Raw genomic sequence first — 72,089 nt, forward strand, 5'->3', positions numbered from 1 at the left:
GTTTTTCAAGGAATTCTTATTATTCTTCTTCTTTTTATTTGTTATTATTCTTTTCCGCAAACAATCACATTTTTGAGACACTAAACGTGAACGAAAACTCACCAAACTTTACACACACGTCAGGCCTGGCGAAAAATTTGATATTTTAAAGTCGCCATAGGTGATAACAGAAAAATGGCTCCATAGCGCCACCTACATAGGTTAAACAGATCCCTGGCCCGCTACGATTGTCCGACGGCTATGAAAATTGTGTGGCACCTGTAGCACATCCAGATGAACAAAAACCTCTTTGATGTGTGTACCCTAAAATAGACAGGAAGTGAGATATGAGTATTTAAATGTCCAATTTTGGCCAATTTTTGCACATTTACAGGGGTCATACTTTTGCCTGCTTCTCCTACACGGTTAATCCAATTGACTTCAAACTTGGGATGTACCATCTCAAGACCTGGGACAACACCATGGTACAAAATCTAAAGTTTTCGACATACTATATGACGGCGGTGGGGCATCAAATTTAGAGTTTCAAAACTCTTACTAAACGTAGTATTGCCGGTTGTATGTTTAACCTAGAGCTACGAAAATTGGTACACATATGTAACAGACTATGACCTACAAAAAAGTCTGTTGGTGCCATATGCTAAACCCAACAGGAAGTCCGCCAGAGGCGGGGCATCAAATTTTGAGTTTCAAAATTCTTACTTAATGAAGCATTCCCGGCTGTACGTTTCACCTAGAGTTACCAAAATTTAAAGACATATGTAACAGCCCTCAAGGTACAAAAAACTCTTTTTGAACCATATGCTAAACCTAACAGAAAGTCCACCATTTTGATTTACTTTGGAACGTGTTCCCATTTTTTTGGCCATTTCATAGGGGTCCTATTTTAACGAACTCCTCTTACAGAGTTTATCCGATCATCTTCAAACTTGGTGTGATTCATCTTAAGATGTTGAAGATGAAAAGTTATTGAAAGCTTTTTATTTCGCTGCACGCTGTTGTCGTGGCATGCACTTGTTTGCAAAGGCAAAAAATTCTTCTTAATGAAGAATTCTCAGTTGTACGAAGCAGCTAGAGCTACGAAAATTTGTAGACATATGTAACAGCCCACGATGTACAAAAAAGTCTCTTGCTGCTTTGTGCTAAACCCAACAGGAAGTCCCGCAAGGGCCGGGCATCACTTTTTGAGCTAAAAAACTCCTCTTTAACGAAGCATTCCCGGTTGTACCTTTCACCTAGCGCTATGATAATTTGGAGGCATACATAAGAGCCCACGATGTACAAAAAAGTCTTTTAGAACCATATGCTAAGCCAAACAGGAAGTCCGGCATTTTGATTTACTTTGCTATTTGTAGCCATTTTTTGGGGGCTTTTTATGGGCCTCATATTTTCTACAAAACTTATCAGATTGTCTTCATTCTTTGGCATGTTTCATCTGAAGTATTGCCGGTTATACGTTTAATCTAGAGCTACGAAAATTGGTACACATATGTAACAGACTATGATCTACAAAAAAGCCTGTTGGTGCCATATGCTAAACCTAACAGGAAGTCCGCCAGAGGCAGGGCATCAAATTTTGCATTTCAAAATTTTTACTTAATGAAGCATTTCCGGCTGTACGTTTCACCTAGAGTGACCAAAATTTGAAGACATATGTAACAGCCCTCGAGGTACAAAAAACTCTTTTTGAACCATATGCTAAACCTAACAGGAAGTCTGCCATTTTGATTTACTTTGGAACATGTTGCCATTTTTTTGGCCATTTCATAGGGGTCTTATTTTAACGAACTCCTCCTACAGAGTTTATCCGATCATCTTCAAACTTGGTGTGATTCATCTTAAGATGTTGACGATGAAAAGTTATTGAAAGCTTTTTATTTCGTCGCACGCTGTTGTCGTGGCATGCACTGTTGGCAAAGGAAAAAAAAATCCTTCTTAATGCAGCGTTCCCAGTTGGACGAAGCAGCTCGAGCTACAAAAATTTGTAGACATATGTACACATTTGTCCACATATATATATTTACATATGCATGTAAAAAAATTATGTCAGGCTAAACTAAATGGTTGATTTGGCCCCACACATTTTCACCTTACCATACCCGGCCCTCTTTGCAAAAGGTTTGAACACTCCTGGCCTAAACCTAGGTGTATACTCAAACTATGCACGCACATAAAGCCTGGAACAAAATGTGTAATTTAGAGGGTTCTTGTTTTGTTTTTTGTATTCCTTATATTTCATGTCATTATACTTGACACACTATTTTTACTACTCACTGAATCAATTATAAGAACATTTAATTGATACAATCCAATCACATCCTAGAGAATTGAAAACACATTCAATCATGAGGTTGTTAAGACACATTTACTTCTGTAGCACTTAACCACAAACAAGTTGCGACATCCCCTGATCTAACCCTCCAACCGGGCAAGGAAAAACTTTCAGGGGTCATATTTTAACGAACCCCTCCTACAAAATTTATCCGACTGTCTTCAAACTTGGTGTGTTTCATCTTAAGATGTTTAAGATGCTAAGTAATCGAAAGTTTTTTATTTTGTAACACGCTGTTGCCATAGCAATGCATTGTTTGTCAAGTGCTGCTTTTTTTTTTTTATACACATGAAAACTCATGGAACTTTGCAAACACATCAGACTTGTCATGAACATGAATTTTCAGAGATTTATTGTGCAATTTGCAATAAATAGCGCCCTCTAGACCTTTTTATGAAGCATTTCCGATTGTATGATTATGCTAGACCTACAAAAAAGTATTATGTAGCCATTTGCCAAACCAAAGAGGAAGTCCGCTATTTTGATTTTATTTTGGGAATTATACATAATTTTTGGCCTTCTTCATTAAACTTTGCACAGACAAGGCATGGAAAAAACTAACATTTTAAATGGTCCTTGTTCCATGTAACAGTACCCCAACGTGCCAGTACCCTTTAACGGATCCCTGTCCCGCTACGATTGTCCTATGGCTACGAAAATTGTGTGGCACCTGTAGCACATCCAGATGAACAAAAACCTCTTTGATATGTGTACCCTAAAATAGACAGGAAGTGAGGTATGAGTATTTGAATGTCCAATTTTGGCCCATTTTTGCACATTTACAGGGGTCATACTTTTGCCCGCTTCTCCTACACGGTTAACCCGATTGACTTCAAACTTGGGCTGTACCATCTCAACACCTGGGACAACATCATGGTAAAAAATCTAAAGTTTTTGACATACTATATGACGGTGGCGGGGCATCAAATTTACAGTTTCAAAATTCTTACTTAACGAAGCATTGCCGGTGGTACGTTTAATCTAGGGCTACGAAAATTGGTACACATATGTAACAGACTATGATCTACAAAAAAGCCTGTTGGTGCCATATGCTAAACCTAACAGGAAGTCCGCCAGAGGCGAGGCATCAAATTTTGTGTTTCAAAATTCTAACTTAATGAAGCATTCCCGGCTGTACATTTCACCTAGAGTTACCAATATTTGAAGACATATGTAACAGCCCTCAAGGTACAAAAAACTCTTTTTGAACCATATGCTAAACCGAACAGGAAGTCCGCCATTTTGATTTACTTTGGAACGTGTTGCCATTTTTTGGGCCATTTCATAGGGGTCTTATTTTAACGAACTCCTCCTACAGAGTTTATCCGATCATCTCCAAACTTGGTGTGATTCATCTTAAGATGTTGAAGATGAAAAGTTATTGAAAGCTTTTTATTTTGTCGCACGCTGTTGCCGTGGCATGCACAGTTTGCAAAGGAAAAAATTACTTCTTAATGAAGCATTCCCAGTTGTACGAAGCAGCTAGAGCTACGAAAATTTGGAGACAAATGTAACAGCCCACGATGTACAAAAAAGTCTCTTGGTGCCATGTGCTAAACCCAACAGGAAGTCCCGTAGGGGCCGGGCATCACATTTTGAGCTAAAAAACTCCTCTTTAACGAAGCATTCCCGGTTGTACGTTTCACCTAGCGCTATGATAATTTAGAGGCATACATAAGAGCCCACGATGTACAAAAAAGTCTCTTGGAACCATGTGCTAAACCAAACAGGAAGTCCGCCATTTTGATTTATGATGGGATTTGTAGACTTTTTTTGTGGCCTTTTTTAGGGGTCATATTTTAACTCCTCCTACAAAATTCATCCGACCGTGTTCAAACTTGGTGTGTTTCATCTTAAGATGTTTAAGATGCAAATTTATCGAAAGTTTTTTATTTTGTCGCACGCTGCTGCTATAGCGATGCATTGGTTGCCAAGTAAAGTGCTGCTTTGTTTTTTTTTATCTATACATGTGTGAAAACTCGTGAAACTTTGCACACACATCAGACTTGTCATTAACATGAATTTTTAGAGATTTCTTGTGCAATTTGCAATAAATCGCACCCTCTATACATTTTTTATGGAGCATTTCCGATTGGATGATTCAAGCGCAAAATAACTAAAGATGACTTGACTTGACCTAGATTTGTGAAAACTCAGAGGCATACCTATTATATTATTATTATTTTTTGTACCTTACAAGATTATCTCTTGTGCCACATTAAACCCCTTTGCAGGCCTGAGCCAAACCACGGTCCATACATTTGATACCACTGCTTTATTTCAATGGTCAAGTACTTCATAACCACACCTACTTATGCTTGTCCTTGCATATATAGTAGACAACAAAGAGCTCTTTCAACAAAAGACATTTCCATCTACAAAGTCATACAAGGTAAGCACTCTATAAATTCTGCAATCACTACACTTCTATTCCTAAATTATCACTTCAAATACCAACAATGGTTAATACAGCTACAAATTTCTTGTATGTTTATGAAGTATGATACTGTATTTATTTCTACTCCTTTGCTTTTCTACAGAACATGAACAAATCAACAAGCAAATTCTCTTTTGATAAAGACCCTCTAATCATCTCCATACGCAAAGATTGCCAACTTTTTTCCGTAAGTATACAATACATAAATTAAACAGGACAACTTTCTCAATCATATACAGTATGCCATACATATATGTATTAAGTTCTCATTTATTAACAGGTTTGTTAAAGGCACCTTTAGTGTGTTTTTCTGTTTGTAATGTTTCTCCACGAGCACGTCTAGCCATTGATATCATGTAGAACACATATGCTAACCTTTTAGAGACAATTGAAGCTTACTTGCACAGTAGCCACTATCTTAACCACTTAATTCACATGTCTACTTGACAACTTATTACATGTAGTGAAATGGTACTTTGTGCGTCTTATGCTTTTTTCTGAACACTGCTTTTCAACTCTTTCCTTAAAACCAATACATGCGGCACTGTTATACTGTATAAATATATATGTCCGTGTGTATATATAACCATTTATGTACCTGTCGTATCCTTACTTTTATTCATCATTTCATCACACAATCCTAAAACATTGCTTTTTGACCCAGAGGATTCAACTATACCATTTTTGCGTGTCTTATTACTTACTAGCTATATTATTTATTAACGGGCAAAAACTATGAATATAAGATCACCGTCAAATATTACGTCTGTAATATCCATATACAGTGCATTACATAATATGCATTTGTATTAAGACACTACCATGCTAAAAATATGCACACGACTGTTCTGTAAACTACACCTAAGACAACCAAACTTCACAGATCTAACATGATTCTTCATTCTTTTTTGTTCTACAGATGTATCAAATGCTGCCACACAGACAGAAGAAGCCACTGAGGACATGCACGAAGACGATGATCACAATATAACAGGACAGGTTAACCCCCCTGAAGTTTTAGCCCGCAGGTCAAAGCGTCCTAGGACTAATTCATCCATGGAGGTTACATTATCCTAAGACAGACTATGTGCTAACCCAAACTCTTTGACCCCAAGGGATTCATCTGTCCCAGAAAACTTTTACACTAAAGAGTTTATCTGTCCTAGGGCGCTGTTAACCCCAGGTTAAAGTGTTATTTAATCTGTCCTGTTACAACAGCTATACATAAACAGCTGCATTCCTCTCCTGTTCCATCTCTCGCACTTCTTTCATCTCTTTTTCTCCTCTACTTATACCTATGCTTGCTCATGTGCTTTTTTCCCCTTTAGATGATGTCATTGGTTAGCCTGCTTCAAAGCTACATTTTTTCTTGAATAACTGTCACACATTTACTGTTTGCTGGACCCTACAAAACTGTCACAATACTTCACTATGTCATGAATACATATGTGTTGCACAGCGACACCACATTAAGAGTCATCAAAAAGCTTTTTATTTGATCACACACCATCTCTGTGCCATGCAATGTTTTCAAATAAACAGATGCTGGTTTTGAATATCAAACGAGCGACTTTTCATGAAACTTTGCACACACATCAGAAAGTCCACACTTTTGAATTTATTTTGGGAATTGTGCATCATTTTTGGCCTTTTACTGCACCTTTTTACACACAAGGCACGGCAAATGCATTTCTATTTTCCATGGTCCTTGTCTATTTAACAGTACCCCAACGTGCAAGTCCCCCGACTTGCATATACCCCAACGTGGCCCGGGTTGCGAGGGCCCTTTATAGCTGCTCGCAGCTCTAGTTATTATTATTCTTCTTCTTCTTTATTCTCCGCAAACGATCGCGATTTTGGGTACCTAAACATTCACGAAAACTCACCGAACTTTGCAGACTCCTCAGGCCCGGCGAAAAATTTGATATTATTAAGTCGTCATAACAATGCGACTCGATAGCGCCCCCTAGCGTAGAAAAATAAAAACCAAGCCCGGCACGTTTGAGCTAGAGCAACAAAAATTGGCAGGCACGTGTAGCACCCCGAGACGCACAAAAAAGTCTATTGGGACCATGTAGCTAAAATGTACAGGAAGTGAGCTATGAATTTTTTTATGTCCAATTTTGGCCTATTTTGGCACATTCACTGTGGTCATGCTTTTTCCCCCTTTGCAAACATTTTTCATCCAATTGACTTCAAACTTGGCATTTATCATCTCAAGACCTGAGAGAACAACTGGGCAAAATATCTTGCTTTTTTGAAATACTATATGACGGGGGCGGGGCATCAAATATTGCCTTTAAAATTTCATTTGTCCAGAAAGAGCAAATGCTTAATAACTCCCATGTTCAAGCTCCAAAAAATCTCAAACTTCTCAGGCAATGTAATAGTCACGGCCTGAAAACATCTATATGATAAAATTCAGTTATACATATAGCGCCACCTAGTGGTAACAATAAATGTCATACTTTACGTTTTTAGCTACTGTGCTGAGCTCGTTGAAGGGATCCATTTGAAAATTGGTCAGAAAAGCCTTAAGATGTTGATCATGCCCCACACCGAATATTGTAACTTTTCGCCAAAGGGCGTGGCCGCTACGGTGACGCAAAGTCTGAAGATCTTTCGTGAAAATAAAAGCTGCATTAACTTGACCGAGATGATCCTATCTTCTCAAAATTTCACACATTTGATGAGAGTCCAGCCCTAAAGACATCTACTGACTTATATTTCATCTAACTGATAGCGCCACCTAGTGGCAATTTTTTTTCTTACGAATTTTCTTCTACGTTTTTCTCCAAACACGTTAACTGGACCTACCTCATATTTGCTCAGATGAGGGTTTCGGCCTTCATGATGTCACAACACGAAGTTTGTGAGTTTTCGCGAATTGCTGTGGGTGTGGCTAAGCGCTGTTCGCCAAGAAAACAACGCCAGTTTTGAGGGTCTAAACATGCACAGAAACTCCTGAAACTTGGCACACACATCTGGCCTGGTAAAATGAGCAATATTTTATTGTTGATTGTGCTATTTTTACAAAAATGACTCAATAGCGCCCCCTCGAAATTTTTAACGAAGCAGCCCCGGTTGTACGTTTAAGCAAGAACGACGAATATTTTTAGGTGTATGAGGGAGCCCAAGACCTACAAAAAAGTCTCTCGGACCCTTATGCTAAAATGAACAGGAAATGAGCTACGAATTTTTGAATGTCCCATTTTTGACAATTTTTGCACATTCACAGGGGGCAGACTTTTGCCCACTTCTCCTACACGTTTCATCTGACTGAGTTAAGACTTGACCTGGACCATGTCAAGACCTGAGCCAACGACAGGGGGAAAAATCTTGACCTTTCGAAATACTATATGATGAAGGCGGGGCATCAAAATTTGTGTTTCGCAATGAAAAAGGATATGCTTGATAACTCCCCGGTACATGCTCCAAAAAATCCCAAACTTGACATGTATGTTTATCGTCAAGGCCTGAAGTTATCTCTATGACAACATTCAGTTATATATGCAGCGCCACCTAGCCCTTGAGGCATGGAAAAAAAAATACCCCACATACGGTATTTTGTACAAAAAATGTACACTCATTCTAAGTGTGATAACGAAGTCATTTATGAATATTCTTTTAGTTTCCACCACTCAAAATGTTCACTGGCATCAGACTTATCCAAACATATATATATTTTTATTTATTTTTGATAGCCTCTATGGACATTAAAAGCAATATCGTGAATGAAGGATATGCTTAATAACTCCACGGTACATGCTCCAAAAAAAATCCCACACTTGACATGTATGCTTATAATCAAGGCCTGAAGGTATCTCTATGACAACATTCAGTTATAAATACAGCGCCACCTAGCCGTTGAGGCTTATATAAAAAAATTTAAAAAATACCCCACATACGGTATTTTGTACAAAAAATGTACACTCATTCTAAGTGTGATAACTAAGTCATTTATGAATATTCTTTTAGTTTCCACCACTCAAATTGTTCACTGGCTTCACACGATCCAAACGTATGTACGTTTCCATTTTGTTTTATTCATTTTTGATTGCCCCTTTGGACAATAAAAGTAAACATTGTGCAATGAGTACAACGAGCGATGATGTGTATATACACTTTTACAAAAAAATACCAATCAGGGCAACTCATTGCCTAAAAATAAATAAGAACGCTGATTTTTGCAGGTCTTAACAATCACCAAAATCCGTTGAGCTTGACAGACACTGGCAAAAAAAATATTCTACATGTAAACGTTTATTATGCCATTTTCAAAGAAATTTTGCTTCCAATATGCCAGTACCCCAACGTGCCAGTACCCCAACGTGCAAGTACCCCAACGTGCAAGGACCCCAACGTGGCCCGGGCTGCGAGGGCCCTTTATAGCTGCTCGCAGCTCTAGTTATTATTATTATTCTTATTCTTTATTCTCCGCAAACGATCGCGATTTTGGGTACCTAAACATTCACGAAAACTCACCGAACTTTGCACACTCCTCAGGCCCGGCGAAAAATTTGATATTATTAAGTCGTCATAACAATGCGACTCGATAGCGCCCCCTAGCGTAGAAAAATAAAAACCAAGCCCGGCATGTTTGAGCTAGAGCAACAAAAATTGGCAGGCACGTGTAGCACCCCGAGACGCACAAAAAAGTCTATTTGGACCATGTAGCTAAAATGTACAGGAAGTGAGCTATGAATTTTTTAATGTCCAATTTTGGCCTATTTTGGCACATTCACTGTGGTCATGCTTTTTCCCCCTTTGCAAACATTTTTCATCCAATTGACTTCAAACTTGGCATTTATCATCTCAAGACCTGAGAGAACAACTGGGCAAAACATCTTGCCTTTTTGAAATACTATATGACGGGGGCGGGGCATCAAATATTGCCTTTAAAATTTCATTTGTCCAGAAAGAGCAAATGCTTAATAACTCCCATGTTCAAGCTCCAAAAAATCTCAAACTTCTCAGGCAACGTAATAGTCACGGCCTGAAAACATCTATATGATAAAATTCAGTTATACATATAGCGCCACCTAGTGGTTACAATAAATGTCATACTTTACGTTTTTAGCTACTGTGCTGAGCTTGTTGAAGGGATCCATTTGAAAATTGGTCAGAAAAGCCTTAAGATGTTGATCATGCCCCACACCGAATATTGTAACTTTTCGCCAAAGGGCGTGGCCGCTACGGTGACGCAAAGTCTGAAGATTTTTCGTGAAAATAAAAGCTGCATTTACTTGACCGAGATGATCCTATCTTCTCAAAATTTCACACATTTGATGAGAGTCCAGCCCTAAAGACATCTACTGACTTATATTTCATCTAACTGATAGCGCCACCTAGTGGCAATTTTTTTTCTTACGAATTTTCTTCTACGTTTTTCTCCAAACACATTAACTGGACCTACCTCATATTTGCTCAGATGAGGGTTTCGGCCTTCATGATGTCACAACACGAAGTTTGTGAGTTTTCGCGAATTGCTGTGGGTGTGGCTAAGCGCTGTTCGCCAAGAAAACAACGCCAGTTTTGAGGGTCTAAACATGCACAGAAACTCATGAAACTTAGCACACACATCTGGCCTGGTAAAATGAGCAATATTTTATTGTTGATTGTGCTATTTTTACAAAAATGACTCAATAGCGCCCCCGAGAGTTTTTTAACGAAGCAGCCCCGGTTGTACGTTTAAGCAAGAACGACGAATATTTTTAGGTGTATGAGGGAGCCCAAGACCTACAAAAAAGTCTCTTGGACCCATATGCTAAAATGAACAGGAAGTTAGCTACGAATTTTTGAATGTCCCATTTTTGACTATTTTTGCACATTCACAGGGGGCAGACTTTTGCCCACTTCTCCTACACGTTTCATCTGACTGAGTTAAGACTTGACCTGGACCATGTCAAGACCTGAGCCATCGACAGGGGGAAAAATCTTGACCTTTCGAAATACTATATGATGAAGGCGGGGCATCAAAATTTGTGTTTCGCACTGAAAAAGGATATGCTTAATAACTCCCCGGTACATGCTCCAAAAAATCCCAAACTTGACATGTATGTTTATCGTCAAGGCCTGAAGCTATCTCTATGACAACATTCAGTTATATATGCAGCGCCACCTAGCCCTTGAGGCATAAAAAAAAAATACCCCACATACGGTATTTTGTACAAAAAATGTAAACTCATTCTAAGTGTGATAACTAAGTCATTTATGAATATTCTTTTAGTTTCCACCACTCAAAATGTTCACTGGCATCAGACTTATCCAAACATATATATATTTTTATTTATTTTTGATAGCCTCTGTGGACATTAAAAGCAATATCGTGAATGAAGGATATGCTTAATAACTCCACGGTACATGCTCCAAAAAAAATCCCACACTTGACATGTATGCTTATAATCAAGGCCTGAAGGTATCTCGATGACAACATTCAGTTATAAATACAGCGCCACCTAGCCCTTGAGGCTTTTATAAAAAAAAAAAAACCCACATACGGTATTTTGTACAAAAAATGTAAACTCATTCTAAGTGTGATGACTAAGTCATTTATGAATATTCTTTTAGTTTCCACCACTCAAATTGTTCACTGGCTTCACACCGATCCAAACGTATGTACGTTTCCATTTTGTTTTATTCATTTTTGATTGCCCCTTTGGACAATAAAAGTAACATTGTGCAATGAGTACAACGAGCGATGATGTATATATACACTTTTACAAAAAATACCAATCAGGGCAACTCATTGCCTAAAAATAAAAAAGGACGCAGATTTTTGCAGGTTTTAACAATCCCCAAAACCCGTTGAGCTTGATACACACTGGCAAAAAAACTATTCTACATGTAAACGTTTATTATGCCATTTTCAAAGAAATTTTGCTTCCAATATGCCAGTACCCCAACGTGCCAGTACCCTAACGTGCAAGTACCCCAACGTGCAAGGACTCCAACGTGGCCCGGGCTGCGAGGGCCCTTTATAGCTGCTCGCAGCTCTAGTTATTAGGGCCCGAGCAGCGACCGCTGCGAGGTCCCTATTGTTTTTCGTTCGAATTATTATTAGGGCCCGAGCAGCGACCGCTGCGAGGTCCCTATTGTTCCTGAAGGAATTCTTATTAGGGCCCGAGCAGCGACCGCTGCGAGGTCCCTATTGTTTTTCAAGGAATTCTTATTATTCTTCTTCTTTTTATTTGTTATTATTCTTTTCCGCAAACAATCACATTTTTGAGACACTAAACGTGAACGAAAACTCACCAAACTTTACACACACGTCAGGCCTGGCGAAAAATTTGATATTTTAAAGTCGCCATAGGTGATAACAGAAAAATGGCTCCATAGCGCCACCTACATAGGTTAAACAGATCCCTGGCCCGCTACGATTGTCCGACGGCTATGAAAATTGTGTGGCACCTGTAGCACATCCAGATGAACAAAAACCTCTTTGATGTGTGTACCCTAAAATAGACAGGAAGTGAGATATGAGTATTTAAATGGCCAATTTTGGCCAATTTTTGCACATTTACAGGGGTCATACTTTTGCCTGCTTCTCCTACACGGGTAATCCAATTGACTTCAAACTTGGGATGTACCATCTCAAGACCTGGGACAACACCATGGTAAAAAATCTAAAGTTTTCGACATACTATATGACGGCGGTGGGGCATCAAATTTAGAGTTTCAAAACTCTTACTAAACGTAGTATTGCCGGTTGTATGTTTAACCTAGAGCTACGAAAATTGGTACACATATGTAACAGACTATGACCTACAAAAAAGTCTGTTGGTGCCATATGCTAAACCCAACAGGAAGTCCGCCAGAGGCGGGGCATCAAATTTTGAGTTTCAAAATTCTTACTTAATGAAGCATTCCCGGCTGTACGTTTCACCTAGAGTTACCAAAATTTAAAGACATATGTAACAGCCCTCAAGGTACAAAAAACTCTTTTTGAACCATATGCTAAACCTAACAGAAAGTCCACCATTTTGATTTACTTTGGAACGTGTTCCCATTTTTTTGGCCATTTCATAGGGGTCCTATTTTAACGAACTCCTCTTACAGAGTTTATCCGATCATCTTCAAACTTGGTGTGATTCATCTTAAGATGTTGAAGATGAAAAGTTATTGAAAGCTTTTTATTTCGCTGCACGCTGTTGTCGTGGCATGCACTTGTTTGCAAAGGAAAAAAATTCTTCTTAATGAAGAATTCTCAGTTGTACGAAGCAGCTAGAGCTACGAAAATTTGGAGACATATGTAACAGCCCACGATGTACAAAAAAGTCTCTTGCTGCTTTGTGCTAAACCCAACAGGAAGTCCCGCAAGGGCCGGGCATCACTTTTTGAGCTAAAAAACTCCTCTTTAACGAAGCATTCCCGGTTGTACCTTTCACCTAGCGCAATGATAATTTGGAGGCATACATAAGAGCCCACGATGTACAAAAAAGTCTTTTAGAACAATATGCTAAGCCAAACAGGAAGACCGGCATTTTGATTTACTTTGCTATTTGTAGCCATTTTTTGGGGGCCTTTTATAGGCCTCATATTTTCTACAAAACTTATCAGATTGTCTTCATTCTTTGGCATGTTTCATCTGAAGTATTGCCGGTTATACGTTTAATCTAGAGCTACGAAAATTGGTACACATATGTAACAGACTATGATCTACAAAAAAGCCTGTTGGTGCCATATGCTAAACCTAACAGGAAGTCCGCCAGAGGCAGGGCATCAAATTTTGCATTTCAAAATTTTTACTTAATGAAGCATTTCCGGCTGTACGTTTCACCTAGAGTGACCAAAATTTGAAGACATATGTAAGAGCCCTCGAGGTACAAAAAACTCTTTTTGAACCATATGCTAAACCTAACAGGAAGTCTGCCATTTTGATTTACTTTGGAACATGTTGCCATTTTTTTGGCCATTTCATAGGGGTCTTATTTTAACGAACTCCTCCTACAGAGTTTATCCGATCATCTTCAAACTTGGTGTGATTCATCTTAAGATGTTGACGATGAAAAGTTATTGAAAGCTTTTTATTTCGTCGCACGCTGTTGTCGTGGCATGCACTGTTGGCAAAGGGAAAAAAAATCCTTCTTAATGCAGCGTTCCCAGTTGGACGAAGCAGCTCGAGCTACAAAAATTTGTAGACATATGTACACATTTGTCCACATATATATATTTACATATGCATGTAAAAAAATTATGTCAGGCTAAACTAAATGGTTGATTAGGCCCCACACATTTTCACCTTACCATACCCGGCCCTCTTTGCAAAAGGTTTGAACACTCCTGGCCTAAACCTAGGTGTATACTCAAACTATGCACGCACATAAAGCCTGGAACAAAATGTGTAATTTAGAGGGTTCTTGTTTTGTTTTTTGTATTCCTTATATTTCATGTCATTATACTTGACACACTATTTTTACTACTCACTGAATCAGTTATAAGAACATTTAATTGATACAATCCAATCACATCCTAGAGAATTGAAAACACATTCAATCATGAGGTTGTTAAGACACATTTACTTCTGTAGCACTAAACCACAAACAAGTTGCGACATCCCCTGATCTAACCCTCCAACCGGGCAAGGAAAAACTTTCAGGGGTCATATTTTAACGAACCCCTCCTACAAAATTTATCCGACTGTCTTCAAACTTGGTGTGTTTCATCTTAAGATGTTTAAGATGCAAAGTAATCGAAAGTTTTTTATTTTGTAACACGCTGTTGCCATAGCAATACATTGTTTGTCAAGTGCTGCTTTTTTTTTTATACACATGAAAACTCATGGAACTTTGCAAACACATCAGACTTGTCATGAACATGAATTTTCAGAGATTTATTGTGCAATTTGCAATAAATAGCGCCCTCTAGACCTTTTTATGAAGCATTTCCGATTGTATGATTATGCTAGACCTACAAAAAAGTATTATGTAGCCATTTGCCAAACCAAAGAGGAAGTCCGCTATTTTGATTTTATTTTGGGAATTATACATCATTTTTGGCCTTTTTCATTCAACTTTGCACAGACAAGGCATGGAAAAAACTAACATTTTAAATGGTCCTTGTTCCATGTAACAGTTGTCAAGTGCTGCTTTTTTTTTTTTTTATACACATGAAAACTCATGAAACTTTGCAAACACATCAGACTTGTCATGAACATGAATTCTGAGAGATTTATTGTGCAATTTGCAATAAATAGCGCCCTCTAGACATTTTTATGAAGCATTTCCGATTGTATGATTATGCTAGACCTACAAAAAAGTATTATGTAGCCATTTGCCAAACCAAAGAGGAAGTCCGCTATTTTGATTTTATTTTGGAAATTATACATAATTTTTGGCCTTCTTCATTAAACTTTGCACAGACAAGGCATGGAAAAAACTAACATTTTAAATGGTCCTTGTTCCATGTAACAGTACCCCAACGTGCCAGTACCCTGACGTGCAAGTAACCCAACGTTGTGCTCAATAGCGCCCTCTATGCATTTTTATGGAGCATTTCCAATTGTATGATTCAAGCGATACACAACTAAAGATGACTTGACCTAGATTTGTGAAAACTGGGAGGCATACCTATTAGCTTAAGACCTACAAAAAGTATTCTGTAGCCGTATGCTAAACCTAAAAGGAAGTCCGCCATTTTGAATTTATTTTGGGAATTGCGCACCATATTTTGCGTTTTGATTAAACTTTGCACACACAAGGCTTGTCAAAAACATTTTAGATGGTCCTTGTCCTATTTGACAGTACCCCAACGTGCCAGTACCCCGACGTGCAAGTACCCCAACGTGGCACGCCTTTGCTGTAGCGATGCATTGTTTGCAAAGATTTTTTTTTTTTATATGATTCAGCTAGATGTGTGAATATTGGGAGGCATACCTATCAGCCGAATACCTCGACAAAGCATTCCATAGCAATGTGAACAAACACAAAAAGCATGGCAAAACATTTACAATTTAGACGGTTTCTTATGAAACAGTACTAGAGGTGTGCAAAATTTCCGATTCTTAGATTATTCACGATTCGGCCGTGGAACAATCGAGAACGATTCACAAAAGTCCAAATTCCGATTATATAAATATGCCAAGGGAACCGAAACTAAAAGTGGACCGGAGCGGAAAGTACGCGGAACTGAAACGCAGTAGCGCGCGCGGTCTTCGGGACGCTTAATGGGACGGACCGAGAGTACACATCCACAACTCACGCCTCGACATTCAAAACAACAACAAGCATGACTGAGCTGACCAACCCACCTCTTCGTCAGATCAGACCTGCTCCGAAAAGGCAAACAACTTCAGGCGGAAGTATCAGCTAGCTGGCTGCAGTGCGTCGGTTAGCGTTCTACAGGGCGCCGCACAGTGATACGAACGAACGAACAGAAAAGTAGTGGCTGGCGGTAATGGCGTCTGACTTTATTCAGAAAAGAGTATTGTGGTGGAAATGTATCACGCTTTTGAAAACAAATAGTTTTTAGAAGAAAAAGGCTTTATTTCCGAGACCCCAGCCAGCTTGCTGGACTATTTTCCTCTCGTCCAACGTCGAACATGAACGCGTGTCACCGAACGCTGTCAGAAAGAAGTCAGTGCTGATCGCACACACGGGAGGTGAGGATCAAATTGAGATTCATGTTAAAAAAGCCGAACGATCCCTTTAATGTTTACACGTTCATGTTTACACAAGTTAAAAAGCAGAAAAGCACTCGAGGTTTTTTTTTTTGTACCTCTGAGAAACTTTAATGCTTACATGTTCATCTTTACACAACTTAAAAAGCAGGAAAGCACTTTTTTTTTTTTAGGCATTTGTATTGAAGTAGTAGTTCACATTGTCTTTCATTTATATCTCAGTGCACTTTTGAGTGGATAAAAATAATATATTTTTGCTCAATGCTATGTTTTATTCTGTTGAAGACTGAATATACTTAAAAGCTGTTGTTACAGAATGAGGACTTGAGTATTTTATTTACTGTTTTGAACTGTTAACTTGATACTGAAATAGTAGTTTATTTAGGCCTGAGAGGACTTTTGTACTATTTTTGTAACTAATGTACGAAACATTAAAAGCACCAAAATACATTGTTTTTTTTCTGCTGCCTGGGGGGAAATCAATAATCGTTTTATAATCGAATCGTAGCCTCTGAATCGTAATCGCAATCGAATCGTGAGGTGCCCCAAGATTCCCACCTCTAAACAGTACCCTAACGTGCCAGTACCCCGATGTGCAAATACCCCAACGTGGCACGGGTTGCGAGGGCCCTTTATAGCTGCTCGCAGCTCTAGTTAGGGCCCGAGCAGCGACCGCTGCGAGGTCCCTATTGTTCCTGAAGGAATTCTTATTAGGGCCCGAGCAGCGGCGGCGGCGGTGCCGCTGCGAGGCCCTATTGTTTTTGTAGGAATTCTTCTTATTATTATTATTCTTATTATTATTCTTCTCCGCAAACAATCGCATTTTTGAGACGCTAAACGTGAACGAAAACTCACCAAACTTTACACGCACATCAGGCCTGGCGAAAAATTTGATATTTTAAAGTCGCCATACATGATAACAGAAAAATGGCTCCATAGCGCCACCTACATAGGTTAAACGGATCCCTGTCCCGCTACGATTGTCCTATGGCGACGAAAATTGTGTGGCACCCGTAGCACATCCAGATGAACAAAAACCTCTTTGATGTGTGTACCCTAAAATAGACAGAAAGTGAGGTATGATCATCTGAATGTCCAATTTTGGCCCAGTTTTGCACATTTACAGGGGTCATACTTTTTCCCGCTTCTCCTACACGGTTAACCCGATTAACTTCAAACTTGGGATGGACCATCTCAACACCTGGGACAACATCATTGTAAAAAATCTAAAGTTTTTGATATACTATATGACGGCGGCGATGTATCAAATTTAGAGTTTAAAAATTCTTACTTCATGAAGCATTGCCGGTTGTACGTTTAATCTAGAGCTACGAAAATTGGTACACATATGTAACAGGCTATGACCTACAAAAAACTCTTTTTGAACCATGTGCTAAACCTCACACGAAGTCCGCCATTTTGATTTATTTTGGAACGTGTTGCCATTTTTTTGGCCATTTCATTGGGGTCTTATTTTAACGAACTCCTCCTACAGTGTTTATCCGATCATCTTCAAACTTGGTGTGATTCATCTTAAGATGTTGAAGATGAAAAGTTATTGAAAGCTTTGTATTTCGTCGCACGCTGTTGTCATGGCATGCACTGTTTGCAAAGGAAAAAAAATATCCTTAAAGAAGCATTCCCATTTGTACGAAGCAGCGAGAGCTACGGAAATTTGTAGACATATGTAACAGCCCAAGATGTACAAAAAAGTCTCTTGGTGCCCTGTGCTAAACCCAACAGGAAGTCCCCCAGGGGCCGGGCATCACATTTTGAGCTAAAAAACTCCTCTTTAACAAAGCATACCCGGCTGTACGTTTCACCTAGAGTTACCAAAATTTGTAGAGGTATATAACAGCCCTCGAGGTACAAAAAACTCTTTTTGAACCATATGCTAAACCTAACAGGACGTCCGCCTTTTTGATTTACTTTGGAATGTGTTGCCATTTTTTGGACCATTTCATAGGGGTCATATTTTAACAAACTCCTCCTACAGAGTTTATCCGATCATATTCAAACTTGGTGTGACTCATCTTAAGATGTTGAGGATGAAAAGTTATTGAAAGCTCTTTATTTCGTCGCACGCTGTTGTCGTGGCATGCACTTTTTGCAAAGGAAAAAAATCCCTCTTAATGAAGCATTCCCAGTTGTACGAAGTAGCTAGAGCTACAAAAATTTGTAGACATATGTAACAGCCCACAATGTACAAAAAAGTCTCTTGGTGCCATGTGCTAAACCCAACAGGAAGTCCCCCAGGGGCCGGGCATCACATTTTGAGCTAGAAAACTCCTCGTTAACGAAGCATTCCCGGTTGTACATTTCACCTAGCGCTATGATAATTTACAGGCATACATAAGAGCCCACGATGTACAAAAAAGTCTCTTGGAACCATGTGCTAAACCAAACAGGAAGTCCGCCATTTTGATTTATGATGGGATTTGTAGCCTTTTTTTGTGGCCTTTTTCAGGGGTCATATTTTAACTCCTCCTACAAAATTCATCCTACCGTCTTCTAACTTGGTGTGTTTCATCTTAAGATGTTTAAGATGCAAAGTTATGGAAAGTTTTTTGGAACTTTGCACAGGTCAGACCTGTCATGAACATGAATATTTTACAAATTCCTAGTGTAGTTTCCACTAAATTGCTCAACAGTACTTTTTACACATTTTATTAATGAAGCATTCCCTATTGCATGAATCACCTTCATTTGTGAAAATTGGAAGGCATACTTATGTGCACACAGATGCATGCATATTTTTTTAAATGATTAATTTCAGATATGTTATTGCTCAAATGTGATGTGACATGCCAACAATGATAGATTAAGTATTTCATACACTTGTCTATTTATATTTCTTAGTGAATAAATTATGGGAACATTGAAATCGATAAATCCAATCCGCAACCTTGGAGAATAGAAAACAAATTCTATCGTGAAGTTGTTAAGACATTTATTTAACTATAAACAAGTTGTGACATCCCCTGATCTAACCCTCCAACCGGGCAAGGAAAAACTCAAAAAAACCCATTTGGGGAAAAAGGGAGAAACCTTGAGAAGGGGCCACAGATGGAGAGAATCCCCCTTCCAGGATGACCAGGCTGCAATGGATGACACATGGACAACATTTCACAGATACAGTAGTATGGTGCTATACAATATTCGCTCAAAAACAACAGTCATTTTATTGAGATGAAGCGCTGTGACTCTTGCTCAGGCCCCGGTCTGGTGAGTCGATGTAGATTTCTCCATAATAATGCCTCTGGGGAAATGGTCCACCTCAGATCTTGTCCCGGTCCGTCAGTGCAGAATCCATACAGCAAAAACGTCACACTCTTTCATCACCGCCTAGCCCCGTCTCCAAGCAGGATGTGGCGGCGGGCAAAAGAGAGGACAAGCGGTAGTCAAACAGGCAAATATATGTTTTTCAAAAATGTATTAGAAGTTTGAAGTTGAGATATAAACAAAACGGTCTCTCGTTGACATGTCAACATTTATACACAGGTAGAACCTCCAATTTTCACAGGTAGTGTACATGAAACATCTTTCACAAAAGTATGATGTCAGTATCAGTCTCACAAGTCAATGCCATAATATAAATGTTGGTACGCAAAAAGTTATATTCACAGAATGACATCATTTGACATCATTTATTTTTCCATTTGTTTATTTTTTTTGTTTTTAAATGGGACAGAACATATTAATGAACATTTACAAATGTAAATATGTGTAAGATTTTAGCTGTTTTAGTAATTTGCATCCCTTGTCCCATCGGCAGGAAGGTCCCCAAAGTGGGGACAGGATAGAGTAAAAGCAATTAAAAGAGGAAAAAATAAAAGAATAATACATAAAATACTATTGCCATCACCATAAAATACTTAGTTGTATTACATTTCTATAACAAAAACAGGGCCAATCACACACTACTAAGGATTACATTACAGGCAGCTGGAAAACTGCTTTCATTCAATGTTATGTTAACAGATTTGCTTTACAAATAGCCATGTTCTCAAATACTTAGAAAATAATGATATATTTAGCAATTCTCGTATTGTACTTGGTATGTAGTTCCATGTTTGTGATGAGCGATAGAAGGTAGCTTGACCAAAAGCAGTTTTCCTGAGTGGCACTTTCCAGTCACCCCGAGAGCCAGCTCTGGTTGAGCTATTAGAGTCGCTCTGAACAAACTGTAATAATGGTGGTGGAGCTTTACCATGAAAAATTTTGTAAACAAGGACACAATCAGTATATTTTACAATGTTTTCCCAGTTAAAAGGCCATACTTTTTCAGGATATGACAATGATGATATGTTTTTTTGTTTTGTTTTTTTGTGAAGTACTTTTAGGGCTTGTTTATAGGGCTTGTTTAATTTTAAAAGTATTAGGATTCAGTTACCGGTAATTTGTTCTGGAACGACATCCCTATAGGTTGACACCTTTGTAAATCTGAGTGTATAAAATATGTTAGTTTTTTGGATCATTATTCATACATTTATATGTAAAAGAACACACAAGCCCTTCGTGATCACTGAAATATGTTGGTACAACTATAGATTTTACATCATAAAATGGAGTTTTTACATACACATGATCAATTTGTGTACCTTTTTCTGTCGTGGGTTCTCCAACAAGCTGAGAATACCCTCTGTCTGTTACAAATTTGCAGATTGTGGATGATTTTAGAAGATCATCATTGAAATCTCCCATGACAGCTATTGTGTTACTTTGAGGATCTAGCCAATCAAGGAGCTTTCCTAGATTTTCTTTAAATAAAGACATGGGATATGATGGTGGTCGATAAATGACTGCTACTAATATATTGTAAGTAGCACATTTGTAAGCCCAGCATTCCAAGTTCACATTTGGTAGTTTGAGAATGTCATATTTCATATTGTGTGCAATATACATGCCAACACCACCGTGTTGTTGGTGTTGCAAACCAACCAAAGCAGGGTGGTTGCCATTGTATGCTAAAGCACGTGGTGCACTATGAAAATTGTAACCATCAAGTTTGACTGCTTCCATTGAAAAAACAGGTGGTAGCCAGGTTTCTATAACAGCAATACAGTTAAGCTGCAAATGCTGTGTGCACAATCCCAGATCAAAAACATGACACGGCAAATTTTGCACATTCATCATGAATAAAGAAAAAGTATGTGTGTTGAATTTGGATTTTGTTTCATTTTCTATCAGGAATTTAGGCATGCTCTGAATTGCATCCTTAATGTGATCTTTACAATACAGAGCTTTATCTTCTAAATCTTGAATAACTAATCCTGCCAAACTGGTAACACGACTTAAGGCCACATACGCCTGTCCTGCAGAAAAAACTTTTTTGAGGGACACTACTACATTGTCAACTGTAATTCCTTGTACTTTATGTATTGTACAAGCCCACGCAAGTTTAAGTGGAAACTGTCTGCGCAACCCTCCTTGTTTTGTGGCCCTTTCTTCCTCTGGCTCAATCGCAGTGGCACCCATTGAAATAAATGGATTGGAACCTGCAGATTGTTTCCTACTTTGGGCACCGATTTGATTATCATCAAATTTCACATACACTTTTTGAGGAAACTTATTATTTTGATAAGTAACAATATGTCTTACTGTACCACATACACCATTAACCAGACCATCCATAACATCAACATTCTTACACAACATAACCCGTGCATCTTTTCCCAACAACAATTTTTCTGCCAAACATGCATCATGTGCTTTAGCGTGATGTCCACTTTTTAACTCTAGTTTTCCTGTTTTTTTATTAGTGACAAAGTCCTGAGCATCTATCTCAATATATTCTGGACAAGTCTTAAATAGCTGTTGAATGTTGTGTTCATTTACTTGTTTATTAGTAGGAAATATGTGCAATGCTGAGCTGACTTCGCCAGTTTCACAACTTTTTAGAGTTTCTATGTCAGTTTTTAACATTGGGGTGCCTTTGGAACGAGTTCGTATTCTATTCAGCAACTCTGCAAAAACATGGTCTTTTTGCCTAACTATATCTTTCAATTCCACAAGTCTAAATCGATTAGACCACAAGTTAAAGCCAACATCATCTACATATAGGGGTTTCCCTTTTACCGGAGGCAATTGGAAAAAATCTCCAACAGCAATTACACTTACTTTACCAAAGGGGTGAACATCACCAGTTTGTTTAATTTGTCTTAACCTACCATGAATATATGATAACATTTTGTGATCAACCATAGATATTTCATCTATTATGAGAATTTGCAAATCACTATATTTAGCACGCAATGAATTAAGCTTTTCCTCACCCAATGGTGTGTAAGGTAAGCGACAATCTTTGCTTATGCTAAATGTATGATGAATAGTTGATGCATGCAAATTGTATGCAGCAATTCCTGTTGGAGCAGTTATCAAAACACAAACATTGTCAGGATGGCGGCAGACTGTTGACAACAGTCTTGTTGCTTCATATTGAATAGCTTTTATTAAATGGGTTTTTCCTGTCCCGGCACCACCTGTAATGAATACATGCAATGGATCGGGATTTTTCCCTGCTAACTTTTGTAAACACCACTGTCGTATTTGATAGAAAACAGACAATTGTGTCTTATTGAGAGATCTAATTAAAGCCAAGCCATCACTTCTGCTCATTATGTTATTTCTCTTTTCCAAATGTGCTATTTTTTGGTTACCTACAGCTAAATCCGGAATATTTTCTACTTCTTCTACTATCTGGTCTTTGTTTTTCCGTTCCTCCTCACATTGTAATCGTTCTAGCTCTTGCTCGGGGAACAGATCACACCAAGCATTTTCTAAAATGCCATCTGAATCAATCATATTCTGGATGGCTTCCAATTCATTTGCTTCTTTTTCAAATTTACTTCTGTTCAAATCAACAACCGACTTCACTGAATGTTTTGAACCATCATTAAATCTCACATGACCATTTTTGTAAAACTGTTCAAATAATTCGCAGTTGGGAGGTTTTAGCTGTGTATCTACCCGATATGGCAAAAACAATTGCATCCTACTTTGGTAAAACAATTCTGAATTTTTACTTTCAGAAAAGCGCATGTATCGAACTACTGCAGGTTTTGTTCGTGTTCTTTTTGCGATGAAACCGCAATCATTATTCAGTGTAATCCGATTTTGGCATTTCTCATTCTTACTCAAAACACGATATTCTGATGCAAATGTGGCCATACACATATCATTAAAAGTGGCATCATTGGGTCTATTTTTATACCGTTCTACTGTACTGGTCATCCACATGTCTTCCGTGGTAAGATTTTGTGATGCCGCCTTTTGCCGTAACACATTTAAAGGCAAACTTAGTTTCACTTGATTGTCCCCTGTTGGTACAAAGACAACTTTCCTTGAGCATTCCTTCAGATGCATATTTGTTAACCGATAGACTGCCTCTTGAGCAGAGACCTCTCTGTTCTGTAGATAAACACTACCGAGATTTTTTAATGCAGCCTTTGCAGAAACATTTCCATCTTTTGCGGCTTCACTTTGAGCATTTCTTAACAGTAATCCCATTTCCCTTTCTGACTTTGAAATATAAGAAATTATGTACACTATGCATGCATATGCATCAATAACGTATTGTATGTCCATGTTTGCATTCCAACATTTTAGCAGTGACTTATTGTACGGATTTACCCAAACCGCTTTAACGTCCCTTTTCAAAACAACATGTGTATTTCGACTAAAGCGTTGATATGCATCCTCAAACGTTTCTTGATTTATGCCGAGGCTTTCAAACAAATGTTCCACAGAGTCGAAGCTCGCGTTTTTATCTGAAAGAGCAGTCTTTACTGCTGTCATAATTTCTGCTGCTCTGATAGATTCTTGCTGTTCCTCATTTTTACATGCACATTTTGCTAAAGCATCTTTATCTACCTTACATTTGCATTGTTTTTTGTCATTTTCATCAGTTTTCCTACGACTAATAAATGTCCTACTGGATGCTGGCCTGGGATAATTGAAACGACAAACTGTGTTTTTCTTTTTACATGATTTGGTATGTTGCTTTGAATGCTCCTGTACAGACGTGACTATGTCTAATAATGCCTCATCTTCTGAAGGTAATTCACATGTTACATATTTATCGATAAATTCACATACTTCATCATCTGTGTTTTTGTCAATCAGTGGAGCATTGAAAATCCAAAAAAAGCAGTGAGTATGAGGTGAACCACGCTGCTGAAATTCCACCCTGTGAAAGTAATCCAGGATTTTACCAATTGGATGTAAATCAGACATAAGCACCTCGCGCAAAAAGATATGCCAGCGAAAATCAAAATATCGTGCAGCAGCTACGGGATTGTGACGAAGCAGTTCACATTTGTCTGCCCATTCTAACTCTTCTGCTGTCTGTGTTCTACCGTTATTTTTTAATATACTGTTCAGAAGGGTTTTCCACCGAATGTCAGCCGAAGAAAATGAACAAAACCAGGTAGGAACACCAAGCTGACGAACACAGGCAATCAGGTCTCGTTGTACTCCCTGCCAAAAAGCTGGGGTACCTCTTATAGGTTTAAGGAAACGATAACCTTCATCAAACTTTAATAAATCCCTCAATGATTCTTCATTTTTTAACATATCTTTGCTCAGCTTTTTAAATGTTTGACCTTTGTTTCCTTTGCGTAATGCAATGGATACATTTGAGATAACCTGCTCTATCTCAGACATGTACTGAGCAAAAAATATATATTCAACATTTTGTGCAAACCTTCCATCAGCATGTAAAATTCTGTTGTTGAAATAACGTGCCAAAGTAAGTCGATATTGCCTACTATCGTGGTATGTATTTCGTCCCTGTGGAAATAAGACTGGGAAGCATTTGGCTTCATTTGTATGATCAGAAAGCAATTTCACAGGATTATTGCCTTCTGCTGGTGCCAAATTTAAAACATCATCAAAGTACTGATCGAGCGCTTCCTGGCCAATATCAACAGGCATTAAACAGGTGTCTTGAAACATACAATGTTGTTGTCTATCATGCAAAAGGTCGTCTTCAACATTTGAGTTTTCACCACTTTCAACATTATTGATATTTTCTACAACTTCACCTTGTTCCCTACAAAACTCATTTATCCAGGTTTCGTTAAAATTAACATCTTTATAATGCACATTTGTTTGTTTTAAAATTTGTAATGCTTGTCTTATGCGCATCGTATCAACAAATTGGTATTCATAATAACCTTTATATGTTAATTTTCGCTTCAGTTTTACAGCCAATAAAGACCCTTCCATATTTGAACGAGGCAGCAAATTGTTTGTTTGCACAATATTTGCTGGAACACACGTCACTGGTCCATGTACTCCATTTTGCCCACCTTTAGGTAAAGCTAACATTTTCATAAATGGTATATGTAAGGCAATCAAATGTTGTTCCAAGCTATTCAAACATGCCAAGTCAGGTGGAATGGGTTGGACTGTCAAATTGTTAATTACGCATTCAGGAGGTATTTCGCCTTTAATAATCTTACCATTGCAGGTGAAGCAAATCCACAGCTGGCCTCTAGCTGACTGTAATGCCCTACATGGTACTACACAGTCCACACTACATTTGTGCAAATATTTTTCTGTTACACATTTTTCTGCTATTGCAGCTACTATTTTATTTTTCTTGTAATTATCGGTTTTATAAAATAAAACCTGGCGTCTAAATAACAATCTATGGCAGACGCTACACACAAATTCCGGCCCATTTTTCACTTTATCCCAAAAATTTTTCATAATGAAATCTATCTGTGTTGACTTCTCTTTAATTTTTTGCATCCTACATCTGGTAGCTGCCTTAACTTTTTTCTTGTGATCGGGATTACTATCATACTTACATTTACTTCGAAGTTTAACGCTTTTCCTGTGCAACACGTTATGCCAATAATTTATTGTGCTCATTTCTTTCACTTTTTCCTTGTGCAATTCATTTTGCCGATATTTCTTTATACTCATTTCTTTCACTTTTTCCTTATGCAATTCATTTAGCCGATATTTCTTTATACTCATTTCTTTCACTTTTTCCTTATGCAATTCATTTTGCCGATATTTCTTTATACTCATTTCTTTCACTTTTTCCTTATGCAATTCATTTTGCCGATATTTCTTTATACTCATTTCTTTCACTTTTTCCCTATGTGTTTCATCTTGCCCATATTTATTTGCACTCATTTCTTTCATTTTTTTTCTATGCGGTTCGTTTTGCCAATATTTTTTTATACTCATGTCTTTGACTTTTTCTCTATGCACTGTGTTTTCACAATATTTCTTTACACTCAATTCTTGCACTTTTTCCCTTAGAAAAGGATTTTCCCAATATTTTTTTCTACTTTTGTCCCTAAGTTTGTCCCGATGCAATGCATTTAGGTGATATTTCGCAACACGCATTTCCTTTAGTTTATTTCTATGCGATACGTTGTCTTGATAATTAGTTTTCTTTTGATATCTATATTTCTGTATCAAATACTTTGAAATAAAACTATTACTCTTTGAATATTTTGTTTGCGCTATACCATCATCCTCAATATTCACTATTTCTTTCTTAATACTTAGTGTTCTGGTTAGATTCAAATTGTCAGTGTTGTTTACACTTTTAACACTTACTTGTTGTATACATGAACCTTGAACTATATTTTGCCTTCTTAAATTATATGCTTCGAAGTTGGCCAGATAGGCTTTACACAATCCATAACACTTCTGCAGTTCTGGATGATACACACAAATAACAGTTTCATAATGATTACCATTGCTATTTTCTAGGTAAATTCCCTCTTTTGCTTTTGAACTATATTCTAACCACTTACCATCATAATATATAAATATATTGACTCCTAAACAATCTGCTGTTGCTTGAATTTCCACTTCAGTAGCCCAACTGCCAACATTTCGCATTTTTGATTTTTTTATATACTCATCCACTGAAGAGTACTCACTCCTTAAAAATGTTTCATACACAACTGCATTTGATTCCATTTGTTTTACAACAGCTAGTCTGATTTTTCTGTGGTTCTTTTGTGAACCACACACAGCTTGAGATACTGCTCGAAAGAAACAGTTCCCATCACCTATTATTTTCTCTTTCTGGCATGGAAGCCCTAGTAAACCACCATTTGCAGACTCCTCTACAACAAGTTTCTCTAAATCCCATTTAAATCGTGTACATAAATCTTGGACAACTTGTTTACCAATAGGTTTAAATTGCATCTTTTTATGAGTCACATTGCCCATTATCTGCACATCAGCATTAAGTGCAGTAGCGTCACAACTTTGCATTGTCCTTGAAACGCTACTTCTCAATGACATCTTACATTGCTGTGATACAGTAGAATCCTGTGTAGTAATTTTTACATCCTTTACAGAGGGTTTAGCTTGTTGACCCACTGAACATTGAGCCATTGCTTGTAGTGTGTCTCCCTTATGAAAACCATTCAAGCTTCTGTCATCATAACGCTCTAAAGCATGACTTGAAGCTCCAAATGACACTGGTTGGGAATGTACTTTTTCTGCCTCGGTGTACGCATGGAGCTCAAATATTGTGCTGTTATTATCCAAACCTAAATTACGTGTAACTTCAGCCAGGGAATCCAATACAATCATGCCAACACCCTTTACAGAGTGTTCATATGAACTTGTCTGTGTCCGCACAACATGAAAACCTGAAAACTCAAAAAACGTTTGCCCTCTACATGTCTTTTTTGTCAAATTACATATATGATCATAAACATCTTGAAGACAATTAAAGTAAACTATAACACTTTTACCATCACCATCTGGCATTCCACTAGCACTGCGAGCATGGGAATCAAATACTGCATACTGTCCATTTTTGCAAATGATTGCACATGTATAACAACCCATGGTCAGCAAACATAAATCAACTTGATCATGTATCTTTTGCAATCCTTTTAAAATAGTAACGTCTTGACATTCCACAATAATTGTTTTATCGACCATCGGTATAAATCCAGACACCACATCTATTTCCTTAAACTCAAACAGCGTTCCTTCAAAAACCAGCTGCTTTGGCAAGTCTGGCACCATTAAATAGTTATGTGAGCTACTGAACTTGTCACTATTCTTCAATAATGTATACAAACGATCACCTAAAACAAGAAGTTTGTCTAAATCTTCTGAACACCATGAAAACGCACTACTAGCTGTGTGATTTGCTAGACCCACATACGCTATAGCCATACACTGCTTACCTGGATGGTTCAACCGACTGTCTCCTTGATGAAAAGACCCATTCACACTTCTGCATTGACACTCTAGAGCATCACTTGGAGCTCCGAATGATATTGAATGAACATTAATACTGGAGCTGTCAGTATGTGCATAACTGTCATATGCTGTGTTCATATCAGTCAAGAATGAATTACATGTAACATCACCTTCTAAAACATAACACATAGATGTATTTGCATTACCAATGGTCTTACTTTGTATACGCTTGGGACTGATCTTGGCTGCATGCTCCATGCGAGAAGTCCTCTCCCTCGGCAACTATAGGTATATGACAAAAAAATACATTTTAACAAACGATTCATTTAATAATTTAACATTACACAACATCACGGAACATGCATAGCATACACGTGGCAGAAAATGGTTACATATGTTATCTATATTTTTACAACTTCAACATTCGCCCAGATGAATGGCAACATCTTCAACAACAAACTACATCACTACATAGAAAACAATGTACTTTTATGGAACTTGTCATTTTAATGCAGAACACCAACCTCCTCCTGCACAGCGTCTTTCACAACACTGGAACAAGACAAACTTGCATCCACCACTGGTCTTTGTGTTACCTATTAAACAAAAAACAAAACAAAACAAAAGTAATCCATACTTGCTATGTGAACGTATACAACAGCAACAAGGGTAGGCGATGAAATGATGTTGCATGCTCCAACAATCCATCCAACAAACAACTCTATGTTTTCATGGTTATATATATATTACTTATGCATACTTAAGCAACATTACAAAATTCACTTCTTTCACCCTCATTAGTTTACTTGATTTATACATAAATTTCCAATATTGCTAAAGCTTAAACAATGTGCTAAATCAATAACATAAATAACAACAACCATGCATCACTAATAAGCACTTATCATAATTTTCTTTCTTTTCTGAAATTGTAAAGCAAGAAACAAACCTCTTGCTGCACAACCTCTTCCACAACACTGGAAAAACAAAGACTGGCATCCACCACCATCCTTTGTGTTGCCTGCAAAACAACAACTACAAATTAACTTATATCATTTATATAACAATTGTCTCTCATTGCTACAAAACATGTTCTCTTCTTTAAGGTGACTTTCTAAAGCAGGCCACAAACCTCCTCCTGCACAACCTTTTCCACACCACTGGAACAAGACAAACTTGCATCCACCAACGGCCTTGGTGTTGCCTATTAAACACAATAACAAAAGTAATACATACTTTGAATGTATACAACAGCAAAAAGGTTACGACTGTGTGTTTTTGTTGTTGTTTTACTATTACTTGCCCATTACAAAGTACACTTAATTCCTCCTCACTAGTCTGCTTGATTATACATAAATTACCAGTATTGTTAATGCTTAAACAATGTGTTAGATCAATAACATAAATAACAACAACCATACATCACTAATAAGCACTTATCATAATTTTCTCTCTTTTCTGAAATTCTAAAGCAAGAAACAAACCTCTTGCTGCACAACCTCTTCCACAAAACTGGAAGAACAAAGACTGGCATCCACCACCATCCTTTGTGTTGCCTGCAAAACAACAACTACAAATGAACTTATATCATTTATATAACAATAGTCACTCATTGCTACAAAACATGTTCTCTTTTTTAAGGTGACATTCTAAAGCAGGCCACAAACCTCCTCCTGCACAGCCTTTTCCACACCACTGGAACAAGACAAACTTGCATCCACCAACGGCCTTGGTGTTGCCTATTAAACACAATAACAAAAGTAATACCTACTTAGAATGTATACAACAGCAAAAAGGTTAGATAATGAAATGATGTTGCATACTCCACTGAGCCAACAAACTACTGTGTATGTTTTTTTTTTTTTATTGTTTTACTATTACTTGCACATTACAAAGTACACTTAATTCCTCCTCACTAGTCTACTTGATTATACATAATTACCAATATTGTTCATTCTTAAACAATGTGCTAGATCAATAACATAAATAACAACAACCATACATCACTAATAAACACTTATCTCTCTTCTCTGAAATTCTAAAACAAGAAACAAACCTCTTGCTGCACAACCTCTTCCACAAAACTGGAAGAACAGAGACTGGCATCCACCACCATCCTTTGTGTTGCCTGCAAAACAACAACTACAAATGAACTTATATCATTTATATAACAATAGTCACTCATTGCTACAAAACATGTTCTCTTTTTTAAGGTGGCATTCTAAAGCAGGCCACAAACCTCCTCCTGCACAGCCTTTTCCACACCACTGGAACAAGACAAACTTGCATCCACCAACGCCCTTGGTGTTGCCTATTAAACACAATAACAAAAGTAATACCTACTTAGAATGTATACAACAGCAAAAAGGTTAGATAATGAAATGATGTTACATACTCCACTGAGCCAACAAACTACTGTGTATGTTTTTTTTTTTATTGTTTTACTATTACTTGCACATTACAAAGTACACTTAATTCCTCCTCACTAGTCTACTTGATTATACATAAATTACATATATTGTTCATTCTTAAACAATGTGCTAGATCAATAACATAAATAACAACAACCATACATCACTAATAAACACTTATCTCTCTTTTCTGAAATTCTAAAGCAATAAACTAACCTCTTGCTGCACAACCTCTTCCACAACACTGGAAGAACAAAGACTGGCATCCACCACCATCCTTTGTAATGCCTGCAAAACAACAACTACAAATGTACTTATTTATATTACAATAACTATTGTTACTCATTGCTATAAAACATTTTATTCTCCCCTTCTCAAACTGAATAACAGCAATTATAAACTAGTCTAATATTTACATTACTCCCCAATAAAAAATACAAATAAAAACACAAACCTGTGACTTTGTCCTTTTGAAAACAACTCTCTGTTGATATCTCACATTTGATTTCTAATGAAAGACAAAAAATATATATATTTATATATTCCACACATGCAGATTACAGCTTCTTTAGACAATTATACACAATTTAAATGTTATCAATCAAGAAGAATGTGTCACATAAATGACTGGACTCACTTAATGACAACACCTGAACCATGAAATTTACATGAAAATTACCTTTTTGTCTCTTGGAGCAGCCTTCACAGGGCTGGACAGATCTGATGGTTTTATCTTATCCATCGCACCCAACATTTCACTGCTGAACCAAACTGGGGTTAGAGGAATAAAACATTCCTTTAGCACAACCTGTGAAATACACATTTTGAAAATATGTTACTGAATGCATCTTGTCTATAACAAATACACTATATAATTATTCTAAACAAACTAACATTAGGCTGAATTTTCCTCTTTTTGGGAACCCCATCACAGGATTGTTCAAGTCCTGCTTGCGTCCTCTGCAATGACAGACATCATCATTTTTATTTATCAACCTATACTGACCTTTACTTTGCTCAACTTTGGAGAATCTAATGTAAAACAAATATATCACAACACTAAAAACTACAACAACAACCAAGCTATTACAATATGCAACCATTACCTTCCTGCCTGGTCCAACAACAATCCACTCAAATGGGTTCAATCGACGAAGAACCAAAGTCTCACCCTTAACCACAATTTTTGGAATAGTTTTAACCGCTGGTGGCCTCGATGCTACTTGTATCTCCAACTTAGGTGTTTGGAGGTCAAGTTGCTGATAATAAAAAAAACAAAACAAATAACATGAAGATAAATATTTATGTTACTTATATATCACTCATATTTGCCTAAATCATGATTCACAAACAGCATTATATAAAATACATATCTAAATACATATATACTGCATTCAGAAAAATGTACATATTTCCATACAACTACACAATTTAAGCACATTACAAACGTAATACAAAACTACAATGAAACAAATTACAGTATAAAATGGCTAACCTGATGAACACCATCACACATCAACTGCACAAGAATACTCATCCCATGATCATCACTCAAGTGCACCTGCAAAAATAAGTAACAATTTTATAACACTACTAACCTATTTTATTCCAGTACTACCATACAAATCTAATCAATGTGTATATCCAATGATTCTGAATTATTATACCATAATGGAACTTACACCATCTTTACTCCACAGCTTCAAGTTCTTCAAAGGGAAGAACGCTGCAGTAGACATGTACTTGACCCCTTAAAAAGACATTGGGAGAGAACATCCTTCATTATGATTTTCTCCTATAGTCATCAATAATTTTATATCTATGTTTATTACCTATTAAAGTCTTTTTACATTCACAGTTTATATTCTGTAGGATGCACAGTTTACAGTGTAACAAAAACGCACACCATATGATAAAACATGTAAGACCTAACTGAATGTCATTATCTAGTAACTCACCCATACGTGCTGACACACGATGAAACTCCTGACGCAAGTAATCCTGCTGAGTCACATCCACGGTTAGACGTGGAGGAAAGTCCAAGACAAACACCTATTCAAAACAAGCAGCGTTTATAACTTACGTTTGTACTATTTTACCCATTAAAATATTTCCACATCACACTGCAATCGTGTATACTATACACCTCATAATAGTATTACAAATCTATTAATAAACATAATATACATGTACCTTATTAGGCCAGCGACCACAGACATTACCAAGGAGTCTGCAGAAATCTGCTCCTGCCTCGTCAGGGGTGCGGCTGGATGTCAGGTTATTGCTAGGAGCCAAAAGACAAACCACGTCTGGAGTTCTAGGCACAACAGCATGCTGCACCTCAGTAGTCAACTCGGTTGCACAAGCTCCGGGTGTCGACATGACGCCAAAGGAAAAAAAATCCTTTGGCATCTCCACAAAACCATCTGCGATGCTCCGTAGGTGCGAGTCTCCAATGAGCAAGACAAACTATATGACATAATGTACAGTATTTAATTTAGCACAATCAGTATCCATTGCACTTTTTTCTTAAATGTAGCACTAGAAACCATGTATACCTTCTTGTTTGAACACTCAGAGGGTATGACCAACTTGTGGCTTCGACCAGTAACGCAAGAAATTGGCCATTCTTGCACTTTGTGACGGCCACCAGTACCACCACCTATTAGCACATACAGAAATAATCATTATTGAATTACATTTCATGACAACAAAGGAAATAAAACACTGTTTAAATTTTTCTCCGCAATAATTCATCGGACGTCTTCGTGCTTAAAATATTACATACAAATGGTAGCTACTTACGTGCGCAAGTTGCATGAAATGGTTGCTGAACATCACCAAGTCGAAGACGTTCAGTCATCCTCCTCTTGGCTGCCTCCGAACGATGATAGCCTTTCCCCCGAGGCATCTGAGAAGCTAACAATCTACACTCCTACTACAATAAATATTTAATATACAATTACCTGTTACTACTAACTAAATAAATAAAAAAATAAAAACATAAATAAATAAATAAATAAAAACACTCTAGAGGATACTCCAACAGCTGAAATAACGTTTGTGGAAATCTTGCTGTCTGTGCTCTCTGAATCTGCTGACGCAAAACCAGTGAAGAACAACAAGAGGAAGTCTCTTTCAGTGACAGTGGTTTAAATGTAGCCGCCCTTGAAAGAGTCTGACTTTTGACCAATAAGAACAGAAGGGGCGGGCAAAATATGATACTTCTATGAAATTTAAACATCAACACTGTTACACAATGAAATTTAAACATCAACACTTTTATACTACTACTTTTATGTTTTGTAAGCTATGTGCATTCTGTTTGTTTCCTATTGCCTTTGCTAATGATTACAATTCCCTCACATGTACAAGCAAAGTTTAGATAATTTTTAGCACTCCAATTTCACAATTAACAGCATTTCTTTTACTTACTATGGATACTTGTAATGCTAACTGATAGTATGTAGAAAATATTGCTTTTTTATCTATCAACATCTATATCCATACATTCCTGTGTTTTCTTGTCAATAAATTAAAGATACTGATGTTTCAAATGCTACTTAGAAAATTGTATTATATATCATAACATGTCACTATCAATACTTTCATTGTAGCACACAACATAGATACAATTATTATTCTTACTAACAGTCACTCACCACTTGTGATCATGCTTTTTTATCAACTTTTATTAGCTCAGTGGCCACATGAAGGACAATATACTCTATAACTAAGTTGGCTGGACTGATAACATCATGGTATATAGCTTAAATACAATCGGCATCAGTTATAGACAGATTTTTGCTATTTGTAGAACTACCCTAAATAGCAAGGCTCAACTGTAAATACATTTTTGCTAAGAATAACTCACATGCAAATGGAAAGTGGCAACACTGTCCATATGAGTTCCCAGCGTGTTATATCTACCTGTCTTTCATATATATATTATTTCTAGAATGTACTGTGTGACACAATTAATGAAGTTATTGGACATTATTTCACACCATATTGTGTTTGTGTTACCAATAGCTGAATGAGTGTCATATTCAGCACATTTATGTTTGTCTTTTCCCCCCCCCCAACAATCCATAACTTTAGCTTGTGTGTCAAATAATAACATGCTGATCCATTCCGTGTTCTAATTGATTGGTCACCTAAAAACTACTTTTGAAATTACACATTTCTTTTTTTTGATTTTGGCCATCTGATTAATTGGTAAGACATTACTCATATTATTATTATTTTTTTGTACCTTACAAGATTATCTCTTGTGCCACATTAAACCCCTTTGCGGGCCTGAGCCAAACCACGGTCCATACTTTTGATACCACTGCTTTATTTCAATGGTCAAGTACTTCATAACCACACCTACTTATGCTTGTACTTGCATATATAGTAGACAACAAAGAGCTCTTTCAACAAAGAACATTTCCATCTACAAAGTCATACAAGGTAAGCACTCTGTAAATTCTGCCATCACTACACTTCAATTCCTACATTATCACTTCAAATACCAACAATGGTTAATACAGCTACAAATTTCTTGTATGTTTATGAAATATGACACTGTATTTATTTCTACTCCTTTGCTTTTCTACAGAACATGGACAAATCACCGAGCAAATTCTCTTCTGATAAAGACCCTCTAATCATCTCCATACGCAAAGATTGCCAACTTTTTTCCGTAAGTATACAATAAATAAACTAAACAGGACTACTTTCTCAATCATATACAGTATGCCATACATATATGTATTAAGTTCTCATTTTTTGACAGGTTTGTTAAAGGCACCTTTTGTGTGTTTTTCTGTTTGTAATGTTTCTCCACGAGCACGTCTAGCCATTGATATCATGTAGAACACATACGCTAACCTTTTAGAGACAATTGAAGCTTACTTGCACAGTAGCCACTATCTTAACCACTTAATTCACATGTCTAATTGACAACTTATTACTTGTAGTGAAATGGTACTTTGTGCGTCTTATGCATTTTCCTGAAGACTGCTTTTCAACTCTTTCCTTAAAACCAATACATGCAGTACTGTTATACTGTATCAATATATATGTCCGTGTGTATATATTTGTATATTCTTTCAAATAAACTCGTTTTGTTTTTTTTTGTTTTGTTTTTTTTAAATAAACTCGTTTTGACACACACCACCATTGAGTAACATGCAACACGACCACAACGTTTTGCACCAACACGTTACCTCTGCTATTTAGAATCATGGAATCTAACATGACTGATTTTCATTGAATGCTTTGTCATTACAGTATGCATGCATTGATCATGCTTTCAGTCGCAACGACTTATACCAGCGCAGCCTTGATCTTCATTCCCAAATGATGAACCAACTAGTCCATGTGACTCGAGTCAATCGAGCACTTGAAAAACAGATGGACTTCAAAACCAAGCGTGTGAAAGAACTCGAGACTGCATTGGATATAAAGGATGCATGTGATGCATTTGTCCGTGATGGTAAGCTATATGACATGGAAGACACACAAACACTAACACAGCAAGCATCCCCATCCTACACTTTGTGTATAATGAATGACATGTTTGACAATGGACATTTTTACTTTTTTTTTGTTAATGCACGTTCCTTTTTTTCTGTTAGGAATATCTTGAAGGTAACATTGGACTGTTAACTGAAACACTGACTGATTATTGAGCCGCAATTTCTCAATGTATATAATGTGAATACATACTACACTTGATTACTTTCTAATGTGACTGATATCATGTAGCTGTGCTGTGATCTTGCCCTCTTTCATCCACTGATAACCACTTCAAAGTTCTTTTTTTTTTTTTTGTATCTTCTCAAAACAACTGACATATTCATGGAAAAGATTTAAATTCTATCATTATTAATTACTATTATTATGTTTATGTCTTTGCCCCTGATTCTGATGTTTCTATACCATAGATTTTTTTAGATTTTTTTTTGGGACATACTGTGACTTGACCTTTACAATACTAATTTTTACTAAGAAGAAATCAATCACACACCACAATATTTTATACTTATCCTGCATGTATCTGGACACACCATGCCAAATTTTACACTTACATAACCATTTATGTACTTGTTGTATCCTTACTTTTATTCATCATTTCATCACACAATCCTAAAACATTGCTTTTTGACCCTGAGGATTCAACTATACCCTTTTTGCGTGTCTTATTACTTTACTGATCCAAGCTATATTATTTATTAACGGGCAAAAACTATGAATATACGATCACCGTCAAATATTACGTCTGTAATATCCATATACAGTGCATTACATAATATCCTTTTGTATTAAGACACTACCATGCTACAAATATGCACACGACTGTTCTGTAAACTACACCTTAGACAACCACACTTCAAAGATCTAACATGATTCTTCATTCTTTTTTGTTCTACAGATGTATCAAATGCTGCCACACAGACAGAAGAAGCCACTGAGGACATGCACGAAGACGATGATCACAATATAACAGGACAGGTTAACCCCCCTGAAGTTTTAGCCCGCAGGTCAAAGCGTCCTAAGACTAATTCATCCATGGAGGTTACATTATCCTAAGACAGACTATGTGCTAACCCAAACTCTTTGACCCCAAGGGATTCATCTGTCCCAGAAAACTTTTACACTCAAGAGTTTATCTGTCCTAGGACGCTGTTAACCCCTGGTTAAAGTGTTGGCAAGGTTATTTAATCTGTCCTGTTACAACAGCTATACATAAACAGCTGCATTCCTCTCCTGTTCCATCTCTCGCACTTCTTTCATCTCTTTTTCTCCTCTACTTATACCTATGCTTGCTCATGTGCTTTTTTTCCCCTTTAGATGATGTCATTGGTTAGCCTGCTTCAAAGCTACATTTTTTATTATTATGTGACTGCTGCAAAGCAGTCACATATTACTATCCAGGAAAACGGCGTTTATTATTTTTTTTAATTATTCCACCGATTTTTCAGAAAGAATGCGGGTCGTACCGTTGAACGTACCGGCACAAATGAGGTGTCAAAAGATGCGTCTCGATCTGACTCGGCGGGGAACCATTTTTTTTCGGAATTTTGAGTTACCATGGCGACGCAATTCCCCTAAAACCCCCCCAAAAAGTCCCATAGGAATGAATGGAGAAGGGGAAAAAACCTCCACAAATGTAACACCTTTTTCGAAGCCACGCTGCGCGCACATACATTGACCGACCGAGACGATTTTTAGCTCATTTTGTTGCAATTTTTCCCATCTTTAGCTCTGTGTTGAAATTTTTTTTAAGAAATGTAAGCGCTCCCTCCTGTGCGGGTTCAAAGACAGGGTGTGAAATGAAGAAAAAGAGGCTCTTTACATTAGTGTGTATTGCGTTTGCTAGAGTGGAGCAATCAGCGCTAGAGTGGAGAGACAAAAAAAATTCTTTCGAAAAATTTCACTTCAACTCGTCACCGTGGCCACAATATTTGCTCAGTAAACATCACATTTGGATATTTTGTAGTCACAAGGGTCTTCTTTCTGACAAACCCACTTTTGTGCGGCTAAGGTGTCATTTAGTACCTTTTATTTGACTTGAAGCGAGGGGAAGTCGCACTTTTTCGCCCATTGAGCCCCATGTTATTTTCGCCGCCTTTTTTTGTCATTTTTTTAAAAAGTCACACGTTTTCAACCTGCTCTAATTTGGTCATTTTTTATCCGATTTAAAAAATGAGAACATGCTTGCGTTCCCCAAAGCCTTGCCGTTCTAACGGGGCATTTCTGAAATCTGTATCTTAAACCGTTCAGTCGTGAGAGCCTTTTGTTCGAGGTGTGCGCTTTCTCATAGAACTCAATTGAAGCAAGCAAAATGTTCGCCCACCTGGTACTTAGGAAATGTGTGTGCGTGAATGCGCATATTTGTTAAAGTGACAGTAACCCATTTTCAGTTTAGTGATTATGGCTTAACTTCCACATTTCTTGATCAATTAAAACCATTCGAATTTTTAACTCTTCAGATCATTCCCTATTTTCGCTTAATAAAAAAAAATCAAAGCACAATATAATATTTTTGTTGATGAAATGTAATGTAATGAACTGCTATGACCTAAAAATGACCTGATATCAACAGGAAGTGACTTAATTTGAACAGGAAGTGACCTAATTTCTACAGGAAGTGACCCAGAACTGACCTAAAATCAACAGGAAGTGACCGGATTTCAACAGGAAGTGACCTAATATCAACAGGAAGTGACCCGACTTCAACAGGAAGTGACCTGATTCACCAGGAAGTGAGCATGCTAGTGCTAAGTTAGCATGCTAATGTTAGCTGAGCATGCTAATGTTAAGTTAGCATGCTAATGTTACGTTAGCATGCTAATGCGAAGTTAGCATGCTAATGCTACGTTAGCATGCTAATGTTACGTTAGCATGCTAATGCTAATTTGTTTTCTTTTTTTTTTTTTTTTTTTTTTTAATTTTTTTTTTTTTAATTCTTATTTTTTTTTTTAATTCTTTTTTTTTTTTTTTTTTTTTTCCTAATGCTAAGTTTAGCATGCTAATGCTACGTTGGCATGCTAATGCTACGTTAGCATGTTAATGCTAATGCTAAGTTAGCATGCTAATGCTACGTTAGCATGCTAATGCTAAGTTTTTTTTTATTTTTTATTTTTTTTATTTATTTATTTATTTTTTTTTATTATTTTTTATTTTTTTATTTTTTTTTTATTATTATTATTTTTTTTTCTTTTTTTTTCCTCATGCTAAGTTTAGCATGCTAATGCTACGTTAGCATGCTAATGCTAAGTTAGCATGTTAATGCTAATGCTACGTTAGCATGCTAATGCTAAGTTAGCATGCTAATGCTAATGTTAGCTTAGCATGCTAATGATCATGCTAAGTTAGCACGCTAATGCTAATGTTAGCTTTGCATGCTAATCCTCCTGCAAAGTTAACATGTAGGAAGTGACCCAGAGTGCATTCGGCTTTCCGCCTTGCAAGAGTCAGCAGTCACATCCTAAATTTCCACGGGAAATTTTTTTTTCTAGTTTCATAACTGTCACACATTTACTGTTTGCTGGACCCTACAAAACTGTCACAATACTTCACTATGTCTTGAATACATATGTGTTGCACAGCGACACCACATTAAGAGTCATCAAAAAGCTTTTTATTTGATCACACACGATCTCTGTGGCATTCAATGTTTTCAAATAAACAGATGCTGGTTTTGAATATCAAACGAGCGACTTTTCATGAAACTTTGCACACACATCAGAAAGTCCACACTTTTGATTTTATTTTGGGTGTTGTGCATCATTTTTGGCCTTGCACCTATTTACACACAAGGCACGGCAAATGCCTTTGTATTTTCCATGGTCCTTTTCTATTTAACAGTACCCCAACGTGCAAGTCCCCCGACTTGCATATACCCCAACGTGGCCCGGGTTGCGAGGGCCCTTTATAGCTGCTCGCAGCTCTAGTTATTATTCTTCTTCTTCTTCTTTTTCTTTGTTATTATTCTTTTCCGCAAACAACCACATTTTTGAGGCACTAAACATGAACGAAAACTCACCAAACTTTACACGCAGATCGGGTCTGGCGAAAAATTTGATATTTTAAAGTCGCCATACATGATAACAGAAAAATGGCTCTGTAGCGCCACCTACATAGGTTTAACGGATCCCTGTCCCGCTACGATTGTCCTATGGCTACGAAAATTGTGTGGCACCTGTAGCACATCCAGATGAACAAAAACCTCTTTGATATGTGTACCCTAAAATAGACAGGAAGTGAGGTATGAGTATTTGAATGTCCAATTTTGGCCCATTTTTGCACATTTACAGGGGTCATACTTTTGCCCGCTTCTCCTACACGGTTAACCCGATTGACTTCAAACTTGGGCTGTACCATCTCAACACCTGGGACAACATCATGGTAAAAAATCTAAAGTTTTTGACATACTATATGACGGTGGCGGGGCATCAAATTTACAGTTTCAAAATTCTTACTTAACGAAGCATTGCCGGTGGTACGTTTAATCTAGAGCTACGAAAATTGGTACACATATGTAACAGACTATGATCTACAAAAAAGCCTGTTGGTGCCATATGCTAAACCTAACAGGAAGTCCGCCAGAGGCGAGGCATCAAATTTTGTGTTTCAAAATTCTAACTTAATGAAGCATTCCCGGCTGTACATTTCACCTAGAGTTACCAATATTTGAAGACATATGTAACAGCCCTCAAGGTACAAAAAACTCTTTTTGAACCATATGCTAAACCGAACAGGAAGTCCGCCATTTTGATTTACTTTGGAACGTGTTGCCATTTTTTGGGCCATTTCATAGGGGTCTTATTTTAACGAACTCCTCCTACAGAGTTTATCCGATCATCTCCAAACTTGGTGTGATTCATCTTAAGATGTTGAAGATGAAAAGTTATTGAAAGCTTTTTATTTTGTCGCACGCTGTTGCCGTGGCATGCACAGTTTGCAAAGGAAAAAATTCCTTCTTAATGAAGCATTCCCAGTTGTACGAAGCAGCTAGAGCTACGAAAATTTGGAGACAAATGTAACAGCCCACGATGTACAAAAAAGTCTCTTGGTGCCATGTGCTAAACCCAACAGGAAGTCCCGTAGGGGCCGGGCATCACATTTTGAGCTAAAAAACTCCTCTTTAACGAAGCATTCCCGGTTGTACGTTTCACCTAGCGCTATGATAATTTAGAGGCATACATAAGAGCCCACGATGTACAAAAAAGTCTCTTGGAACCATGTGCTAAACCAAACAGGAAGTCCGCCATTTTGATTTATGATGGGATTTGTAGCCTTTTTTTGTGGCCTTTTTTAGGGGTCATATTTTAACTCCTCCTACAAAATTGATCCGACCGTGTTCAAACTTGGTGTGTTTCATCTTAAGATGTTTAAGAGCAAATTTATCGAAAGTTTTTTATTTTGTCGCACGCTGCTGCTATAGCGATGCATTGGTTGCCAAGTAAAGTGCTGCTTTGTTTTTTTTTTATCTATACATGTGTGAAAACTCGTGAAACTTTGCACACACATCAGACTTGTCATTAACATGAATTTTTAGAGATTTCTTGTGCAATTTGCAATAAATCGCACCCTCTATACATTTTTTATGGAGCATTTCCGATTGGATGATTCAAGCGCGAAATAACTAAAGATGACTTGACTTGACCTAGATTTGTGAAAACTCAGAGGCATACCTATTATATTATTATTATTTTTTGTACCTTACAAGATTATCTCTTGTGCCACATTAAACCCCTTTGCAGGCCTGAGCCAAACCACGGTCCATACATTTGATACCACTGCTTTATTTCAATGGTCAAGTACTTCATAACCACACCTACTTATGCTTGTCCTTGCATATATAGTAGACAACAAAGAGCTCTTTCAACAAAAGACATTTCCATCTACAAAGTCATACAAGGTAAGCACTCTATAAATTCTGCAATCACTACACTTCTATTCCTAAATTATCACTTCAAATACCAACAATGGTTAATACAGCTACAAATTTCTTGTATGTTTATGAAGTATGATACTGTATTTATTTCTACTCCTTTGCTTTTCTACAGAACATGAACAAATCACCAAGCAAATTCTCTTTTGATAAAGACCCTCTAATCATCTCCATACGCAAAGATTGCCAACTTTTTTCCGTAAGTATACAATACATAAACTAAACAGGACAACTTTCTCAATCATATACAGTATGCCATACATATATGTATTAAGTTCTCATTTATTAACAGGTTTGTTAAAGGCACCTTTAGTGTGTTTTTCTGTTTGTAATGTTTCTCCACGAGCACGTCTAGCCATTGATATCATGTAGAACACATATGCTAACCTTTTAGAGACAATTGAAGCTTACTTGCACAGTAGCCACTATCTTAACCACTTAATTCACATGTCTACTTGACAACTTATTACATGTAGTGAAATGGTACTTTGTGCGTCTTATGCTTTTTTCTGAACACTGCTTTTCAACTCTTTCCTTAAAACCAATACATGCGGTACTGTTATACTGTATAAATATATATGTCCGTGTGTATATATTTGTATATTCTTTCAAATAAACTCGTTTTGACACACACAGCCATTGAGTAACATGCAACACGACCACAACGTTTTGCACCAACACGTTACACTTACATAACCATTTATGTACCTGTCGTATCCTTACTTTTATTCATCATTTCATCACACAATCCTAAAACATTGCTTTTTGACCCAGATGATTCAACTATACCATTTTTGCGTGTCTTATTACTTACTAGCTATATTATTTATTAACGGGCAAAAACTATGAATATAAGATCACCGTCAAATATTACGTCTGTAATATCCATATACAGTGCATTACATAATATGCATTTGTATTAAGACACTACCATGCTAAAAATATGCACACGACTGTTCTGTAAACTACACCTAAGACAACCAAACTTCACAGATCTAACATGATTCTTCATTCTTTTTTGTTCTACAGATGTATCAAATGCTGCCACAGAGACAGAAGAAGCCACTGAGGACATGCACGAAGACGATGATCACAATATAACAGGACAGGTTAACCCCCCTGAAGTTTTAGCCCGCAGGTCAAAGCGTCCTAGGACTAATTCATCCATGGAGGTTACATTATCCTAAGACAGACTATGTGCTAACCCAAACTCTTTGACCCCAAGGGATTCATCTGTCCCAGAAAACTTTTACACTAAAGAGTTTATCTGTCCTAGGGCGCTGTTAACCCCAGGTTAAAGTGTTATTTAATCTGTCCTGTTACAACAGCTATACATAAACAGCTGCATTCCTCTCCTGTTCCATCTCTCGCACTTCTTTCATCTCTTTTTCTCCTCTACTTATACCTATGCTTGCTCATGTGCTTTTTTCCCCTTTAGATGATGTCATTGGTTAGCCTGCTTCAAAGCTACATTTTTTCTTGAATAACTGTCACACATTTACTGTTTGCTGGACCCTACAAAACTGTCACAATACTTCACTATGTCATGAATACATATGTGTTGCACAGCGACACCACATTAAGAGTCATCAAAAAGCTTTTTATTTGCTCACACACCATCTCTGTGCCATGCAATGTTTTCAAATGAACAGATGCTGGTTTTGAATATCAAACGAGCGACTTTTCATGAAACTTTGCAAACACATCAGAAAGTCCACACTTTTGAATTTATTTTGGGAATTGTGCATCATTTTTGGCCTTTTACTGCACCTTTTTACACACAAGGCACGGCAAATGCATTTCTATTTTCCATGGTCCTTGTCTATTTAACAGTACCCCAACGTGCAAGTCCCCCGACTTGCATATACCCCAACGTGGCCCGGGTTGCGAGGGCCCTTTATAGTTATTCTTATTATTATTCTTCTCCGCAAACAATCGCATTTTTGAGACGCTAAACGTGAACGAAAACTCACCAAACTTTACACGCACATCAGGCCTGGCGAAAAATTTGATATTTTAAAGTCGCCATACATGATAACAGAAAAATGGCTCCATAGCGCCACCTACATAGGTTAAACGGATCCCTGTCCCGCTACGATTGTCCTATGGCGACGAAAATTGTGTGGCACCCGTAGCACATCCAGATGAACAAAAACCTCTTTGATGTGTGTACCCTAAAATAGACAGAAAGTGAGGTATGATCATCTGACTGTCCAATTTTGGCCCAGTTTTGCACATTTACAGGGGTCATACTTTTGCCCGCTTCTCCTACACGGTTAACCCGATTAACTTCAAACTTGGGATGGACCATCTCAACACCTGGGACAACATCATTGTAAAAAATCTAAAGTTTTTGATATACTATATGACGTCGGCGACGCATCAAATTTAGAGTTTAAAAATTCTTACTTCATGAAGCATTGCCGGTTGTACGTTTAATCTAGAGCTACGAAAATTTGTACACATATGTAACAGGCTATGACCTACAAAAAACTCTTTTTGAACCATATGCTAAACCTCACAGGAAGTCCGCCATTTTGATTTATTTTGGAACGTGTTGCCATTTTTTTGGCCATTTCATTGGGGTCTTATTTTAACGAACTCCTCCTACAGTGTTTATCCGATCATCTTCAAACTTGGTGTGATTCATCTTAAGATGTTGAAGATGAAAAGTTATTGAAAGCTTTGTATTTCGTCGCACGCTGTTGTCATGGCATGCACTGTTTGCAAAGGAAAAAAAATATCCTTAAAGAAGCATTGCCAGTTGTACGAAGCAGCTAGAGCTACGGAAATTTGTAGACATATGTAACAGCCCAAGATGTACAAAAAAGTCTCTTGGTGCCCTGTGCTAAACCCAACAGGAAGTCCCCCAGGGGCCGGGCATCACATTTTAAGCTAAAAAACTCCTCTTTAACAAAGCATACCCGGCTGTACGTTTCACCTAGAGTTACCAAAATTTGTAGAGGTATATAACAGCCCTCGAGGTACAAAAAACTCTTTTTGAACCATATGCTAAACCTAACAGGATGTCCGCCATTTTTATTTACTTTGGAATGTGTTGCCATTTTTTGGGCCATTTCATAGGGGTCATATTTTAACGAACTCCTCCTACAGAGTTTATCCGATCATCTTCAAACTTGGTGTGACTCATCTTAAGATGTTGAGGATGAAAAGTTATTGAAAGCTCTTTATTTCGTCGCACGCTGTTGTCGTGGCATGCACTTTTTGCAAAGGAAAAAAATCCCTCTTAATGAAGCATTCCCAGTTGTACGAAGTAGCTAGAGCTACAAAAAATTGTAGACATATGTAACAGCCCACAGTGTACAAAAAAGTCTCTTGGTGCCATGTGCTAAACCCAACAGGAAGTCCCCCAGGGGCCGGGCATCACATTTTGAGCTAGAAAACTCCTCTTTAACGAAGCATTCCCGGTTGTACGTTTCACCTAGCGCGATGATAATTTGCAGGCATACATAAGAGCCCACGATGTACAAAAAAGTCTCTTGGAACCATGTGATAAACCAAACAGGAAGTCCGCCATTTTGATTTACGATGGGATTTGTTGCCATTTTTTGTGGCCTTTTTCAGTTGTCATATTTTAACGAACTCCTCGTACAAAGTTCATCCGACCGTCTTCAAACTTGGTGTGTTTCATCTTAAGATGTTTAAGATGCAAAGTTATCAAAAGTTTTTTATTTTGTCGCACGCTGCTGCTATAGAGATGCAGTTTGCCAAGTGAAGTGCTGCTTTGTTTTTTTATCTATACATGTGTGAAAACTTATGAAACTTTGCAAACACATCAGACTTGTCATGAACATGAATTTTTAGAGATTTATTGTGCAATTTGCAATAAATAGCGCCCTCTAGACATTTTTATGAAGTATTTCCGATTGTATGATTCTGCTAGATTTGTGAAAATTAGGACAGACCCCTATCAGCCTAATACCTACAAAAAAGTATTATGTAGCCATTTGCCAAACCAAAGAGGAAGTCCGCTATTTTGATTTTATTTTGGGAATTATACATCATTTTTGTCCTCTTTCATTAAACTTTGCACAGACAAGGCATGGAAAAAACTAACATTTTAAATGGTCCTTGTTCCATGTAACAGTACCCCAACGTGCCAGTACCCTGACGTGCAAGTAACCCAACGTTGTGCTCAATAGCGCCCTCTATGCATTTTTATGGAGCATTTCCAATTGTGTGCCCTGCGATTGCCTGGCAACCGGTCCAGGGTGTCCCCCGCCTACTGCCCAGAGCCAGCTGAGATAGGCGCCAGCAGCCCCCGCGACCCTTGTGAGGAATAAGCGGTCAAGAAAATGGATGGATGGATGGATTTCCAATTGTATGATTCAAGCGATACACAACTAAAGATGACTTGACCTAGATTTGTGAAAACTGGGAGGCATACCTATTAGCTTAAGACCTACAAAAAGTATTCTGTAGCCGTATGCTAAACCTAAAAGGAAGTCCGCCATTTTGAATTTATTTTGGGAATTGCACACCATATTTTGCGTTTTGATTAAACTTTGCACATACAAGGCTTGTCAAAAACATTTTAGATGGTCCTTGTCCTATTTGACAGTACCCCAACGTGCCAGTACCCCGACGTGCAAGTACCCCAACGTGGTCCGGGTTGCGAGGGCCCTTTATAGCTGCTCGCAGCTCTAGTTATTCTTCTTTTTCTTTGTTATTATTCTTTTCCGCAAACAACCACATTTTTGAGGCACTAAACATGAACGAAAACTCACCAAACTTTACACGCAGATCGGGCCTGGCGAAAAATTTGATATTTTAAAGTCGCCATACATGATAACAGAAAAATGGCTCTGTAGCGCCACCTACATAGGTTTAACGGATCCCTGTCCCGCTACGATTGTCCTATGGCTATGAAAATTGTGTGGCACCTGTAGCACATCCAGATGAACAAAAAACTCTTTGATATGTGTACCCTAAAATAGACAGGAAATGAGGTATGAGTATTTGAATGTCCAATTTTGGCCCATTTTTGCACATTTACAGGGGTCATACTTTTGCCCGCTTCTCCTACACGGTTAACCCGATTGACTTCAAACTTGGGCTGTACCATCTCAACACCTGGGACAACATCATGGTAAAAAATCTAAAGTTTTTGACATACTATATGACGGTGGCGGGGCATCAAATTTACAGTTTCAAAATTCTTACTTAACAAAGCATTGCCGGTGGTACGTTTAATTGAGAGCCACGAAAATTGGTACACATATGTAACAGACTATGATCTACAAAAAAGCCTGTTGGTGCCATATGCTAAACCTAACAGGAAGTCCGCCAGAGGCGAGGCATCAAATTTTGTGTTTCAAAATTCTTATTTAATGAAGCATTCCCGGCTGTACATTTCACCTAGAGTTACCAACATTTGAAGACATATGTAACAGCCCTCAAGGTACAAAAAACTCTTTTTGAACCATATGCTAAACCGAACAGGAAGTCCGCCATTTTGATTTACTTTGGAACGTGTTGCCATTTTTTGGGCCATTTCATAGGGGTCTTATTTTAACGAACTCCTCCTACAGAGTTTATCCGATCATCTCCAAACTTGGTGTGATTCATCTTAAAATGTTGAAGATGAAAAGTTATTGAAAGCTTTTTATTTCGTCGCACGCTGTTGCCGTGGCATGCACAGTTTGCAAAGGAAAAAATTCCCTCTTAATGAAGCATTCCCAGTTGTACGAAGCAGCTAGAGCTACGAAAATTTGGAGACAAATTTAACAGCCCACGATGTACAAAAAAGTCTCTTGGTGCCATGTGCTAAACCCAACAGGAAGTCCCGTAGGGGCCGGTCATCACATTTTGAGGTAAAAAACTCCTCTTTAACGAAGCATTCCCGGTTGTACGTTTCACCTAGCGCTATGATAATTTAGAGGCATACATAAGAGCCCACGATGTACAAAAAAAGTCTCTTGGAACCATCTGCTAAACCAAACAGGAAGTCCGCCATTTTGATTTACGTTGGGATTTGTAGCCATTTTTTGTGGCCTTTTTTAGGGGTCATATTTTAACGAACTCCTCCTACAAAATTTATCCGACTGTCTTCAAACTTGGTGTGCTTCATCTTAAGATGTTTAAGATACAAAGTTATCGAAAGTTATTTATTTTGGCGCACGCCGTTTCATGGCGATGCATTGTTTGCCAAGTAAAATGCTGCTTTTTTTTTTTTTGTCTAAACGTGCAAAAACTCATGAAACTTTACACACACATCAGGCTTGTCATAAGCATGAATATTTTAGAGATTTCTTATTAAATTTGCAATAAATGCTTCAATAGCGCCCTCTAGACATTTTTATGAAGTCTTTCCGATTATATGATTCAGCTAGATGTGTGAATATTGGCAGGCATGCCTAATATATTCAAAAAGTATTCTATATAGCCATGTGCCAATCCATTTTGATTTTATTTTGTTAATTGTGCATCATTTTTGGCCTTTCCATGAAACTTTACAAACACAAAGCATGGCAAAAACGTTTACAATTTAGATGGTTTCCTATTTGACAGTACCCCAACATGCCAGTACCCCGACGTGCAAATACCCCAACGTGGCCCGGGTTGCGAGGGCCCTTTATAGCTGCTCGCAGCTCTAGTTAGGGCCCGAGCAGCGGCGGCGGCGGTGCCGCTGCGAGGCCCTATTGTTTTTGTAGGAATTCTTCTTATTATTATTATTCTTATTATTATTCTTCTCCGCAAACAATCGCATTTTTGAGACACTAAACGTGACCGAAAACTCACCAAACTTTACACGCACATCAGGCCTGGCGAAAAATTTGATATTTTAAAGTCGCCATACATGATAACAGAAAAATGGCTCCTTAGCGCCCCCTACATAGGTTAAACGGATCCCTGTCCCGCTACGATTGTCCGACGGCTATGAAAATTGTGTGGCACCTGTAGCACATCCCAATGAACAAAAACCTCTTTGAAGTGTGTACCCTAAAATAGACAGAAAGTGAGGTATGAGTATTTAAATGTCCAATTTTTGCCAATTTTTGCACATTTACAGGGGTCATACTTTTGCCCGCTTCTCCTACACGGTTAACCCGATTGACTTCAAACTTGGGATGTACCATCTCAACACCTGGGACAACATAATTGTGAAAAATGAAAAGTTTTTGATATACTATATGACGGCGGTGGCGCATCAAATTTAGAGTTTAAAAATTCTTACTTCACGAAGCATTGCCGGTTGTACGTTTAATCTAGAGCTACGAAAATTGGTACACATATGTAACAGGCTATGACCTACAAAAAACTCTTTTTGAACCATATGCTAAACCTAACAGGAAGTCCACCATTTTGATTTATTTTGGAACGTGTTGCCATTTTTTTGGCCATTTCATTGGGGTCTTATTTTAACGAACTCCTCCTACAGTGTTTATCCGATCATCTTCAAACTTGGTGTGAATTCATCTTAAGATGTTGAAGATGGAAAGTTATTGAAAGCTTTGTAGTTCGTCACACGCTGTTGTCATGGCATGCACTGTTTGCAAAGGAAAAAAAATATCCTTAAAGAAGCATTCCCATTTATACGAAGCAGCGAGAGCTACGAAAATTTGTAGACATATGTAATAGCCCAAGATGTACAAAAAAGTCTCTTGGTGCCCTGTGCTAAACCCAACAGGAAGTCCCCCAGGGGCCGGGCATCACATTTTGAGCTAAAAAACTCCTCTTTAACAAAGCATACCCGGCTGTACGTTTCACCTAGAGTTACCAAAATTTGTAGAGGTATATAACAGCCCTCGAGGTACAAAAAACTCTTTTTGAACCATATGCTAAACCTAACAGGACGTCCGCCATTTTGATTTACTTTGGAATGTGTTGCCATTTTTTGGGCCATTTCATAGGGGTCATATTTTAACGAACTCCTCCTACAGAGTTTATCCGATCATCTTCAAACTTGGTGTGACTCATCTTAAGATGTTGAGGATGAAAAGTTATTGAAAGCTCTTTATTTCGTCGCACGCTGTTGTCGTGGCATGCACTTTTTGCAAAGGAAAAAAATCCTTCTTAATGAAGCATTCCCAGTTGTACGAAGTAGCTAGAGCTACAAAAATTTGTAGACATATGTAACAGCCCACAATGTACAAAAAAGTCTCTTGGTGCCATGTGCTAAACCCAACAGGAAGTCCCCCAGGGGCCGGGCATCACATTTTGAGCTAGAAAACTCCTCTTTAACGAAGCATTCCCGGTTGTACGTTTCACCTAGCGCGATGATAATTTGCAGGCATACATAAGAGCCCACGATGTACAAAAAAGTCTCTTGGAACCATGTGCTAAACCAAACAGGAAGTCTGCCATTTTGATTTACGATGGGATTTGTTGCCATTTTTTGTGGCCTTTTTCAGGGGTCATATTTTAACGAACTCCTCGTACAAAGTTCATCCGACCGTCTTCAAACTTGGTGTGTTTCATCTTAAGATGTTTAAGATGCAAAGTTATCGAAAGTTTTTTATTTTGTCGCACGCTGCTGCTATAGCGATGCATTGTTTGCCAAGTAAAGTGCTGCTTTGTTTTTTTATCTATACATGTCTGAAAACTCATGAAACTTTGCAAACACATCAGACTTGTCATGAACATGAATTTTTAGAGATTTATTGTGCAATTTGCAATAAATAGCGCCCTCTAGACATTTTTATGAAGTATTTCCGATTGTATGATTCTGCTAGATTTGTGAAAATTAGGACAGACCCCTATCAGCCTCATACCTACAAAAAAGTATTATGTAGCCATTTGCCAAACCAAAGAGGAAGTCCGCTATTTTGATTTTATTTTGGGAATTATACATCATTTTTGGCCTCTTTCATAGAACTTTGCACAGACAAGGCATGGGAAAAACTAACATTTTAAATGGTCCTTGTTCCATGTAACAGTACCCCAACGTGCCAGTACCCTGACGTGCAAGTAACCCAACGTTGTGCTCAATAGCGCCCTCTATGCATTTTTATGGAGCATTTCCAATTGTATGATTCAAGCGATACACAACTAAAGATGACTTGACCTAGATTTTTGAAAACTGGGAGGCATACCTATTAGCTTAAGACCTACAAAAAGTATTCTGTAGCCGTATGTTAAACCTAAAAGGAAGTCCGCCAATTTGAATTTATTTTGGGAATTGCACACCATCTTTGGCCTTTTGCACTCACAAAGCTTGTCAAAAACATTTTAGATGGTCCTTGTCCGATTTGACAGTACCCCAACGTGCCAGTACCCCGACGTGCAAGTACCCCAACGTGGCCCAGGTTGCGAGGGCCCTTTATAGCTGCTCGCAGCTCTAGTTATTCTTCTTCTTCTTCTTTTTCTTTGTTATTATTCTTTTCCGCAAACAACCACATTTTTGAGGCACTAAACATGAACGAAAACTCACCAAACTTTACACGGAGATCGGGCCTGGCGAAAAATTTGATATTTTAAAGTCGCCATACGTGATAACAGAAAAATGGCTCTGTAGCGCCACCTACATAGGTTTAACGGATCCCTGTCCCGCTACGATTGTCCTATGGCTACGAAAATTGTGTGGCACCTGTAGCACATCCAGATGAACAAAAACCTCTTTGATATGTGTACCCTAAAATAGACAGGAAGTGAGGTATGAGTATTTGAATGTCCAATTTTGGCCCATTTTTGCACATTTACAGGGGTCATACTTTTGCCCGCTTCTCCTACACGGTTAACCCGATTGACTTCAAACTTGGGCTGTACCATCTCAACACCTGGGACAACATCATGGTAAAAAATCTAAAGTTTTTGACATACTATATGACGGTGGCGGGGCATCAAATTTACAGTTTCAAAATTCTTACTTAACAAAGCATTGCCGTGGTACGTTTAATTGAGAGCCACGAAAATTGGTACACATATGTAACAGACTATGATCTACAAAAAACTCTTTTTGAACCATATGCTAAACCTAACAGGAAATCCGCCAGAGGCGAGGCATCAAATTTTGTGTTTCAAAATTCTTATTTAATGAAGCATTCCCGGCTGTACATTTCACCTAGAGTTACCAACATTTGAAGACATATGTAACAGCCCTCAAGGTACAAAAAACTCTTTTTGAACCATATGCTAAACCGAACAGGAAGTCCGCCATTTTGATTTACTTTGGAACGTGTTGCCATTTTTTGGGCCATTTCATAGGGGTCTTATTTTAACGAACTCCTCCTACAGAGTTTATCCGATCATCTCCAAACTTGGTGTGATTCATCTTAAAATGTTGAAGATGAAAAGTTATTGAAAGCTTTTTATTTCGTCGCACGCTGTTGCCGTGGCATGCACAGTTTGCAAAGGAAAAAATTCCCTCTTAATGAAGCATTCACAGTTGTACGAAGCAGCGAGAGCTACGAAAATTTTGAGACAAATTTAACAGCCCACAATGTACAAAAAAGTCTCTTGGTGCCATGTGCTAAACCCAACAGGAAGTCCCGTAAGGGCCGGTCATCACATTTTGAGGTAAAAAACTCCTCTTTAACGAAGCATTCCCGGTTGTACGTTTCAGCTAGCGCTATGATAATTTAGAGGCGATGTACAAAATAGTCTCTTGGAACCATCTTCCAAAACAAACAGGAAGTCCGCCATTTTGATTTACGTTGGGATTTGTAGCCATTTTTTGTGGCCTTTTTTAGGGGTCATATTTTAACGAACTCCTCCTACAAAATTTATCCGACTGTCTTCAAACTTGGTGTGCTTCACCTTAAGATGTTTAAGATACAAAGTTATCGAAAGTTATTTATTTTGTCCCACGCCGTTTCATGGCGATGCATTGTTTGCCAAGTAAAATGCTGCTTTTTTTTTTTTTTGGTCTAAACATGTGCAAAAACTCATGAAACTTTACACACACATCAGGCTTGTCATAAGCATAAGCATAGGGATTTCTTATTAAATTTGCAATAAATGCTTCAATAGCGCCCTCTAGACATTTTTATGAAGTCTTTCCGATTATATGATTCAGCTAGATGTGTGAATATTGGCAGGCATGCCTAATATATTCAAAAAGTATTCTATATAGCCATGTGCCAATCCATTTTGATTTTATTTTGTTAATTGTGCATCATTTTTGGCCTTTCCATGAAACTTTACAAACACAAAGCATGGCAAAAACGTTTAAAATTTAGATGGTTTCCTATTTGACAGTACCCCAACATGCCAGTACCCCGACGTGCAAATACCCCAACGTGGCCCGGGTTGCGAGGGCCCTTTATAGCTGCTCGCAGCTCTAGTTATTCTTCTTCTTCTTCTTCTTCTCCGTAAACGATCGCATTTTTGAGGGCCTAAACATTTACGAAAACTCACCAAACTTTGCAGTCTCTTCGGGCCCGGCGAAAAATTTGATATTATGTAGTTGTCATAACAACGCGACTCTATAGCGCCACCTAGCGTAGAAAAATAAAAACCAATCCCGGCCCGTTTGAGCTAGAGCTACGAAAATTGGCAGGCACGTGTAGCACTACGAGACGCACAAAAAAGTCAGTGGAAGCCATTTCCTAAAATGTACAGGAAGTGAGCTATGAATTTTTTAATGTCCAATTTTGGCCTATTTTGGCACATTCACTGTGGTCATACTTTTTCCCCCTATGCAAACATTTTTCATCCCATTGACTTTAAACTTGGCATTTATCATCTCAAGACTTAAGAGAAAAACTAGGCAAAAAATCTTGCGTTTTCGAAATACTATATGACGGGGGCGGGGCATCAAATATTGCCTTTAAAATTTCATTTGTCCAGAAAGAGCAAATGCTGAATAACTCCCATGTACAAGCTCCAAAAAATCTCAAACTTCTCAGGCAACGTAATAGTCACGGCCTGAAAACACCTATATGAAAAAATTCAGTTATACATATAGCGCCACCTAGTGGTTACAATAAATGTCATACTTTACGTTTTTAGCTACTGTGCTGAGCTCGTTGAAGGGATCCAGTTGAAAATTGGTCAGAAAAGCCTTAAGATGTTGATGATGCCCCACACCGAATATTGTAACTTTTCGCCAAAGGGCGTGGCCGCTACGGTGACGCAAAGTCTGAAGATTTTTCGTGACAATAAAAGCTGCATGAACTTGACCGAGATGATCCTATCTTCTCAAAATTTCACACATTTGATGAGAGTCCAGCCCTAAAGACATCTACGAACTTATATTTCATCTAACTGATAGCTCCACCTAGTGGCAATTTTTTTTCTTACGAATTTTCTTGTACATTTTTCTCCAAACACGTTAACTGGACCAACCTCATATTTGCTCAGATGGGGGTTTCGGCCTTCATGATGTCACAACACGAAGTTTGTGAGTTTTCGCGAATCGCTGTGGGCGTGGCTAAGCAATGTTCGCCAAGAAAACAACGCTAGTTTTGATGGTCTAAACATGCGCAGAAACTCATGAAACTTGGCACACACATCTGGCCTGGCAAAATGAGCAATATTTTATCATGTATTGTCCTATTTTTACAAAAATGACTCAATAGCGCCCCCTAGAAATTTTTAACGAAGCAGCCCCGATTGTACGTTTAAGCAAGATCTACGAAAATTTTTAGGTGTATGAGGGAGTCCAAGACCTACAAAAAAGTCTCTTGGACCCATGTGCTAAAATGAACAGGAAGTGAGCTATGAATTTTTGAATGTCCCATTTTTGACGATTTTTGCACATTTTCAGGGGGCATACTTTTGCCCACTTCTCCTACACATTTCATCCGACTGACTTTAGACTTGACCTGGACCATGTCAAGACCTGAGCCAACTACAGGCAGAAAAATCTTGACTTTTGGAAATACTATATGATGAGGGCGGGGCATCAAATTTTGTGTTTCGCACTGAAAAAGGATATGCTTAATAACTCCCCGGTACATGCTCCAAAAAATCCCAAACTTGACATGTATGTTTATAGTCAAAGCCTGAAGGTATCTCTATGACAAAATTCAGTTATATATGCAGCGCCACCTAGCCCTTCAGGCGTGAAAAAAAAATACCCCACATACGGTATTTTGTACAAAAAATGTCAACTCATTCTAAGTGTGATAACTCCCATGTTCAAGCTCCAAAAAATCTCAAACTTCTCAGGCAACGTAATAGTCACGGCCTGAAAGCATCTATATGATAAAATTCAGTTATACATATAGCGCCACCTAGTGGTAACAATAAATGTCATACTTTACGTTTTTAGCTACTGTGCCGAGCTCGTTGAAGGGATCCAGTTGAAAATTGGTCAGAAAAGCCTTAAGATGTTGATCATGCCCCACACCGAATATTGTAACTTTTCGCCAAAGGGCGTGGCCGCTACGGTGACGCAAAGTCCGAAAATTTTTCGTGACAATAAAAGCTGCATGAACTTGACCGAGATGATCCTATCTTCTCAAAATTTCACACATTTGATGAGAGTCCAGCCCTTAAGACATCTACGAACTTATATTTCATCTTACTGATAGCGCCACCTAGTGGCAATTTTTTTTCTTACGAATTTTCTTGTACATTTTTCTCCAAACACGTTAACTGGACCAACCTCATATTTGCTCAGATGAGGGTTTCGGCCTTCATGATGTCACAACACGAAGTTTGTGAGTTTTCGCGAATCGCTGTGGGCGTGGCTAAGCACTGTTCGCCAAGAAAACAACGCCAGTTTTGAGGGTCTAAACATGCGCAGAAACTCATGAAACTTGGCACACACATCTGGCCTGGTAAAATGAACAATATTTTATTGTTGATTGTACTATTTTTACAAAAATGACTCAATAGCGCCCCCTAGAAATTTTTAACGAAGCAGCCCCGATTCTACGTTTAAGCAAGATCTACGAAAATTTTTACGTGTATGAGGGAGCCAAAGACCTACAAAAAAGTCTCTTGGACCCATATGCTAAAATGAACAGGAAGTGAGGTACGAATTTTTGAATGTCCCATTTTTGACGATTTTTGCACATTTTCAGGGGGCATACTTTTGCCCACTTCTCCTACATGTTTTATCCGACTGACTTATGACTTGACCTGGACCATGCCAAGACCTGAGCCAACAACAGACGGAAAAATCTTGACTTTTGGAAATACTATATGATGAGCGCGGGGCATCAAAATTTGTGTTTCGCACTGAAAAAGGATATGCTTAATAACTCCCCGATACATGCTCCAAAAAATCCCAAACTTGACATGTATGTTTATCGTCAAGGCCTGAAGGTATCTCTATGACAACATTCAGTTATATATGCAGCGCCACCTCGCCCTTGAGGCAAAACAAAAAAATACCCCACATACGGTATTTTGTACAAAAAATGTAAACTCATTCTTAGTGTGATAACTAAGTCATTTATGAATATTCTTTTACTTTCCACCACTCAAAATGTTCAATGGCATTAGACTTATCCAAACATGTACTTTTTTTTTATTTATTTTTGATAGCCTCTAATGGACATTAAAAGCAATATCGTGAATGAAGGATATGCTTAATAACTCCACGGTACATGCTCCAAAAAAATCCCACACTTGACATGTATGTTTAGAGTCAAGGCTTGAAGGTATCCCTATGACAACATTCCATTATATATACAGCGCCACCTAGCCCTAGAGGCATAAAAAAAAATACACCAACTTAACGGTATTTTTACAAAAAAATCCACATGTCAAGGTTTATCATGCCATTTTCAAAGAAATTCTGCTTCCAATGTTCCGTACCTAAACTTGCCAGTAACCCAACGTGCCAGTACCCCAACGTGCAAGTACCCCAACGTGCAAGTACCCCAACGTGGCCCGGGCTGCGAGGGCCCTTTATAGCTGCTCGCAGCTCTAGTTAGGGCCCGAGCAGCGACCGCTGCGAGGTCCCTCTTGTTTTTGTAAGAATTCTTCTTCTTCTTCTTCTTCTTCTTCTTCTTCTTCTTCTTCTTCTTCTTTATTCTCCGCAAACGATCGCATTTTTGAGGGCCTAAACATTTACGAAAACTCACCAAACTTTGCAGTCTCTTCGGGCCCGGCGAAAAATTTGATATTATGTAGTTGTCATAACAACGCGACTCTATAGCGCCACCTAGCGTAGAAAAATAAAAACCAATCCCGGCCCGTTTGAGCTAGAGCTACGAAAATTGGCAGGCACGTGTAGCACTCCGAGACGCACAAAAAAGTCAATGGAAGCCATTTCCTAAAATGTACAGGAAGTGAGCTATGAATTTTTTAATGTCCAATTTTGGCCTATTTTGGCACATTCACTGTGGTCATGCTTTTCCCCCCTATGCAAACATTTTTCATCCCATTGACTTCAAACTTGGCATTTATCATCTCAAGACCTAAGAGAACAGCTGGGCAAAAAGTCTTGCCTTTTTGAAATACTATATGACGGGGGCGGGGCATCAAATATTGCCTTTAAAATTTCATTTGTCCAGAAAGAGCAAATGCTGAATAACTCCCATGTACAAGCTCCAAAAAATCTCAAACTTCTCAGGCAACGTAATAGTCACGGCCTGAAAACACCTATATGAAAAAATTCAGTTATACATATAGCGCCACCTAGTGGTTACAATAAATGTCATACTTTACGTTTTTAGCTACTGTGCTGAGCTCGTTGAAGGGATCCAGTTGAAAATTGGTCAGAAAAGCCTTAAGATGTTGATGATGCCCCACACCGAATATTGTAACTTTTCGCCAAAGGGCGTGGCCGCTACGGTGACGCAAAGTCTGAAGATTTTTCGTGACAATAAAAGCTGCATGAACTTGACCGAGATGATCCTATCTTCTCAAAATTTCACACATTTGATGAGAGTCCAGCCCTAAAGACATCTACGAACTTATATTTCATCTAACTGATAGCGCCACCTAGTGGCAATTTTTTTTCTTACGAATTTTCTTGTACATTTTTCTCCAAACACGTTAACTGGACCAACCTCATATTTGCTCAGATGGGGGTTTCGGCCTTCATGATGTCACAACACGAAGTTTGTGAGTTTTCGCGAATCGCTGTGGGTGTGGCTAAGCACTGTTCGCCAAGAAAACAACGCTAGTTTTGATGGTCTAAACATGCGCAGAAACTCATGAAACTTGGCACACACATCTGGCCTGGCAAAATGAGCAATATTTTATCATGTATTGTCCTATTTTTACAAAAATGACTCAATAGCGCCCCCTAGAAATTTTTAACGAAGCAGCCCCGATTGTACGTTTAAGCAAGATCTACGAAAATTTTTAGGTGTATGAGGGAGTCCAAGACCTACAAAAAAGTCTCTTGGACCCATGTGCTAAAATGAACAGGAAGTGAGCTATGAATTTTTGAATGTCCCATTTTTGACGATTTTTGCACATTTTCAGGGGGCATACTTTTGCCCACTTCTCCTACACATTTCATCCGACTGACTTTAGACTTGACCTGGACCATGTCAAGACCTGAGCCAACTACAGGCAGAAAAATCTTGACTTTTGGAAATACTATATGATGAGGGCGGGGCATCAAATTTTGTGTTTCGCACTGAAAAAGGATATGCTTAATAACTCCCCGGTACATGCTCCAAAAAATCCCAAACTTGACATGTATGTTTATAGTCAAAGCCTGAAGGTATCTCTATGACAAAATTCAGTTATATATGCAGCGCCACCTAGCCCTTCAGGCGTGAAAAAAAAATACCCCACATACGGTATTTTGTACAAAAAATGTCAACTCATTCTAAGTGTGATAACTCCCATGTTCAAGCTCCAAAAAATCTCAAACTTCTCAGGCAACGTAATAGTCACGGCCTGAAAGCATCTATATGATAAAATTCAGTTATACATATAGCGCCACCTAGTGGTAACAATAAATGTCATACTTTACGTTTTTAGCTACTGTGCCGAGCTCGTTGAAGGGATCCAGTTGAAAATTGGTCAGAAAAGCCTTAAGATGTTGATCATGCCCCACACCGAATATTGTAACTTTTCGCCAAAGGGCGTGGCCGCTACGGTGACGCAAAGTCCGAAAATTTTTCGTGACAATAAAAGCTGCATGAACTTGACCGAGATGATCCTATCTTCTCAAAATTTCACACATTTGATGAGAGTCCAGCCCTTAAGACATCTACGAACTTATATTTCATCTTACTGATAGCGCCACCTAGTGGCAATTTTTTTTCTTACGAATTTTCTTGTACATTTTTCTCCAAACACGTTAACTGGACCAACCTCATATTTGCTCAGATGAGGGTTTCGGCCTTCATGATGTCACAACACGAAGTTTGTGAGTTTTCGCGAATCGCTGTGGGCGTGGCTAAGCACTGTTCGCCAAGAAAACAACGCCAGTTTTGAGGGTCTAAACATGCGCAGAAACTCATGAAACTTGGCACACACATCTGGCCTGGTAAAATGAACAATATTTTATTGTTGATTGTACTATTTTTACAAAAATGACTCAATAGCGCCCCCTAGAAATTTTTAACCCCGGGTTTTCACCGGTTGCGGTTGCGGTGCGGTTGCGGTGCGGTCCGGCGACGCAAGCAATTAGATTCCATTCATTCGAATGGTGCAGTTTACACCGCTTGCGGGTGCGTTGCGTGTCGACTGCGTCTCAGCTGCGGCGTGCCGCAAGCCTTCCGCAAGGATAGACCTATTTTCTATTTTTGCCGGACGCCGCAGCGGTAGGCCTCCGGCAAATGGCAAGCTAGCACAAAACACATCGAGCGGGACAGGAAGACCGAGGCAGTTTCAAAATAAATTTCCGGTTACCTTTCAGAATAAAACACTCGCCAGCTCCTATTTCGCAAGTTTTTCAGCAAAACGTGACGTGGGCGTCGCCGCCGGGCCATGTGCTCATTCACGGTTTAGACACCAGCGAACATGGACGAGGAGAGGTTTATATTGGAGGTGGAAAACCACAAAATAATATATGACACGGCACATCCTTTTTATAAGGACTGAAATGTATTGTGAGTTTGATGTTCGCGATTGCTTGTTGTGCCCGTCTCGCTTGCCGTACTGAGCGGCAGCCGGACGGGGAAGACAGAAATAAAGAGTGGACCCGCACTGACCCGACTCTCGTTATTAATATACTTTACAAGGACAACCAAAAAAAGGATGCTGCATGGAATCTCATAGCAGAAGAAGAAGAAAAGGTTAAATCAAAAGAAGTCCACCTCTCGTTGTGAAATGCCACATGATCGCGCGCGCGCGGTCCCGCGAGACACGTTGGGAAGTGGGCGGCGACGGAGCTGCCGGACCGCAGCTGTGCGGAGCCGGTGTGGATTGACAAAAAAATTGACCCGTCCGGAGCACGCAGTCAAGACGCACCGCACCGCAACCGCACCGCAACCGCATCCAGTGAAAACCCGGGGTGACGAAGCAGCCCCGATTCTACGTTTAAGCAAGATCTACGAAAATTTTTACGTGTATGAGGGAGCCAAAGACCTACAAAAAAGTCTCTTGGACCCATATGCTAAAATGAACAGGAAGTGAGGTACGAATTTTTGAATGTCCCATTTTTGACGATTTTTGCACATTTTCAGGGGGCATACTTTTGCCCACTTCTCCTACATGTTTTATCCGACTGACTTATGACTTGACCTGGACCATGCCAAGACCTGAGCCAACAACAGACGGAAAAATCTTGACTTTTGGAAATACTATATGATGAGCGCGGGGCATCAAAATTTGTGTTTCGCACTGAAAAAGGATATGCTTAATAACTCCCCGATACATGCTCCAAAAAATCCCAAACTTGACATGTATGTTTATCGTCAAGGCCTGAAGCTATCTCTATGACAACATTCAGTTATATATGCAGCGCCACCTAGCCCTTGAGGCATAAAAAAAAAAATACCCCACATACGGTATTTTGTACAAAAAATGTAAACTCATTCTAAGTGTGATAACTAAGTCATTTATGAATATTCTTTTACTTTCCACCACTCAAAATGTTCACTGGCATTAGACTTATCCAAACATGTACTTTTTTATTTATTTTTGATAGCCTCTAATGGACATTAAAAGCAATATCGTGAATGAAGGATATGCTTAATAACTCCACGGTACATGCTCCAAAAAAATCCCACACTTGACATGTATGTTTAGAGTCAAGGCTTGAAGGTATCCCTATGGCAACTTTCCATTATATATACAGCGCCACCTAGCCCTAGAGGCATTAAAAAAAAATACACCAACTTAACGGTATTTTTACAAAAAAAAAAAAATCCACATGTCAAGGTTTATCATGCCATTTTCAAAGAAATTCGGCTTCCAATGTGCCGTACCTAAACTTGCCAGTACCCCAACGTGCCAGTACCCCAACGTGCAAGTACCCCAACGTGCAAGTACCCCAACGTGGCCCGGGCTGCGAGGGCCCTTTATAGCTGCTCGCAGCTCTAGTTATTATTATTCTTCTTCTTCTTTATTCTCCGCAAACAATCGCGATTTTGGGTACCTAAATATTCACGAAAACTCACCGAACTTTGCACACTCCTCAGGTCCGGCGAAAAATTTGATATTATGAAGTCGTTATAACAACGCGACTCTATAGCGCCCCCTAGCATAGAAAAATAAAAACCAAGCCCGGCACGTTTGAGCTAGAGCAACGAAAATTGGCAGGCACGTGTAGCACCCCGAGACGCACAAAAAAGTCCATTGGGACCATGTAGCTAAAATGTACAGGAAGTGAGCTAGGAATTTTTTAATGTCCAATTTTGGCCTATTTTGGCACATTCACTGTGGTCATGCTTTTTCCCCCTATGCAAACATTTTTCATCCCATTGACTTCAAACTTGGCATTTATCATCTCAAGACCTAAGAGAACAGCTGGGCAAAAAGTCTTGCCTTTTCGAAATACTATATGATGGGGGCGGGGCATCAAATATTGCCTTTAAAATTTCATTTGTCCAGAAAGAGCAAATGCTGAATAACTCCCATGCACAAGCTCCAAAAAATCTCAAACTTCTCAGGCAACGTAATAGTCACGGCCTGAAAACATCTATATGACAAAATTCTGTTATACATATAGCGCCACCTAGTGGTTACAATAAATGTCATACTTTACGTTTTTAGCTACTGTGCTTAGCTCGTTGAAGGGATCCAGTTGAAAATTGGTCAGAAAAGCCTTAAGAAGTTGATGATGCCCCACACCGAATATTGTAAATTTTCGCCAAAGGGCGTGGCCGCTACGGTGACGCAAAATCTGAAGATTTTTCGTGACAATAAAAGCTGCATTAACTTGACCGAGATGATCCTATCTTCTCAAAATTTCACACATTTGATGAGAGTCCAGCTCTAAAGACATCTACTAACTTACATTCCATCTAACTGATAGCGCCACCTAGTGGCAATTTTTTTTCTTACGAATTTTCTTCTACGTTTTTCTCCAAACACGTTAACTGGACCTACCTCATATTTGCTCAGATGAGGGTTTCGGCCTTCATGATGTCACAACACGAAGTTTGTGAGTTTTCGCGAATTGCTGTAGGCGTGGCTAAGCGCTGTTCGCCAAGAAAACAACGCCAGTTTTGAGGGTCTAAACATGCACAGAAACTCCTGAAACTTGGCACACACATCTGGCCTGGTAAAATGAGCAATATTTTATTGTTGATTGTGCTATTTTTACAAAAATGACTCAATAGCGCCCCCTCGAAATCTTTAACGAAGCAGCCCCGGTTGTACGTCTAAGCAAGAACGACGAATATTTTTAGGTGTATGAGGGAGCCCAAGACCTACAAAAAAGTCTCTTGTACCCATATGCTAAAATGAACAGGAAGTGAGCTACGAATTTTTGAATGTCCCATTTTTGACGATTTTTGCACATTCACAGGGGGCAGACTTTTGCCCACTTCTCCTACACGTTTCATCCGACTGAGTTAAGACTTGGCCTGGACCATGTCAAGACCTGAGCCAACGACAGGCGGAAAAATCTTGACTTTTGGAAATACTATATGTAGGAGGGCGGGGCATCAAATTTTGTGTTTCGCACTGAAAAAGGATATGCTTAATAACTCCCCGGTACATGCTCCAAAAAATCCCAAACTTGACATGTATGTTTATAGTCAAGGCCTGAAGTTATCTCTATGACAACATTCAGTTATATATGCAGCGCCACCTAGCCCTTGAGGCATGAAAAAAAAATACCCCACATACGGTATTTTGTACAAAAAATGTAAACTCATTCTAAGTGTGATAACGAAGTCATTTATGAATATTCTTTTAGTTTCCACCACTCAAAATGTTCACTGGCATCAGACTTATCCAAACATATATATATTTTTATTTATTTTTGATAGCCTCTATGGACATTAAAAGCAATATCGTGAATGAAGGATATGCTTAATAACTCCACGGTACATGCTCCAAAAAAAATCCCACACTTGACATGTATGCTTATAATCAAGGCCTGAAGGTATCGCTATGACAACATTCAGTTATAAATACAGCGCCACCTAGCCCTTGAGGCTTATATAAAAAAAAATAAAAAATACCCCACATACGGTATTTTGTACAAAAAATGTACACTCATTCGAAGTGTGATAACTAAGTCATTTATGAATATTCTTTCAGTTTCCACCACTCAAATTGTTCACTGGCTTCACACCGATCCAAACGTATGTACGTTTCCATTTTGTTTTATTCATTTTTGATTGCCCCTTTGGACAATAAAAGTAACATTGTGCAATGAGTACAACGAGCGATGATGTCTATATACACTTTTACAAAAAATACCAATCAGGGCAACTCATTGCCTAAAAATAAAAAAGGACGCTGATTTTTGCAGGTCTTAACAATCACCAAAACCCGTTGAGCTTGACACACACACTGGCAAAAAAATATTCTACATGTAAACGTTTATTATGCCATTTTCAAAGAAATTTTGCTTCCAATATGCCAGTACCCCAATGTGCCAGTACCCCAACGTGCAAGGACCCCAACGTGGCCCGGGCTGAGGGCCCTTTATAGCTGCTCGCAGCTCTAGTTATTATTATTCTTTATTCTCCGCAAACAATCGCGATTTTGGGTACCTAAATATTCACGAAAACTCACCGAACTTTGCACACTCCTCAGGTCCGGCGAAAAATTTGATATTAGTAAGTCGTTATAACAACGCGACTCTATAGCGCCCCCTAGCATAGAAAAATAAAAACCAAGCCCGGCACGTTTGAGCTAGAGCAACGAAAATTGGCAGGCACGTGTAGCACCCCGAGACGCACAAAAAAGTCTATTGGGACCATGTAGCTAAAATGTACAGGAAGTGAGCTATGAATTTTTTAATGTCCAATTTTGGCCTATTTTGGCACATTCACTGTGGTCATGCTTTTTCCCCCTATGCAAACATTTTTCATCCCATTGACTTCAAACTTGGCATTTATCATCTCAAGACCTAAGAGAACAGCTGGGCAAAAAGTCTTGCCTTTTCGAAATACTATATGACGGGAGCGGGGCATCAAATATTGCCTTTAAAATTTCATTTGTCCAGAAAGAGCAAATGCTGAATAACTCCCATGTACAAGCTCCAAAAAATCTCAAACTTCTCAGGCAACGTAATAGTCACGGCCTGAAAACATCTATATGACAAAATTCAGTTCTACATAGAGCGTCACCTAGTGGTTACAATAAATGTCATACTTTACGTTTTTAACTACTGTGCTGAGCTCGTTGAAGGGATCCAGTTGAAAATTGGTCAGAAAAGCCTTAAGATGTTGATGATGCCCCACACCGAATATTGTAAATTTTCGCCAAAGGGCGTGGCCGCTACGGTGCCGCAAAGTCTGAAGATTTTTCGTGACAATAAAAGCTGCATTAACCTGACCGAGATGATCCTATCTTCTCAAAATTTCACACATTTGATGAGAGTCCAGCTCTAAAGACATCTACTAACTTACATTTCATCTAACTGATAGCGCCACCTAGTGGCAATTTTTTTTCTTACGAATTTTCTTCTACGTTTTTCTCCAAACACGTTAACTGGACCTACCTCATATTTGCTCAGATGAGGGTTTCGGCCTTCATGATGTCACAACACAAAGTTTGTGAGTTTTCGCGAATTGCTGTGGGCGTGGCTAAGCGCTGTTAGCCAAGAAAACAACGCCAGTTTTGAGGGTCTAAACATGTACAGAAACTCCTGAAACTTGGCACACACATCTGGCCTGGTAAAATGAGCAATATTTTATTGTTGATTGTGCTATTTTTACAAAAATGACTCAATAGCGCCCCCTCGAAATTTTTAACGAAGCAGCCCCGCTTGTACGTTTAAGCAAGAACGACGAATATTTTTAGGTGTATGAGGGAGCTCAAGACCTACAAAAAAGTCTCTTGTACCCATATGCTAAAATGAACAGGAAGTGAGCTACGAATTTTTGAATGTCCCATTTTTGACGATTTTTGCACATTCACAGGGGGCAGACTTTTGCCCACTTCTCCTACACGTTTCATCCGACTGAGTTAAGACTTGGCCTGGACCATGTCAAGACCTGAGCCAACGACAGGGGGAAAAATTTTGACTTTTCGAAATACTATATGATGAGGGCGGGGCATCAAAATGTGTGTTTCGCAATGAAAAAGGATATGCTTGATAACTCCCCGGTACATGCTCCAAAAAATCCCAAACTTGACATGTATGTTTATCGTCAAGGCCTGAAGTTATCTCTATGACAACATTCAGTTATATATGCAGCGCCACCTAGCCCTTGAGGCATGAAAAAAAAATACCCTACATACGGTATTTTGTACAAAAAATGTAAACTCATTCTAAGTGTGATAACTAAGTCATTTATGAATATTCTTTTAGTTTCCACCACTCAAAATGTTCACTGGCATCAGACTTATCCAAACATATATATATTTTTATTTATTTTTGATAGCCTCTATGGACATTAAAAGCAATATCGTGAATGAAGGATATGCTTAATAACTCCACGGTACATGCTCCCAAAAAAAATCCCACACTTGACATGTATGCTTATAATCAAGGCCTGAAGGTATCTCTATGACAACATTCAGTTATAAATACAGCGCCACCTAGCCCTTGAGGCTTATATATAAAAAAAAAAAAATACCACACATACGGTATTTTGTACAAAAAATGTACACTCATTCTAAGTGTGATAACTAAGTCATTTATGAATATTCTTTTAGTTTCCACCACTCAAATTGTTCACTGGCTTCACACCGATCCAAACGTATGTACGTTTCCATTTTTTTTTATTCATTTTTGATTGCCCCTTTGGACAATAAAAGTAACATTGTGCAATGAGTACAACGAGCGATGATGTGTATATACACTTTTACAAAAAAATACCAATCAGGGCAACTCATTGCCTAAAAATAAAAAAGGACGCTGATTTTTGCAGTTCTTAACAATCACCAAAACCCGTTGAGCTTGACACACACACTGGCAAAAAAATATTCTACATGTAAATGTTTATTATGCCATTTTCAAAGAAATTTTGCTTCCAATATGCCAGTACCCCAACGTGCCAGTACCCCAACGTGCAAGGACCCCAACGTGGCCCGGGCTGCGAGGGCCCTTTATAGCTGCTCGCAGCTCTAGTTCTTCTTCTTCTTCTTCTTCTTTATTCTCCGCAAACGATCGCGATTTTGGGTACCTAAACATTCACGAAAACTCACCGAACTTTGCACACTCCTCAGGCCCGGCGAAAAATTTGATATTATTAAGTCGTCATAACAATGCGACTCGATAGCGCCCCCTAGCGTAGAAAAATAAAAACCAAGCCCGGCACGTTTGAGCTAGTGCAACAAAAATTGGCAGGCACGTGTAGCACCCCGAGACGCACAAAAAAGTCTATTGGGACCATGTAGCTAAAATGTACAGGAAGTGAGCTATGAATTTTTTAATGTCCAATTTTGGCCTATTTTGGCACATTCACTGTGGTCATGCTTTTTCCCCCTTTGCAAACATTTTTCATCCAATTGACTTCAAACTTGGCATTTATCATCTCAAGACCTGAGAGAACAACTGGGCAAAACATCTTGCCTTTTTGAAATACTATATGACGGGGGCGGGGCATCACATATTGCCTTTAAAATTTCATTTGTCCAGAAAGAGCAAATGCTTAATAACTCCCATGTTCAAGCTCCAAAAAATCTCAAACTTATCAGGCAACTTAATAGTCACGGCCTGAAAACATCTATATGCTAAAATTCAGTTATCCATGTAGCGCCACCTAGTGGTAACAATAATTGTCATACTTTACGTTTTTAGCTACTGTGCTGAGCTCGTTGAAGGGATCCAGTTGAAAATTGGTCAGAAAAGCCTTAAGATGTTGATCATGCCCCACACCGAATATTGTAACTTTTCGCCAAAGGGCGTGGCCGCTACGGTGCCGCAAAGTCTGAAGATTTCTCGTGACAACAAAAGCTGCATTAACTTGACCGAGATGATGCTATCTTCTCAAAATTTTACACAATTGATGAGAGTCCAGCCCTAAAGACATCTACAAACTTATATTTCATCTTACTGATAGCGCCACCTACTTGCAATTTTTTTTCTCACGATTTTTCTTCAATGTTTTTCTCCAACCATGTTAACTGGACCTACCTCATATTTGCTCAGATGAGGGTGTCGGCCTTCATGCTGTCACAACATGAAGTTTGTGAGTTTTCGCGAATCGCTGTGGGTGTGGCTAAGCGCTGTTCGCCAAGAAAACAACGCCAATTTTGAGGGCCTAAACTGCCACAGAAACACACGAAACTTGGCACACACAGCTGGCCTGGCAAAATGAGCAATTTTTTATCGTCGATTGTGCTATTTTTACAAAAATGACTCAATAGCGCCCCCTAGAAATCTTTAACGAAACAGCCCCAGTTGTACGTTTAAGCAAGAGCTACAAATTTTTTTAGGTGTATTAGGAAGCCCAAGACCTACAAAAAAGTCACTTGGACCCATATGCTAAAATGAACAGGAAGTGAGCTACGAATTTTTGAATGTCCCATTTTTGACGATTTTTGCACATTTACAGGGGGCATACTTTTGCCCACTTCTCCTACACGTTTCATCCGACTGACTTCAGACTTGACCTGGACCATGTCAAGACCTGAGCCAACGACAGGGGGAAAAATCTTGACTTTTCGAAATACTATATGATGAAGGCGGGGCATCAAAATTTGTGTTTCGCACTGAAAAAGGATATGCTTAATAACTCCCCGGTACATGCTCCAAAAAATCCCAAACTTGACATGTATGTTTATCATCAAGGCCTGAAAGTATCTCTATGACAACATTCAGTTATATATGCAGCGCCACCTCGCCCTTGAGGCATAAAAAAAAAATACCCCACATACGGTATTTTGTACAAAAAATGTAAACTCATTCTAAGTGTGATAACTAAGTCATTTATGAATATTCTTTTAGTTTCCACCACTCAAAATGTTCACTGGCATCAGACTTATCCAAACATATATATATTTTTATTTATTTTTGATAGCCTTTGTGGACATTAAAAGCAATATCGTGAATGAAGGATATGCTTAATAACTCCCCGGTGCATGCTTCAAAAAATCCCAAACTTGACATGTATATTTATAGTCAAGGCGTGAAGGTATCTCTATGACAAAATTCAGTTATAAATACAGCGCCACCTAGCCCTTGAGGCATATATATATATATATATATATATATATATATATATATAAAAAAATAATACCCCACATACGGTATTTTGTACAAAAAATGTACACTCATTCTAAGTGTGACAAATGTTGAGGGTTTCGGCCTTCATGATGTCACAACACGAAGTTTGTGAGTTTTCGCGAATTGCTGTGGCCGTGGCTAAGCGCTGTTCGCCAAGAAAACAACGCCAGTTTTGAGGGTCTAAACATGCACAGAAACTCATGAAACTTGGCACACACATCTGGCCTGGTAAAATGAGCAATATTTTATTGTTGATTGTGCTATTTTTACAAAAATGACTCAATAGCGCCCCCTAGAAATTTTTAACGAAGCAGCCCCGGTTGTACGTTTAAGCAAGAACGACGAATATTTTTAGGTGTATGAGGGAGCCCAAGACCTACAAAAAAGTCTCTTGGGCCTACATGCTAAAATGAACAGGAAGTGAGCTACGAATTTTTGAATGTCCCATTTTTGACGATATTTGCACATTTACAGGGGGCATACTTTTTCCCACTTCTCCTACACGTTTCATCCGACTGACTTCAGACTTGACCTGGACCATGTCAAGACCTGAGCCAACGACAGGGGGGAAAATCTTGACTTTTCGAAATACTATATGATGAAGGCGGGGCATCAAACTTTGTGTTTCGAACTGAAAAAGGATATGCTTAATAACTTCCCAGTACATCCTCCAAAAAATCCCAAACTTGACATGTATGCTCATAGTCAAGGCCTGAAGGTATCTCTATGACAACATTCAGTTATATATGCAGCGCCACCTAGCCCTTGAGGCAAAACAAAAAAATACCCCACATACGGTATTTTGTACAAAAAATGTAAACTCATTCTAAGTGTGATAACTAAGTCATTTATGAATATTCTTTTACTTTCCACTACTCAAGATGTTCACTGGTATCAGACCGATCCAAACAACAGTAGTTTTTTTATTCAGTTTCATTTTTTTTGATCGCCTCTATGGACAATAAAAGCAACATTGTGCAATGAGTACAAGCGATGATGGGTATACATACTTTTGCAAAAAAAAAACAGTCAGGTCAACTCATTCCCTAAAAATAAAAAATGAAGCTGATTTTTGCACATCTTGACAATCACCAAAACACATTGAGCTTGTCACACACATCACACCTGGCAAAAAAAAAATCACATGTAAAGGTTTGTCATGCCATGTTCAAAGAAATTTTGCTCATAATGTGCCAGTACCCCAACGTGCGAGTACCCCAACGTGCAAGTTCCCCAACGTGCAAGTAGCCCAACGTGGCCCGGGCTGCGAGGGCCCTTTATAGCTGCTCGCAGCTCTAGTTATTATTATTATTATTCTTCTTCTTCTTCTTCTTTATTCTCCGCAAACAATCGCGATTTTGGGTACCTAAATATTCACGAAAACTCACCGAACTTTGCGCACTCTTCGGGCCCGGCGAAAAATTTGATATTATGAAGTCGTCATAACAACGCGACTCTATAGCGCCCCCTAGCATAGAAAAATAAAAACCAAGCCCGGCACGTTTGAGCTAGAGCAACGAAAATTGGCAGGCACGTGTAGCACCCCGAGACGCACAAAAAAGTATTGGGACCATGTAGCTAAAATGTACAGGAAATGAGCTATGAATTTTTTAATGTCCAATTTTGGCCTATTTTGGCACATTCACTGTGGTCATGCTTTTTCCCCCTTTGCAAACATTTTTCATCCAGTTTACTTCAAAATTGGCATTTATCATCTCAAGACCTGAGACAACAACTGGGCAAAAAACCTTGACTTTTCGAAATACTATATGATGAGGGCGTGGCATCAAAATATGTGTTTCGCAATGAAGAAGGATATGCTTGATAACTCCCCGGTACATGCTCCAAAAAATCCCAAACTTGACATGTATGTTTATCGTCAAGGCCTGAAGTTATCTCTATGACAACATTCAGTTATATATGCAGCGCCACCTAGCCCTTGAGGCATAAAAAAAAATACCCCACATACGGTATTTTGTACAAAAAATGTAAACTCATTCTAAGTGTGATAACTAAGTCATTTATGAATATTCTTTTAGTTTCCACCACTCAAAATGTTCACTGGCATCAGACTTATCCAAACATATATATATTTTTATTTATTTTTGATAGCCTCTGTGGACATTAAAAGCAATATCGTGAATGAAGGATATGCTTAATAACTCCACGGTACATGCTCCAAAAAAAATCCCACACTTGACATGTATGCTTATAATCAAGGCCTGAAGGTATCTCTATGACAACATTCAGTTATAAATACAGCGCCATCTAGCCCTTGAGGCATATTATATAAATAAAAAAAAAAACCACATACGGTATTTTGTACAAAAAATGTACACTCATTCTAAGTGTGATAACTAAGTCATTTAGGAATATTCTTTTAGTTTCCACCACTCAAATTGTTCACTGGCTTCACACCGATCCAAACGTATGTACGTTTCCATTTTGTTTTATTCATTTTTGATTGCCCCTTTGGACAATAAAAGTAACATTGTGCAATGAGTACAACGAGCGATGATGTCTATATACACTTTTACAAAAAATACCAATCAGGGCAACTCATTGCCTAAAAATAAAAAAGGACGCTGATTTTTGCAGGTCTTAACAATCACCAAAACCCGTTGAGCTTGACACAGACTGGCAAAAAAAAAATTCTACATGTAAACGTTTATTATGCCATTTTCAAAGAAATGTTGCTTCCAATATGCCAGTACCCCAACGTGCCAGTACCCTAACGTGCAAGTACCCCAACGTGCAAGGACCCCAAAGTGGCCCGGGCTGCGAGGGCCCTTTATAGCTGCTCGCAGCTCTAGTTAGGGCCCGAGCAGCGACCGCTGCGAGGTCCCTATTGTTTTTGTAAAAATTCTTCTTCTTCTTCTTCTTCTTCTTTATTCTCCGCAAACAATCGCGATTTTGGGTACCTAAATATTCACGAAAACTCACCAAACTTTGCACACTCCTCAGGTCCGGCGAAAAATGTGATATTATGAAGTCGTTAAAACAACGCGACTCTATAGCGCCCCCTAGCGTAGAAAAATAAAAACCAAGCCCGACACGTTTGAGCTAGAGCAACGAAAAT

General features: G+C 38.5%; 2 protein-coding genes and 1 long non-coding RNA gene across 9 annotated transcripts; 2 read left to right on the top strand and 1 right to left on the bottom strand.

Annotated features, from left to right (window-relative positions):
- Positions 1 to 4,140: 4,140 nt before the first annotated feature.
- On the top strand, positions 4,141 to 6,488 carry LOC144027504 (uncharacterized). The gene is made up of 3 exons (XR_013285474.1): positions 4,141 to 4,724; positions 4,873 to 4,956; positions 5,689 to 6,488. It is a non-coding gene; the product is annotated as an uncharacterized LOC144027504 (long non-coding RNA).
- A 12,831-nt stretch (positions 6,489 to 19,319) lies between these two features.
- On the bottom strand, positions 19,320 to 38,738 carry LOC144026607 (uncharacterized). 5 transcript variants are annotated; one of them, XM_077533410.1, is made up of 21 exons: positions 37,997 to 38,055; positions 33,801 to 34,089; positions 33,554 to 33,657; positions 33,189 to 33,464; positions 32,954 to 33,047; positions 32,678 to 32,745; positions 32,491 to 32,556; positions 32,102 to 32,254; positions 31,890 to 31,955; positions 31,675 to 31,803; positions 31,450 to 31,503; positions 31,212 to 31,283; positions 30,824 to 30,895; positions 30,641 to 30,712; positions 30,252 to 30,323; positions 30,069 to 30,140; positions 29,717 to 29,788; positions 29,534 to 29,605; positions 29,109 to 29,180; positions 28,803 to 28,866; positions 19,320 to 19,741 (listed from the first exon to the last, which is right to left on the bottom strand). In XM_077533410.1, exons 2-21 carry the CDS (start codon positions 33,904 to 33,906, stop codon positions 19,725 to 19,727), a joined length of 1,773 nt encoding a protein of 590 aa, XP_077389536.1. In that variant the 5' UTR covers positions 33,907 to 34,089; positions 37,997 to 38,055; the 3' UTR covers positions 19,320 to 19,724. The 5 variants fall into 5 exon arrangements, with proteins under 5 accessions (XP_077389536.1, XP_077389532.1, XP_077389533.1 ...); XM_077533406.1 differs by having other exon boundaries at positions 19,320 to 28,866; XM_077533407.1 differs by lacking the exon at positions 37,997 to 38,055 and adding an exon at positions 34,870 to 35,050 and having other exon boundaries at positions 19,320 to 28,866.
- LOC144026618 (uncharacterized) lies at positions 35,094 to 44,067 on the top strand. 3 transcript variants are annotated; one of them, XR_013285235.1, is made up of 5 exons: positions 35,358 to 35,450; positions 35,599 to 35,682; positions 36,273 to 36,477; positions 37,417 to 37,697; positions 43,554 to 44,067. XR_013285235.1 is itself a non-coding variant. In XM_077533443.1 (4 exons), the coding sequence occupies exons 1-4, from the start codon at positions 35,518 to 35,520 to the stop codon at positions 37,572 to 37,574; spliced, it is 450 nt and encodes a 149-aa protein (XP_077389569.1). In that variant the 5' UTR covers positions 35,094 to 35,517; the 3' UTR covers positions 37,575 to 38,438. The 3 variants fall into 3 exon arrangements, 2 of the variants coding, with proteins under 2 accessions (XP_077389569.1, XP_077389568.1); XM_077533443.1 differs by lacking the exon at positions 43,554 to 44,067 and having other exon boundaries at positions 35,094 to 35,520; positions 37,417 to 38,438; XM_077533442.1 differs by lacking the exon at positions 43,554 to 44,067 and having other exon boundaries at positions 37,417 to 38,441.
- The last annotated feature ends 28,022 nt before the right edge of the window (positions 44,068 to 72,089 follow it).

The sequence above is a fragment of the Festucalex cinctus genome, chromosome 10 (assembly GCF_051991245.1).
Source record: "Festucalex cinctus isolate MCC-2025b chromosome 10, RoL_Fcin_1.0, whole genome shotgun sequence".
In the NCBI taxonomy this organism is placed as follows: domain Eukaryota; kingdom Metazoa; phylum Chordata; class Actinopteri; order Syngnathiformes; family Syngnathidae; genus Festucalex; species Festucalex cinctus.

Coding starts and splice junctions, on each gene's coding strand:
- LOC144026607 (XM_077533406.1), bottom strand. CDS start 33,906: ATGCCTCGGGGGAAAGGCTATCATCGTTCGGAGGCAGCCAAGAGGAGG. Junction 31,804..31,889: donor AGAGGAAAATTCAGCCTAAT/GTTAGTTTGTTT, acceptor TGTATTTCACAG/GTTGTGCTAAAGGAATGTTT. Junction 30,896..31,211: donor AAGAGGTTGTGCAGCAAGAG/GTTAGTTTATTG, acceptor TGTGTTTAATAG/GCAACACCAAGGGCGTTGGT.
- LOC144026618 (XM_077533442.1), top strand. CDS start 35,373: ATGCTTGTACTTGCATATATAGTAGACAACAAAGAGCTCTTTCAACAA. Junction 35,451..35,598: donor CATCTACAAAGTCATACAAG/GTAAGCACTCTG, acceptor GCTTTTCTACAG/AACATGGACAAATCACCGAG. Junction 36,478..37,416: donor TGATGCATTTGTCCGTGATG/GTAAGCTATATG, acceptor TTTGTTCTACAG/ATGTATCAAATGCTGCCACA.